This window comes from Triticum aestivum, chromosome 2A (assembly GCF_018294505.1).
Source record: "Triticum aestivum cultivar Chinese Spring chromosome 2A, IWGSC CS RefSeq v2.1, whole genome shotgun sequence".
NCBI classification, from domain to species: domain Eukaryota; kingdom Viridiplantae; phylum Streptophyta; class Magnoliopsida; order Poales; family Poaceae; genus Triticum; species Triticum aestivum.
The window spans coordinates 328,356,892-328,428,980 of NC_057797.1; positions in this window are offsets into that span (position 1 = coordinate 328,356,892).

The following is a 72,089-nucleotide window of genomic DNA, read 5'->3' on the forward strand; positions in this document are numbered from 1 at the left end:
TTTGTACCTTCAACTGTTGACAGGAGCAATTGGTAGCCCCCAAGGGCCGATTCATTATAATGTCATGAGTCGGGTCTTCAATAATATGAGCAGAAAATTACTTTGCATTAGCCCCCAAGTGTTATGGTGCATGCTTGCAGCGACATGAGACTTGCATGTAATCTCAATTTGAATAATGTAGCCCCCAAGTGCCGGGTTGTAAGCCTGCAGCAACTCGGGACTATTCCTTCCATTGTAGAATAAATCATATCTTTAGATAAAATAATAACTGTTACGCTAAAGCGACTTTGAAAACTCAATAATATCGGTTACTAATAACCATAAAAATCCAGCCATGTTGGCTATTTCAAGATAATATAATCCGGTATGAAAAATTCATCCAATATCATAATGAAAATTCAGCCAAATTTGGCTATTTGAATAATATAACCCAATCATTTATAAGCGCATGATTCCAATGGCGCAATCCAAATATATACTGGCGACGTATAGTCCAAAGCCAGGCCGGTTTAATAAACTCCGGATAATTTCCCATCATATACTGGCGACTTATCGTCAGGCCGGTTTAATAAACACCGGATAATTTATAGTCATGCTTTATTCAATCTGTTTCTACATATAACAAGTTTAAAGTGTCTTGGCGGTTTACCGCCGGACGGGTCAAAATGCCCAACATATAACCCAGGTTTATAACCAAGGCTGCATTTAAGAATAATCAAATATGAAATATATCATACCTGTGACATTGAATAACATCATTGTTTTACCAACTTTTTGAAGTAAGGGTGATAATCCCAATCTTGAGTACTGATAACTCCTTCCATATTGTGTTGGTTTATGATAAAACCGCACCGGGTTACGATAGACACCGGATTATCCATATATAATATTGGCGACATGCAGTCGAACCAGACCGGATTTATAATCACCGGATTATAATTGGTCATGTACTGACAATTTGTAATTGAAAGTCAAGCCAGGTTGATAAACACCGGTTTACTCCATAATAGGATGGTAACAGAAAATCAAACCGGGCAGATGGCCTCCGGATTAAGATTTGACCGTGTTCTGTCAATTTGTAATTGACAGTTGAACCGGATTAAAACGTTGTCGGTTTAAAAAACGCAACAAAAATCAAATAATAGTTATGAAAAAATATGGAAGCAAAGGCAATGATAAAAACCATTTGCAAAAATATGCTATACTGAGCTGATCAGATGGTATTACCATGGTCAGACAGGACCAAGCCCCCAATAGGAGTGACAATGATTCAAGTCAGCCAGGTCCCCAAATGATTCGTGGCATATATGCCAGATCAAGAGGCGTGGCAATGGTTCGGGTTCGACCATGCCCCCAAGTGATTTTGTGGCCTTAGGCCGACCAAGAGGCGTGACTGGTTCAGACTTGACCATGTCCCCAAATGATCTGGTGGCTGTCGCCTATCAAAGGGTGTCGCGTTGGTTCGGACACGACCAAGGCCCCCAGTGATATATAGAAAACAAATGTCAAGGGGTAAACCGGAGGCCGCTTTAAACAGAACCACTCCGTGTAACCTCGCATGATGAGAAAGATAGAGACCCCGCTTTATGAAGCAGAAGCCCCCATGCGATCAATAATATGTTAGGCCAATAAGGCGGGATACCCATGTTTGAACCGTGCATCATGGCAGCAGGTCCTCTTCGGTAATTTTTAACTTTTTTGCAAGAGATAAATTCTTCTTGAATCGGGATCTTGAACCGGATAGTGAGAGCTTCAAAGCTTTGTGGGAGAACAGACGTCCCTTAAAAAGGATTGCAAACCGGAGTCTTTATTTTCAGCCGGAAATTTTCTGACGGCCTTTCAACTCGAACTTGCGAGAAATTAATTCCTTTTTGAACCGGACATTGTTAAACCGGATTTGAGAGCTTCAAAGCTTCGTGCGAGACAAATTCTCCTTGAACCGGATTGTAAACCGGATATTTGAGAGCTTCAGTGAGACTGACTTCCTTTAAACCGGATTTTAAACCGGAATCCTTTCTGATGACCCGGAACTTCTTCATTGAGTCGGGATTTTGTAACTGTCATATACTTTCTAAGCCGGAAATTTTCTGACGGTCTTCAAATAATAGTAGCCTCCAGGACCGGGTTATCTTTCCCCCCATCGTCCCGGGGTTCTTAAATTTGCTGAAACTGGCAAGATTTGCCGAGTCATGTCATCATAGCCCCCGAGTCTCAAGGTGACTCGAGGAGTTGGCTTGAAACTCTCCATATTTGACCGTAATATAAATCGGCATAACTTGTATATCATTGGTGTTGATAGCACGATGTGAATCCACAGAAGGTTGAGGTGACTGCGGTGGGTTATAAATGATCCCATATGAGCTGTGTCAGCAACTCGGCCAATGGTTCCTTCCAACTGGTGATTTGAAGTTAACCAAACTGTAATGGCGGTGACTTGTGCGCCTGCCCATTGAACCACCCAGTGTAGACAACGGTTGATAGTATATGATAATTTGCCTCCATCTTGCTTGAAAGAAAAACCGGGCTACACAAGCTGTAACTTGCTCATACTCAATAAAAAACTCATGCAGACAGGTGCGGCCCGGTGTGTTGATGTAGACCAGGCCACGAGAGGTGGACGGAAAAGATGACCTCAGCATCAGAGGCGGCTCAAATATATGAACCGGCCGCGGTGTTGTAAACCGGTGCGGACGGACGAGTTAACCACGTCATTTTGATGTAGTGAACAATTATCCTGCATCAACCATATTGCAGACCAAGACAAAGATAAACTGCTCTTTGATAAAAAATAATATGTATCAATAAAATATATTTTAGATGGATATCACCTGACGTGCCAGGCTGGAAATAACCCGCCATGAAATTGATGATCGCTATGTGAAGTTGGAAATCGCTCACGGGTGAACCGGCCGCGGCGTGGTAAACCGGTGCGGACGGGAGAATCAGCCGCAACGTTTGTAAGCCAGCGCGAACGTGTGAACCGGCCACAAGGTCGGACGGGCGAGTTGTCCGTGGCGTTAGTAAGGCGGTGCGGACGGGCGAGTCGGCCGCCGCGTTGATGTAAACCGAACAGCGGGAGCCACGACTTGCAAGCGTATCCGTCGAGCAACATGACACGGACGGACTCCAGCGCAGAGTTATGCTGGTGCGCGCTCCATATCCGTTGTATAACACCTTTGTCCTAATTGACTATCCTGCGTAAAAATATTACTCGACAAAATAATTGTTCTCACAAATTAATATGTGCTGGTAAAACAGACTAGACGAATATCACCTGATTTATTTTCCGGATGAACGCGGATACCAATAATGGATAATGTTGCATGTACTCTGATGCAGCCTTTAGTATTTACACAGAACCAACAAAGTGCCAGATATAACAGCGGCCGGAGGGGTGACTTGAAAGCGACACCGCAGTAGCGGCCCGAACCCACAGTAGCGGCCCAAACCGCAGTTTTTTTTTCAAACTTGGGCAGGCCATGACCCACTCTGCCTTTGTAGAAACTCCGCTAGTAAGGAGGATCGTTCTGTCCACGCCGGAGACCGACAGGTCAAGCTGGTCCTCAAACGCCCCCCACGGTGGACTCTGCCGAAAAAATCTTCTTGTCCTATTCTCTATTACTTCCATCTCCAGTAGATTTGACTGATGTACTGAGCTAAAGCAGCCGGCCATCGAATAAAATAGCAACCGGTCCCGCTTGATGCAAAGAGGCCTCACGGGAGTAGTACTAGTTGCTGGTTTGATAAAAGCAATGATTAAAAAACGAGTCTGGACCTTGCTGCATAGATTATTCCTTTTCAAAATCTGAGTCTTCACGTGGACTGATCTGACACGACGTCCAGCGGTTTGCAGCACAACTCCGGTCGATCTCGGCAACACGCAACTGTGGTAGCAAAAAAGTGATCTTTCATCTGGATTCGACGTGTCGCCCAGACGCGTGCTCTCTGTAACTTGAAGTGCTGTTCGGAACCAAAAAATTGTAACTTGACGTGACTTAGCTTCACGTGAAGGCCCTTGGGACTTGAAACAGCAGCAACGACTGATTTTCTCAAAACAGCAAACAGGACACTGCGTACTCGGGGCTTCGAGCGTATATACGCAGCAGCGGCAACTTGCGGATCGATATGACGCGGCGTACGGCGGCTCAGCGGAAATCCTGTCGGCTTCCTTCATCAATATGGCTTCGGTTCATCAGGCCGCGTCGGGCGACGACGCACAGGATGCCGAACCCTAACTTCTCTCGTCTCAAACTTGTATATGCCGCCGCTGAAAAACTTTTTCAATCTTTGACCAATGAACTTCATAGTTGATGTGAATTCTTCCAAACCGGCTCCTGTTCATCCAGAAACTTGTGCACTTCTCAAAACCCGAGATGAGATCCCTCCAAGAACTCAACACCACCATGCGCGCGCCCCATGGTGGGCGCCAACTGTCGTGGAATTGTCACATCAGATGTCCTTAGTGTCAGGACTTAGTCGCGAGGCCAACGCATCTATGTGGTAGCTTGAGAGGGGTTGAGTGGAATCGAGAGACGCAACACAAGACAGGGATTTAGACAGCTTCGGGCCCCGGGAAACATCATCCGGTAAAAACCCTACATGCTGTTTTAGGCTAGGTCTCATTATCATCACGAGGGAGTCGCCGTAAACCGGCTCTCCTCTTTGTGTCTAGCCCTAAGATTGTTTCTTCTTGCTTGTCCCTCTTTGGGGAGCCCTGCCCCTCCTTATGTATGTTGAAGGGGCGGGTTACATGTGGAGTCCTATTAGGATTAGGACTAGTCTCCCTTCTAATACAAACCAGATACAAGTCCGGGTCTTCCTTGTAAAGTAAATATTCCTCATGCCTTTTCTCTTAAACCGGCCCACCATAGCATGATCCGGCCTTCCATAAACCGCCCGTTGGGCCACCGGGTCTTGTCGCTCCTCTGACCCGCCTGCCGGATTACCAATGAACCGTAAACCGCCATGTCCAAGTGGGTTGCCAGTGAATCGCCAAATTCTAGCCGGGTCATACATCCGGCGGTTTATACCGCGGGGTATATCCCCGACAGCTTTGGTTTCTGCACCTATTGTTCAACCTCCTGATTGGAATTTACCATTTGAAATTATGTGTGATGCTAGTGATTATGTTGTAGGGGTTGTTCTAGGACAAAGAGTTGATAAGAAATTAAATGTTATTCAATATGCTAGTAAAACTCTAGACAGTGCCCAAAGAAATTACGCTACTACTGGAAAAAAATTAGCAATTGTATTTGCTTGTGATAAGTTCAGACCTTATATTGTTGATTCTAAGGTAACTGTTCACACAGATCATGTTGCTATTAAATATCTTCTGGAAAAGAAAGATGCTAAATCTAGACTTATTAGATGGGTTCTCTTGCTTCAAGAATTTGATTTGCATATTATTGATAGAAAGGGAGCTGAGAACCCCGTTGCAGACAACTTGTCTAGGTTAGAGAATGTTCTTGATGACCCATTACCTATTGATGAGAGCTTTCATGATGAACAATTAGCTGTCATAAATGTCTCTCGTACTGCTCCATGGTATGCTAATTATGCTAATTACATTGTTGCTAAATTTATACCACCTAGTTTCACATACTAGCAAAAGAAAAAGTTCTTCTATGATTTAAGACACTACTTCTGGGATGACCCACATCTTTATAAAGAAGGAGTAGATGGTGTTATTAGACAATCTGTACCTGAGCATGAACATGAATAGATCCTATGCAAGTGCCACTCCGAGGCTTATGGAGGACACCATGTTGGAGATAAAACTGCACACAAGGTATTGCAATCCGGTTTATATTGGTCTACAATCTTCAAGGATGCATGTAAGTTTGATATCTCTTGTGCTGAATGTCCAAGAATTTGTAATATTAGTAGACGTCAAGAAATGCCTATGAATTATTCACTTGTTATTGAACCATTCGATGTTTGGGGCTTTGATTATATGGGACCGTTTCCTTCCTCTAATGGGTACAAACATATTTTAGTTACTATTGATTACGTTACTAAGTGGGTAGAAGCTATTCCAACTTGTAGTGCTGATCATAACACCTCTATTAAGATGCTTAAAGAAGTTATTTTTCCGAGGTTTGGAGTCCCTGGATACTTAATGACTGATGGTGGTTCATATTTTATTCATGGTGCTTTCCGTAAAATGCTTGCTAAGTATGATGTTAACCATAGAATTGCATCTCCATATCATCCACAGTCTAGTGGTCAAGTAGAACTTAGCAATAGAGGGCCTAAATTAATTTTGCAAAAGACTGTCAATAGATCTAGAATGAATTGGTCCAAAAAACTTAATGATGCATTATGGGCCTATAGAACTGCATATAAAAATCGTATGGGTATGTCTCCGTATAAAATGGTTTATGGTAAAGCATATCACTTACCACTTGAATTAGAACATAAGGCATATTGGGCTATTAAATAGCTCAACTATGACTTTGAACTTGTCGGTGAGAAGAGGCTTTTTGAAATTAGTTCACTCGATGAATGGAGAACCCGGGAATATGAGAATGCCAAACTGTTTAAAGAAAAAGTTAAAAGATGGCATGACAAAAGGATAGAGGAGCCTGAGTTTAATGTAGGTGATTATGTATTGCTATACAACTCTCGTTTAAGATTTTTTGCAGGTAAACTTCTCTCTAAATGGGAAAGTCCTTACATCATCGAGGAGGTCTATCGTTTTGGTGCCATAAAAATCAACAACTTCGAAGGCACAAATCCGAGGGTGGTAAACGGTCGAAGAATTAAACATTATAACTCAGGTAATCTCATAAATGCTGAAACTAATGTTATTGAAACCGTAACCCTAGAGGAATACATAAGGGACACTTTCCAGAACATTTTAGACTCCAAAAAGGAATAGGTACGTGGTACGGTAAGTAAACCGACTCCAAAACAGTTCTAATGGCAATTTTTCTCTGTTTTGGAATATCTAAGAAAATAGGAAAATAAGAGGTAGACCGGAAAGGCCTCAAGGGTGGAGGGCGCGCCCTACCCCCCTGGGTGCGCCCCTGCCTCGTGGGCACCTCGTGTGCTCTCTGGACTCCATTTCCTTCCACGATACTTATTTCGGTCGGTAAAAAATCACTATATAATCTCCCGAAGGTTTTGACCACCGTATCACGCAAATATCCTATGTCTTTGTTTCGAGTTGTTTCTGCTGCAGATTAGAGCAATATGTCATCCCAACATTCGGAGGGAGAAAGCTATGTGGCTGATTAACTTGCAGATCATAAGGTCTACGGGGACTTGGAGCATTGTGGTTGGACCATGGAGGAAGAAGAATACTATGAGCCTAGGGGAAAGGAGGAGATGAGCTCAGATGAAGATGAAATCCCATTACCTCAACCAGGGGACATGCATGTGGAGTTCAAAAATTCAAGCCTCCCCAATAGAGCAAAAAAACCTATGATCGAGTTTATCCCTTTTCGTCTCTTGTAGACAACAAACAAGAACTATGCAAAAAGGTAGTAAGCCTTGAGCGGGAGAACGAGGACCTAAGGGAGCAAAATTCTATCCTCAAGTGCAAATTAAGGAAGAAACCCACATCATCAACAACTCCATCATCACCACCTCCGAAGAAGGAGACATAAACATATGGGTACGGGCACTCCCCTTGGCAACTGCCAAGCTTGGGGAGTGCCTCGGTATTGTTCACCATCACTTTTATTTTTACCATTTTTCTTAGTTCGATCCTTTTGGTAATATCTTGATCTAGTAGAATAAAGTTTTAGTATCATCTAGTTGTGAGTTTTGCTTTCTGATCCTTCTATGTAATCGAGTCTGTGAGCTATATATAATAAAGATTAGTGTTGAGTCAAGGGCTTGATTATTTTGCTATGATCTTGACGGAATAGAATAAAAGAGAAGAAATAAAAGAAATAAAGAGATCATATGGATCTTATGGAGAGTAATGACTTCACATATAAAGAGTATGATGAATAAAAATTGTTGAGAGTTGACAAACATAGTTTTGGTCATCGTTGCAATTAATAGGATGTAATAAAGAAAGAGAGGTTTTCACATATAAATATACTATCTTGGACATCTTTTTATGATTGTGAGCACTCATTAAAGTATGATATGCTAAAGAGTTGACGTTGGACAAGGAAGACAATATAATGGGTTATGTTTTCTTACATCTAAGATAAATTATATTGTCATGGATCAACCAACATGTTGAGCTTGGCTTTCCCTCTCATGCTAGCCAAATTCTTTGCACCAAGTAGGCATACTACTTGTGCATCCAAATATCCTTAACCTAGTTTTGCCATGAGAGTCCACCATATCTACCTATGGATTGTGTAAGATCCTTCAAGTAAGTTGTCATCGTTGCAAGCAATAAAAATTTCTCCCTAAATATGTATAATTTAATAGTGTGGATAAGATAAGCTTTATATGATCTTGTGATGTGGAAGAAATAAAAGCGACAGACTACATAATAAAGGTCCATATCATAAGTGGCAATATAAAGTGATGTTCTTTCGCATTAAGATTTTGTGCATCCAACCATAAAAGCACATGACAACCTATGCTTCCCTCTGCGAAGGGCCTATCTCTTATTCTTGTCTTATACTTCATGCAAGAGTCACAGTGATCTTCACCTTTCCTTTTTACATTTTATCCTTTGGAAAGCACAATGTGTTGGAAAGATCCTAATATGTATAGCTAATTGGATGTGAGTTTTCATGAACTATTATTGTTGACATTACCCTTGAGGTAAAAGGTTGGGAGGCAAAACTATAAGCCCCTATCTTTCTCTGTGTCCAATTAAAACTTCATAACCATAAATATGGCGTGAGTGTTAGCAATTATGAAAGACTAAATGATGGTTGAGTATGTGGACTTGCTGAAAAGCTCTTATTGACTCTTTTTGATGTTATGATAAATTGCAATTGCCTCGATGACTGAGATTATAGTTTGTTGGTTCTCAATGAAGTTTCTGATTCATACTTGAAATTGTCATTGAATTATTACTTTAGCATAAGAGATCGTATGACAATATTCATATATGTTGCTGTTATAAGAATGATCATGATGCCCTCATGTCCGTATTTTATTTTTATCAACACCTCTATCTCTAAACATGTGGACATATTTTTCGATTTCGGCTTTCTCTTAAGGACAAGCGATGTATAGACCTGGGGGAGTTGATACGTCCATTGTGTATCATGCTTTTATATCGATATTTATTGCATTATGGGCTGTTATTACACATTATGTCACAATACTTATGCCTATTCTCTCTTATTTTACAAGGTTTACATGAAGAGGGGGAATGCCAGCAGCTGGAATTCTGGGCTGGAAAAGGAGCAAATATTAGAGACCTATTCTGCACATCTCCAAAAGTCCTAAAACTCCACGGGGATTATTTTCAGAATATATAAAAAATATTGGGCGGAAGAAGTACCAGAGGGGGGCCCCCACTGTCCACGAGGGTGGGGGCGCGCCCTACCCCCTGGGCGCGTCCCTGCCTCTTCTTGCGTGGTTATCAATATAAAGTAATAAAATATCTTCAAATTAGCATCCTGATGTATCGTCTCTAGTGGTTAGCGAATAGTTCATGTTCTTTTATTTGTTTATAGGCGGGCAAGCGGCAAAAAAGGGGAAAACGTGCAAGGTTCCTTGCAGATGCTCCACCGCGAGGTTCCTTGCTCCTTCTCAGTCGCCGGGAATCTTTGTTCTTCTACTCTTTTTTTACTGAGCTTTGTTCATCCTTTTGCCAACACGTGAGACATCTAGCATCAAGGTGCATGTGTCATGCATGAAAATGGAGATAATCAGATAAGCAGTGCGTAAGTGAGTCGTGCATTTCGATGTTCCTTTTTATAGGAGGTTCATTAAGGATTTCTCTAAAATTTCTCGGCTTGTGACTAATCTCTTACAAAAAGATGTTCCTTTTGTCTTTGATGATGATTGTGTAGACGCATTTGAAATACTTAAGAAAGCTTTGGTTTCTGCACCTATTGTTCAACCTCCTGATTGGAATTTACCATTTGAAATTATGTGTGATGCTAGTGATTATGTTGTAGGGGTTGTTCTAGGACAAAGAGTTGATAAGAAATTAAATGTTATTCAATATGCTAGTAAAACTCTAGACAGTGCCCAAAGAAATTATGCTACTACTGAAAAAGAATTTTTAGTAGTTGTATTTGCTTGTGATAAGTTCAGACCTTATATTGTTGATTCTAAAGTAACTGTTCACACTGATCATGCTGCTATTAAATATCTTATGGAAAAGAAAGATGCTAAACCTAGACTTATTAGATGGGTTCTCTTACTTCAAGAATTTGATTTGCATATTATTGATAGAAAGGGAGCTGAGAACCCCGTTGCAGACAACTTGTCTAGGTTAGAGAATGTTCTTCATGACCCATTACCTATTGATGAGAGCTTTCATGATGAACAATTAGCTGTCATAAATGCCTCTCATACTGCTCCATGGTATGCTAATTATGCTAATTACATTGTTGCTAAATTTATGCCACCTAGTTTCACATACCAAGAAAAGAAAAGGTTCTTCTATGATTTAAGACACTACTTCTGGGATGACCCACATCTTTATAAAGAAGGAGTAGATGGTGTTATTAGACAATGTGTACCTGAGCATGAACAGGAACACATCCTATGCAAGTGCCACTCTAAGGCTTATGGAGGACACCATGCTAGAGATAAAACTGCACACAAGGTATTGCAATCCGGTTTTTATTGGCCTACTCTCTTCAAGGATGCACGCAAGTTTGATTTCTCTTGTGCTGATTGTCAAAGAATTGGTAATATTAGTAGACGTCAAGAAATGCCTATGAATTATTCACTTGTGATTGAACCATTCGATGTTTGGTGCTTTGATTATATGGGACTGTTTCCTTCCTCTAATGGGTACACACATATTTTAGTTACTATTGATTACGTTACTAAGTGGGTAGAAGCTATTCCAACTAGTAGTGCTTATCATAACACCTCTATTAAGATGCTTAAAGAAGTTATTTTTTCGAGGTTTGGAGTCCCTAGATACTTAATGACTGATGGCGGTTCACATTTTATTCATGGTGCTTTCCATAAAAGTCTTGCTAAGTATGATGTTAATCATAGAATTGCATCTCCATATCATCCACAGTCTAGTGGTCAAGTAGAACTTAGCAATAGAGAGCCTAAATTAATTTTGCAAAAGACTGTCAATAGATCTAGAATGAATTGGTCCAAGAAACTTGATGATGCATTATGGGCCTATAGAACTGCATATAAAAATCCTATGGGTATGTCTACGTATAAAATGGTTTATGGTAAAGCATGTCACTTACCTCTTGAATTAGAACATAAGGCATATTGGGATATTAAAGAGCTCAACTCTGACTTTAAACTTGCCGGTGAGAAGAGGCTTTTTGACATTAGGTCACTCGATGAATGGAGAACCCAGGCCTATGAGAATACCAAACTATTTAAAGAAAAAAATTAAAAGATGGCATGACAAAAGGATAGAGAAGCGTGAGTTTAATGTAGGTGATTATGTATTGCTATACAACTCTCGTTAAAGATTTTTTGCAAGCAAACTTCTCTCTAAATGGGAAGGTCCTTACATCATCGAGGAGGTCTATCATTCCGGTGCCATAAAAATCAACAACTTTGAAGGCACAAATCCGAGGGTGCTAAACAATCAAAGAATTAAACATTATATCTCGGGTAATCTCATAAATGTTGAAACTAATGTTATTGAAACCGTAACCCCAGAGGAATACATAAGGAACACTTTCCAGAACATTTCAGACTCCGAAAAGGAATAGGTACGTGGTACGGTAAGTAAACCGACTCCAAAACTGTTCTAATGGCAAATTTTCTCCGTTTTTGAATATCTAAGCAAATAGGAAAATAAGAAGCAGACCGGAAAGTACATGAGGCTTCCACGAGGGTGGAGGTCGCGCCCTACCCCCTGGGTGCGCCCCCGTGCCTCGTGGGCACCTCGTGTGCTCTCCGGACTCTGTTTTCTTGCACGATACTTATTTTGGTCGGTAAAATTCACTATATAATCTCCCGAAGGTTTTGACCACCGTATCACGCAAATATCCTCTATCTTTGTTTTGAGTTGTTTCTGCTGCAGATTAGAGCAATATGTCATCCCAAGATTCGGGGGGAGAAAGCTATGTGCCTGATTACCTTGCAGATCATAAGGTCTACATGGACTTGGAGCATTGTGGTTGGACCACGGAGGAAGAAGAAGACTATGAGCCTAGGGGAAAGGAGGAGACAAGCTCAGATGAAGATGAACTTGTTGGGGAACGTAGTAATTTCAAAAAAATTCCTACGCACATGCAAGATCATGGTGATGATATAGCAACGAGGGGAGAGTGTTGTCTACGTACCCTCGTAGACCGAAGCGGAAGCGTTGACGCAACGTAGAGGAAGTAGTCGTACGTCCTCCGGTTCAACCGATCCAAGTACCGTTACTCCGGCACCTCCGAGTTCTTGACACGCGTACAGCTCGATGACGCACCCTCGATCTCCGATCCAGCAGAGGCGCCGAGGGGGAGTTCCGTCAGCACGACGGCGTGGTGACGATCTTGATATTCTCCTGTTGCAGGGCTTCGCCTAAGCACCGCTACAATATGACCGAGGTGTAATATCATGGAGGGGGGCACCGCACACGGCTAAGGAACGATCAGTGATCAACTTGTGTGTTCTAGGGTGCCCCCCTACCCCTGTATATAAAGGAGGGAGGGAGGAGGTGGCCGGCCCTAGGGGGGCGCGCCATGAGGAGGGGGAAACCTACTCCAAGTAGGTTTCCCTCTCTTTTCCTTATCTTATTTGGAGGGGGAAGGAAAGAGTACTAGTATTAGGAAGTAGTACTAGTAGTAGTAATAGGAAGAGGGGGAAGGAGAAAGGAAAGGGGGGGCCGGCCCCCCTCCCCAATTCGGATTGGGCTTGGGGGGGCGCGCCCCCTTCCCTTGCTCCTTCTCTCTTCTTCCTACATGGGCCCAATAAGGCCCATATACCTCCCGGGGGGTTCCGGTAACCTCCCGGGGCTCCAAACTTCTCCGGAACCTTTCCGGTGTCCAAATATATCCGTCCAATATATCAATCTTTATGTCTCGACCATTTCGAGACTCCTCGTCATGTCCGCAATCATATCCGGGACTCCGAACAACCTTCGGTACATCAAAATACATAAACTCATAATATAACTGTCATCGAAACCTTAGGCGTGCGGACCCTACGGTTCGAGAACGATGTAGACATGACTGAGACACATCTCTGGTCAATAACCAATAGCGGGACCTGGATGCCCATATTGGTTCCTACATATTCTACGAAGATCTTTATCGGTCAAACCGCATAACAACATACGTTGTTCCCTTTGTCATCGGTATGTTACTTGTCCGAGATTCGATCGTCGGTATCCAATACCTAGTTCAATCTCGTTATCGACAAGTCTCTTTACTCGTTCTGTAATACTTCATCTTATAACTAACTCATTAGTTACATGCTTGCAAGGCTTAGGTGATGAGCATTGCCGAGAGGGCCCAGAGATACCTCTCCGACAATCGGAGTGACAAAACCTAATCTCGAATTATGCTAACTCAACATGTACCTTTGGAGACACCTGTAGTACTCCTTTATAATCACCCAGTTACGTTGTGACGTTTGGTAGTACCCAAAGTGTTCCTCCGGTAAACGGGAGTTACACAATTCTCATAGTTACAGGAACATGTATAAGTCATGAAGGAAGCAATAGCAGAATACTAAACGATCAAGTGCTAAGCTAACGGGATGGGTCATGTCAATCACCTCATTCTCCTAATGATGTGATCCCATTAATCAAATGACAACACATGTCAATGGTTAGGAAACGTAACCATCTTTGATTAATGAGCTAGTCAAGTAGAGGCATACTAGTGACTATATGTTTGTCTATGTATTCACACATGTATCATGTTTCCGGTTAATACAATTCTAGCATGAATAATAAACATTTATCATGAAATGAGGAAATAAATAATAACTTTATTATTGCCTCTAGGGCATATTTCCTTCAGTCTCCCACTTGCACTAGAGTCAATAATCTAGATTACATAGTAATGATTCTAACACCCATGGAGTCTTGGTGCTGATCATGTTTTGCTCGTGAGAGAGGCTTAGTCAACGGGTCTGCAACATTCAGATCCGTATGTATCTTGCAAATCTCTATGTCTCCCACTTGGACTTGATCCCGAATGGAATTGAAGCGTCTCTTGATGTGCTTGGTCCTCTTGTGAAATCTGGATTCCTTTGCCAAGGCAATTGCACCAGTATTGTCACAGAAGATCTTCATTGGTCCCGATGCACTAGGTATGACACCTAGATCGGAAATGAACTCCTTCATCCAGACTCCTTCATTTGCTGCTTCAGAAGCAGCTATGTACTCCGCTTCACATGTAGATCCCGCCACGACGCTTTGTTTAGAACTGCACCAACTTACAGCTCCACCGTTTAATAAAAACACGTATCCGGTCTGCGATTTAGAATCGTCCGGATCAGTGTCAAAGCTTGCATCAACGTAACCATTTACGACTAGCTCTTTGTCACCTCCATATACGAGAAACATATCCTTAGTCCTTTTCAGGTATTTCAGGATGTTCTTGACCGTTGTCCAGTGATCCACTCCTGGATTACTTTGGTACCTACCTGCCAAGCTTATTGCTAAGCATACGTCAGGTCTGGTACACAGCATTGCATACATGATAGAGCCTATGGCTGAAGCATAGGGAACATCTTTCATTTTCTCTCTATCTTCTGCTGTGGTCGGGCATTGAGTTTGACTCAACTTTACACCTTGTAGCACAGGCAAGAATCCTTTCTTTGCCTGATCCATTTTGAACTTTTTCAAAATTTTGTCAAGGTATGTACTTTGTGAAAGTCCTATTAAGCGTCTTGATCTATCTCTATAGATCTTGATGCCCAATATGTAAGCAGCTTCACTGAGGTCTTTCATAGAAAAACTTTTATTCAAGTATCCCTTTATGCTATCTAGAAATTCTATATCATTTCCAATTAATAATATGTCATCAACATATAAAACTAGAAATGCTACAGAGCTCCCACTCACTTTCTTGTAAATACAGGCTTCTCCAAAAGTCTGTATAAAACCATATGCTTCGATCACACTATCAAAACGTTTATTCCAACTCCGAGATGCTTGCACCAGTCCATAAATGGAACGTTGGAGCTTGCACACTTTGTCAACACTTTTTGGATCAACAAAACCTTCAGGTTGCATCATATACAACTCTTCTTCTAGAAATCCATTCAAGAATGCAGTCTTGACATCCATTTGCCAAATTTCATAATCATGAAATGCAGCAATAGCCAACATGATTCGGACAGACTTAAGCATCGCTACGGGTGAGAAAGTCTCATCGTAGTCAATCCCTTGAACTTGTCGAAAACCTTTTGCAACAAGTCGAGCTTTGTAGACAGTAACATTACCATCAGCGTCAGTCTTCTTCTTAAAGATCCATTTATTCTCAATGGCTTGCCGATCATCGGGCAAGTCAACCAAAGTCCATACTTTGTTTTCATACATGGATCCTATCTCAGATTTCATGGCCTCTAGCCATTTTGTGGAATCTGGGCTCATCATCGCTTCCTCATAGTTCGTAGGTTCATCATGGTCTAGTAACATGACTTCCAGAATAGGATTTCCGTACCACTCTGGTGCGGATCTTACTCTGGTAGACCTACGAGGTTCAGTAGAAACTTGATCTGAAGTTTCATGATCAATATCATTAGCTTCCTCACTAATTGGTGTAGTTGTCACAGGAACCGGTTCTTGTGATGAACTACTTTCCAATAAGGGAGTAGATACAGTTATCTCATCAAGTTCTACTTTCCTCCCACTCACTTCTTTCGAGAGAAACTCCTTCTCTAGAAAGGATCCGATTTTAGCAACGAAAATCTTGCCTTCAGATCTGTGATAGAAGGTGTACCCAATTGTCTCCTTTGGGTATCCTATGAAGACACATTTCTCCGACTTGGGTTTGAGCTTATCTGGTTGAAGTTTCTTCACATAAGCATCGCAGCCCCAAACTTTGAGAAACGACAACTTTGGTTTCTTGCCAAACCATAGTTCATAAGGCGTCGTCTCAACGGATTTTGATGGTGCCCTATTTAACGTGAATGCGGCCGTCTCTAAAGCATAACCCCAAAACGATAGCGGTAAATCGGTAAGAGACATCATAGATCGCACCATATCAAGTAAAGTACGATTACGACGTTCGGACACACCATTTCGCTGTGGTGTTCCAGGTGGCGTGAGTTGCGAAACTATTCCACATTGTTTCAAATGTAAACCAAACTCGTAACTCAAATATTCTCCTCCACGATCAGATCGTAGAAACTTTATTTTCTTGTTACGATGATTTTCTACTTCATTCTGAAATTCTTTGAACTTTTCAAATGTTTCAGACTTGTGCTTCATCAAGTAGATATACCCATATCTGCTCAAATCATCTGTGAAGGTGAGGAAATAACGATATCCTCCATGAGCCTCAATATTCATCGGACCACATACATCTGTATGTATGATTTCCAACAAATCTATTGCTCTCTCCATAGATCCGGAGAACGGTGTTTTGGTCATCTTGCCCATGAGGCACGGTTCACAAGTACCAAGTGATTCATAATCAAGTGATTCTAGAAGTCCATCAGTATGGAGTTTCTTCATGCGTTTTACACCGATATGACCTAAACGGCAGTGCCACAAATATGTTGCACTATCATTATCAACTCTGCATCTTTTGGCTTCAACATTATGAATATGTGTATCACTACTATCGAGATTTAATAAAAATAGACCACTCTTCAAGGGTGCATGACCATAAAAGATATTACTCATATAAATAGAACAACCATTATTCTCTGATTTAAATGAATAACCGTCTCGCATCAAACAAGATCCAGATATAATGTTCATGCTCAACGCGGGCACCAAATAACAATTATTCAGGTCTAAAACTAATCCCGATGGTAGATGTAGAGGTAGCGTGCCGACCGCGATCACATCGACTTTGGAACCATTTCCCACGCGCATCGTCACCTCGTTCTTAGCTAATCTTCGCTTAATCCGTAGTCCCTGTTTCGAGTTGCAAATGTTAGCAACAGAACCAGTATCAAATACCCAGGTGCTACTGCGAGCATTAGTAAGGTACACATCAATAACATGTATATCACATATACCTTTGTTCACTTTGCCATCCTTCTTATCCGCCAAATACTTGGGGCAGTTCCGCTTCCAGTGTCCAATCTGCTTGCAGTAGAAGCACTCAGTTTCAGGCTTAGGTCCAGACTTGGGTTTCTTCACTTGAGCAGCAACTTGTTTGCCGTTCCTTTTGAAGTTCCCCTTCTTCTTCCCTTTGCCCCTTTTCTTGAAACCAGTGGTCTTGTTGACCATCAACACTTGATGCTCCTTTTTGATTTCTACCTCCGCGGCTTTCAGCATCGCGAAGAGCTCGGGAATAGTCTTGTTCATCCCTTGCATATTATAGTTCATCACAAAGCTCTTGTAGCTTGGTGGCAGTGATTGGAGAATTCTGTCAATGACGCTATCATCCGGAAGATTAACTCCCAGTTGAATCAAGTCATTATTATACCCAGACATTTTGAGTATATGCTCACTGACATAACTATTCTCCTCCATCTTGCAGCTGTAGAACTTATTGGAGACTTCATATCTCTCAATCCGGGCATTTGCTTGAAATATTAACTTCAACTCCTGGAACATCTCATATGCCCCATGACGTTCAAAACGTCGTTGAAGACCCGGTTCTAAGCCGTAAAGCATGGCACACTGAACTATAGAGTAGTCATCAGCTTTGCTCTGCCAGACGTTCTTAACGCCGTCAGTTGCATCAGCAGCACGCCTGGCACCCAGCGGTGCTTCCAGGACGTAACTCTTCTGTGCAGCAATGAGGATAATCCTCAGGTTACGGACCCAGTCCGCGTAATTGCTACCATCATCTTTCAACTTTGCTTTCTCAAGGAACGCATTAAAATTCAACGGAACAATAGCACGAGCCATCTATCTACATACAAACATAGACAAGCAAAATACTATCAGGTACTAAGTTTATGATAAATTTAAGTTCAATTAATCATATTACTAAAGAACTCCCACTTAGACAGACATCTCTCTAGTCATCTAAGTGATTACGTGATCCAAATCAACTAAACCATGTCCGATAATCACGTGAGATGGAGTAGTTTCAATGGTGAACATCTCTATGTTGATCATATCTACTATATGATTCACGCTCGACCTTTCGGTCCCCGTGTTCCGAGGCCATATCTGTATATGCTAGGCTCGTCAAGTATAACCTGAGTATTCCGCGTGTGCAACTGTTTTGCACCCGTTGTATTTGAACGTAGAGCCTATCACACCCGATCATCACGTGGTGTCTCAGCACGAAGAACTTTTGCAACGGTGCATACTCAGGGAGAACACTTCTTGATAATTAGTGAGAGATCATCTTAAAATGCTACCGTCAAACAAAGCAAGATAAGATGCAAAAAGGATAAACATCACATGCAATCAATATAAGTGATATGATATGGCCATCATCATCTTGTGCTTGTGATCTCCATCTTCGAAGCACCGTCGTGATCACCATCGTCACCGGCGCGACACCTTGATCTCCATCGTAGCATCGTTGTCGTTACGCCATCTATTGCTTCTACGACTATCGCTACCGCTTAGAGATAAAGTAAAGCAATTACAGGGCGTTTGCATTTCATACAATAAAGCGACAACCATATGGCTCCTGCCAGTTGCCGATAACTTCGGTTACAAAACATGATCATCTCATACAATAAAATATAGCATCATGTCTTGGCCATATCACATCACAACATGCCCTGCAAAAACAAGTTAGACGTCATCTACTTTGTTGTTGGAAATTTTACGTGGCTGCTACGGGCTTAAGCAAGAACCAATCTCACCTACGCATCAAAACCACAACGATAGTTTGTCAAATAGACTCCGTTTTAACCTTCACAAGGACCGGGCGTAGCCACACTCGGTTCAACTAAAGTGAGAGAGACAGACACCCGCCAGCCACCTTTAAGCACGAGTGCTCGTAACGGTGAAACCAGTCTCGCGTAAGCGTACGCGTAATGTCGGTCCGGGCTGCTTCATCTCACAATACCGCTGAACCAAAGTATGACATGCTGGTAGGCAGTATGACTTATATCGTCCACAACTCACTTGTGTTCTACTCGTGCATATAACATCAACGCATAAAACCTGGCTCTGATACCACTGTTGGGGAACGTAGTAATTTCAAAAAAATTCCTACGCACATGCAAGATCATGGTGATGATATAGCAACGAGGGGAGAGTGTTGTCTACGTACCCTCGTAGACCGAAGCGGAAGCGTTGACGCAACATAGAGGAAGTAGTCGTACGTCCTCCGGTTCAACCGATCCAAGTACCGTTACTCCGGCACCTCCGAGTTCTTGACACGCGTACAGCTCGATGACGCACCCTCGATCTCCGATCCAGCAGAGGCGCCGAGGGGGAGTTCCGTCAGCACGACAGCGTGGTGACGATCTTGATGTTCTCCTGTTGCAGGGCTTCGCCTAAGCACCGCTACAATATGACCAAGGTGTAATATCGTGGAGGGGGGCACCGCACACGGCTAAGGAACGATCAATGATCAACTTGTGTGTTCTAGGGTGCCCCCTACCCCCGTATATAAAGGAGGGAGGGAGGAGGTGGCCGGCCCTAGGGGGGGGGCGCCATGAGGAGGGGGAAACCTACTCCAAGTAGGTTTCCCTCTCTTTTCCTTATCTTATTTGGAGGGGGAAGGAAAGAGTACTAGTATTAGGAAGTAGTACTAGTAGTAGTAATAGGAAGAGGGGGAAGGAGAAAGGAAAGGGGGGGCCGGGCCCCCTCCCCAATTCGGATTGGGCTTGGGGGGGCGCGCCCCCTTCCCTTGCTCCTTCTCTCTTCTTCCTACATGGGCCCAATAAGGCCCATATACCTCCCGGGGGGTTCCGGTAACCTCCCGGGGCTCCAAACTTCTCCGGAACCTTTCCGGTGTCCAAATATATCCGTCCAATATATCAATCTTTATGTCTCGACCATTTCGAGACTCCTCGTCATGTCCGCAATCATATCCGGGACTCCGAACAACCTTCGATACATCAAAATACATAAACTCATAATATAACTGTCATCGAAACCTTAAGCGTGCGGACCCTACGGTTCGAGAATGATGTAGACATGACTGAGACACATCTCTGGTCAATAACCAATAGCGGGACCTGGATGCCCATATTGGTTCCTACATATTCTACGAAGATCTTTATCGGTCAAACCGCATAACAACATACGTTGTTCCCTTTGTCATCGGTATGTTACTTGTCCGAGATTCGATCGTCGGTATCCAATACCTAGTTCAATATCGTTATCGACAAGTCTCTTTACTCATTCTATAATACTTCATCTTATAACTAACTCATTAGTTACATGCTTGCAAGGCTTAGGTGATGAGCATTGCCGAGAGGGCCCAGAGATACCTCTCCGACAATCGGAGTGACAAAACCTAATCTCGAATTATGCTAACTCAACATGTACCTTCGGAGACACCTGTAGTACTCCTTTATAATCACCCAGTTACGTTGTGACGTTTGGTAGTACCCAAAGTGTTCCTCCAGTAAACGGGAGTTACACAATTCTCATAGTTACAGGAACATGTATAAGTCATGAAGGAAGCAATAGCAGAATACTAAACGATCAAGTGCTAAGCTAACGGGATGGGTCATGTCAATCACCTCATTCTCCTAATGATGTGATCCCATTAATCAAATGACAACACATGTCAATGGTTAGGAAACATAACCATCTTTGATTAATGAGCTAGTCAAGTAGAGGCATACTAGTGACTATATGTTTGTCTATGTATTCACACATGTATCATGTTTCCGGTTAATACAATTCTAGCATGAATAATAAACATTTATCATGAAATGAGGAAATAAATAATAACTTTATTATTGCCTCTAGGGCATATTTCCTTCAGAACTCCCATTACCTCAACCTGGGGCCATGCATGTGGATTTCAAAAAGTCAAGCCTCCCCAATAGAGCAAAGAAACCTAAGATCAAGTTTATCCCTTTTCGTCTCTTGAAGAGAACAAACAAGAACTATGCAAAATGGTATTAAGCCTTGAGCGGGAGAATGAAGACCTAAGGGAGCAAAATTCTATCCTTAAGCTCAAATTAAGGAAGAAACCCACATCATCAACAACTCCATCAGCACCAACTCCGAAGAAGGAGACATTAACATATGGGTATGGGCACTCCCCTTGGAAACTTCCAAGCTTGGGGGAGTGCCCCGGTATCATATCACCATCACTTTTATCTTTACCGTTTTTCTTAGTTCGACCCTTTTGGTAATATCTTGATCTAGTAGAATAAAGTTTTAGTATTATCTAGTTGTGAGTTTTGCTTTATGATCCTTCTATGTAATCGAGTTCGTGAGCTATATATAATAAAGATTAGTGTTGAGCCAAGGGCTTGATTATTTTGCTATGATCTTGAGGGAATAGAATAAAAGAGAAGAAATAAAATAAATAAAGAGATCATATGGATCTTATGGAGAGTAATGACTTCACATATAAAGAGTATGATGAATAAAAATTGTTGAGAGTTGACAAACATAGTTTTGGTCATCGTTGCAATTAATAGGAAGTAATAAAGAAAGAGAGGTTTTCACATATAAATATACTATCTTGGACATCTTTTATGACTGTGAGCACTCATTAATTTATGATATGCTAAAGAGTTGACGTGGGACTAGGAAGTCAATGTAATGGGTTATGTTTTCTTACATCCAAGATAAATTATATTGTCATGGATCAACCAACATGTTGAGCTTGGCTTTCATTCTCATGCTAGCCAAATTCTTTGCACCAAGTAGAGATACTACTTGTGCTTCCAAATATCCTTAACCTAGTTTTGCCATGAGAGTCCACCATATCTACCTATGGATTGTGTAAGATCCTTCAAGTAAGTTGTCATCATTGCAAGCAATAAAAATTGCTCCCTAAATATATATGATTTATTAGTGTGGAGAAAATAAGCTTTATACGATCTTGTGATGTGGAAGAAATAAAAGCGAAGGACTACATAATAAAGGTCCATATCATAAGCAGCAATATAAAGTGACGTTCTTTCGCATTAAGATTTTGTGCATCCAACCATAAAAGCACATGACAACCTCTGCTTCCCTCTGCGAAGGGCCTATCTCTTATTCTTGTCTTATACTTCATGCAAGAGTCACGGTGATCTTCACCTTTCCTTTTTACATTTTATCGTTTGGCAAGCACAATGTGTTGGAAAGATCCTAATATATATATAGCTAATTGGATGTGAGTTTTCATGAACTATTATTGTTGACATTACCCTTGAGGTAAAAGGTTGGGAGGCAAAACTATAAGCCCCTATCTTTCTCTGTGTCTGATTAAAACTTCATAACCATAAATATCGCGTGAGTGTTAGCAATTATGAAAGACTAAATGATGGTTGAGTATGTGGACATGATGAAAAGATCTTATTGACTCTTTTTGATGTTATGATAAATTGCAATTGCCTCAGTGACTGAGCTTATAATTTGTTGGTTCTCAGTGAAGTTTCTGATTCATACTTGAGATTGTCATTGAATTATTACTTTAGCATAAGAGATCATATGACAATATTCATATATGTTGCTGTTATAAGAATGATCATGATGCCCTCATGTCCGTATTTATTTTTATCGACACCTCTATCTCTAAACATGTGGACATATTTTTCGATTTCGGCTTTCGCTTGAGGACAAGCGAGGTCTAAGCTTGGGGGGAGTTGATACGTCCATTGTGTATCATGCTTTTATATTGATATTTATTGCATTATGGGCTGTAATTACACATTATGTCACTATACTTATGCCTATTCTCTCTTATTTTACAAGGTTTACATGAAGAGGGGGAATGCCGGCAAATGGAATTCTGGGCTGGAAAAGGAGCAAATATTAGAGACCTATTCTGCACATCTCCAAAAGTCCTGAAACTCCACGGGAATTATTTTCAGAATATATAAAAAAATTGGGCGGAAGAAGTACCAGAGGGGGCCCCCCACCATCCACGAGGGTGGGAGGCGCGCCCTACCCCCTGTGCGCGCCCCCTGCCTCTTCTTGCGTGGTTATCAATATAAAGTAATAAAATATCTTGAACTTAGCATCCTGATGTATCGTCTCTAGTGGTTAGCGAAGAGTTCATGTTCTTTTATTTGTTTATAGGCGGGTAGGCGGCAAAAAATATGGGAAAACGCGCAAGGTTCCTTGCAGACGCTCCACTGCGAGGTTCCTTGCTCCTTCTCGGTCGTCGGGAATCTATGTTCTTCCACTCTTTTTTTACATGAGCTTTTTTCATCCGTTTGCCAACACGTGAGACATCTAGCATCAAGGTGCATGCGTCATGCATGAAAATGGAGATAATCAGATAAGCAGTGCGTAAGTGAGTCGTGCACTTTGATGGCACCTACTCAACGACGGAGCACGGGATGGTAGCCATGACATGGTCAGCCCTTTTTTGGAGAGAGTACGTACTACTAAATAACTTTGATGTGTCCCGTCAACTCGCAGAACAACGAGAAGCTTGCTTACTACGCCTTCTCACTTGCCAACGCATGTGGGTTGGTCTCAGCACGAGGAGAAACTTTTGCTTACAAGCGGTGGACGTGCAGCAGTTCATTTGGTGTTAGATTGCCAGAAGTACTACCATAGTACCACCATTATTGTTTGACTTCTAGAAGAGGCGAAGAGCCAAGCGCAAGGCTAACCATAGTGGGAGTAACATAAGTAGGAGTCCTCCTTTTTATTCTAGAAACAACCACACGCGAATATTGGACGGTAGCAGCACAACAACTGAATCAAAAATAGAAACCTTCCCGCCCGGCGCCAGCTGAGCCCGCCGCTCCACATTGATGGCAAGTCAGGGTGACGCGACCTCTCACTGCTTCCACCGTTGAAGCGGTGCGCCGACCGAGGGCACCGCCCGCTGCACGCCCGGCATTTCAGACTACACATACTTTGTGAGACAATAGGTGGGGCCATTATTAGTGATATAGTATTATACTAAAGGGACTAACTGTTGTAAGCAGGCTACGTATTAGGTTGGTTCTAGATGATGTGTCACTTCATATTGTCAGATGTTCGCTATACTATTAACCATGCTCTAAGTGTGGTGTGAGTCAGAAAATTTATTAAGTTATTCATTAATAATTAACGGACGCCTTAATTACCCAGCCATTTCTGATTCATTTGGATAGTGGGGCTATTATTGACTTGGACGTAGGGTTTGGGCCAAAGGCCTACTATTATATAGTACTTGGTCTTACTCGCACGACCGACCAGACATGCTCTACCCTAGCCACCGCTGTATCATATGGTTTCACACCATTCCAGATCTTAGCGCCACCACGCAATTCTTCTCCATTCCTCCTTCCAGCATGCACCGCGAGAAGGGACGGCAGTCCTCTGAACCTAGCGTTTCGTGATCCTGTACGGGAGAGGGGCGATCAGGTTTTTGGGGAGCACACTCCTGTGACTGCTGCCAGCGACGACTTCCTTAATGGCAGCCTTCTTTCCCGACCTCGGTAACCTCTTCATCAACGACATGAGTGACAACATCAACCATAGCGGTTTTTCTCCCGTTGTACAATATGTGATTATATCCTCCTGGTTTAGTCCGCATCATTACTTTGATCCTTGCAATTGTCGTCATGATCTATTTACTGTTGATTCGGATTAAATCTCATAGTAAATTGCTCATATATTCAACAATCCAATCCAAAAACCTGATTATAGGCAATTTACTCCGAGTGGTTTTGCTGCGCTTTTGAAGCCGCCTACTTTTAAGTGGGTGCAATATAAAAGGTGGTGCACAAGAGTAGTATATTGGTTTCAGATCATGTACTTCTATGACGCCACTAAGCGTAAGCCTGAGGGCGATCTTAATCCTACACAGCAGGAAGCTTTTGAGAACATGGATACCCTCTGCAAAGCCGCCCTGTTGAGTGCTCTTAACGATTCCATTATGGATTCATATATGTCGTTTGACAGCGGCAAAGACATGTGGGCTGTGCTCCAGGCCACGTTTGGGGCCTCGGGCGTTGGCAACAAGTTGTACGTCATGGAGCAATTCTGTGACTACAAGATGACTGATGGGCGCTCCGTTGTTTAGCACACTCATGAGATACAGTCACTCGCTAAGGAACTTGAGTACTTCAAGTGTGTGTTGCCGGACAAATTTGTTGTTGGGACCATCATTGCCAAGCTTCCACCTTCCTGGAACGATTTTTCTACTTCTCTGAAAAACAAGAGACATGAGCTTTTTGTTTTGGATCTCATTAGCACTCTTCATTTTGAAGAGAAGGCGAGAGAAAAAGACACACATGCTTGGGTTGCTGAGGGAGCTTCTAGTGCCCACATGGTACACGAGAAGAACTTCCGGCCCAACTAGCCCCAAAACAACAAGAACAAATCTCAGGGGAATGTCAAGTTTGATGCAAAGAACAAGTCGTCACATTCTACCAACTTCAAGAAGAATTCTCATAACGGGAAGGGATACAAACCTCAATTTTGGTAGCACCGCACAAAACTTATATGGCTGCATCTACCTGCTGTCAGCTAACCTCACGGTGCTCCAGGTATTCCTACATTAATACTAGGTACAATCACCACCTTAAGATGAAATATGCTTATTCGTACGTTGACTTGTTGATTGCAGTGCGGAATGATCCTGCATTGTGTGGAGTAGCAAACAAGCAGTGCAGCCGAAGGTGGAAATCAACCAAGGAATTATGAAATTATATGTAATCTTACTCAAGCAGGTGAGTATCCCCTTCGTCCAGATGATCATGTTTTGTCATGCCGAGCTATTGATATGTGCTACTGTTTTGCAACACCGTTTAAGTATAGCTATTGTTTTCCTATCTTTTCGATTCAGGACAATGAAGATGATTTTAGGGGAACTGCACAATATGGACTCATGTTGAGTCATATCTATTGCCTCATGTGTTTGCTGCAAATGTGCCAGCATCATTTGCAAGATGAGGCAGCTAGCTAGCTGTGGAGTTGCCAACATGCTCAAAATGCTCGCAACATTGAGAAGAAACAAGCATGCCCAGGAAATTAAGGAAATCAATGTGTGTGCAGGGAGGCCCTTTGCTCAGAGATGCATCGACTGATTTTCTTTATTTCCACACCTTCTCACAGCTTTGTATTGGTTATAGTATGGTGAATCATTGAGATGCATAAACATGCTGAACTTTTGTTCTTCTGAATGTTAGTATGCATACCGTATCTTCTGAAAGCTAAGTTTAATGTAAATGTTGACTAGCCAGTGAACCTTCACAATCTAGTAAGTATATTCTAGGCCTGTTATTTGACACCTCACTTTGCCACGCTACGCGACCAGTGTGAGTGTCTGCATCCATACTGCATCCTCTAATTTGGTGGATGCCAAGTTGAAAAAGGTTATCGATGAGTAGCCATAAGCTGGAGGCATCTCTTTTTTTCTTTCAAATGGGCAATAAGTTGGAGAGTGTGTCGGGCTGCCTCTAGTGTTAAGGCCCTCCAGTACAATACATGGGCAGCCGACTGGGCCGATACAAAAGCCTATCCATCTTAAAGCCCATTTGTTTTTATATTTTGCAAGGAGAAGCCCATATTTCTTGAAGAGGGGGCGATCCCAGAAGAACCCTCCTTCCTCCTCACTTCCACTTATACTACAGCTCGCTAGACTCTCCCGCTTCCGTCGCCCCCCAATTCCCCCCACTCCCCATCTTCCTCACTCATCCAGAAAACGCCCGCACACCTTCTTCCTCGCTAGTACAGAAAACGCCTGCTCCTCTTCTTCCACTCCTACAAAAAACCCCAACCCTCCTTCTTCCCCACTCGCATTGCCCCTAGGCTCGTCTCTGGCTACTCTGCTCAAACCCATGAGATCGGTGTGACGCCCACAAGGAAAATGGAGTCGGCTGGCCCCAGCGCCAAGAAGATGAGGCCCTCGCCAGCAGCGACGCCGGTGATACGTCCATTTTGCATCATGCTTTTATATCAATATTTATTGCATTATGGGCTGTTATTACACATTATGTCACAATACTCATGCCTATTCTCTCTTATTTTACAAGGTTTACATAAAGAGGGAGAATGCCGGCAGCTGGGATTCTGGGCTGGAAAAGGAGCAAATATTAGAGACCTATTATGCACAGCTCCAAAAGTCCTGAAACTTCACGGATGATGTTTTCCAAATATATAAAAAATACTAAGCACAAGAACCTCACTAGGGGGGCCACGCCCTTCCCACGAGGGTGGGGGGCGCTCCCTACCCCCAGGGCGCGCCCCCCTACCTCGTGGGCCCCCTGGTGGCTCTCCGATGGCCATCTTCTGCTATATGGAGTCTTTCGATGGGAAAAAATCGTAAGCCATTTTCTCGGACTAAACTCCGCCGCCATGAGGCGGAACCTTGGCGGAATCAATCTAGGGCTCTGGCGGAGCTGTTTTGCCGGGGAAACTTCCCTTCCGGAGGGGGAAATCATCGCCATCGTCATCACCAATGCTCCTCTCATCGGGGGAGGGCAATCTCCATCAACATCTTCATCTGCACCATCTCATCTCAAAACCCTAGTTCATCTCTTGTATCCAATTCTTGTCTCCAAGTCTGGGATTGGTGCTAGTAGGTTGCTAGTAGTGTTAATTACTCCTTGTAGTTGATGCTAGTTGGTTTAATTGGTGGAAGATCATATGTTCAGATCCTATATGCATATTAATACCCTCTGATTATGAACATGTTTATGCTTTGTGAGTAGTTACTTTTGTTCCTGAGGACATGGGAGAAGTCTTGCTATTAGTAGTCATGTGAATTTGGTATTCGTTCGATATTTTGATGAGATGTATGTTGTCTCTCCTCTAGTGGTTTCATGTGAACGTCGACTACATGAAACTTCACCATTATTTGGGCCTAGAGGAAGGCATTGCGAAGTAATAAGTAGATGATGGGTTGCTAGAGTGACAGAAGCTTAAACCCTAGTTTATGTGTTGCTTCGTAAGGGGCTGATTTGGATCCATATGTTTCATGCTATGGTTAGGTTTACCTTAATACTTTTGTTGTATTTGCGGATTGATGTCTACTACACAATCTTCTTCTTGTAGACGTTGTTGGGCCTCCAAGTGCAGAGGTTTGTAGGACAGTAGCAAATTTCCCTCAAGTGGATGACCTAAGGTTTATCAATCCGTGGGAGGCGTAGGATGAAGATGGTCTCTCTCAAGCAACCCTGCAACCAAATAACAAAGAGTCTCTTGTGTCCCCAACACACCCAATACAATGGTAAATTGTATAGGTGCACTAGTTGGGCGAAGAGATGGTGATACAAGTGGTATATGGATAGTAGATAAAGGTTTTTGTAATCTGAAAATATAAAAACAGCAAGGTAACTAATGATAAAAGTGAGCACAAGCGGTATTGCAATGATAGTAAACAAGTCCTAGGGTTCATACTTTCGCTAGTGCAAGTTACCTCAACAATGATAACATAATTGGATCACATAACTATCCCTCAACATCAACAAAGAGTCACTCCCAAGTCACTAATAGTGGAGAACAAACGAAGAGATTATGGTAGGGTATGAAACCACCTCAAAGTTATTCTTTCCAATCAATCCGTTGGGCTATTCCTATAAGTGTCACAAACAACCCTAGAGTTCGTACTAGAATAACACCTTAAGACACACATCAACCAAAACCATAATGTCACCCAGATACTCCAATGTCACCTCAAGTATCCGTGGGTATGATTATACGATATGCATCACATAATCCTAGATTCATCTATTCAACCAACACATAGAACCTCAAAGAGTGCCCCAAAGTTTCTATCAGAGAATCACGACGAAAACGTGTGCCAACCCCTATGCATAGGTTCATGGGCGGAACCCGCAAGTTGATCACCAAAACATACATCAAGTGAATCATGTGGTATCCCATTGTCACCACAGATACGCACGGCAAGACATACATCAAGTGTTCTCAAATCTTTAAAGACTCAATCCGATAAGATAACTTCAAAGGGAAAAGTCAATCCATTACAAGAGAGTAGAGGGGGGGAGAAACATCATAGGATCCAAATATAATAGCAAAGCTCGCGATACATCAAGATCGTGCCAAATTAAGAACACGAGAGAGAGAGAGAGAGAGATCAAACACATAGCTACTGGTACATACCCTCAGCCCCGAGGGAGAACTACTCCCTCCTCGTCATGGAGAGCACCGGGATGATGAAGATGGCCACCGGAGAAGGATTTCCCCCTCTGGCAGGGTGCCCGAACGGGTCTAGATTGGCTTTCGGTGGCTACGGAGGCTTCTGGCGGCGGAACTCCCGATCTATCTCTGTTCTGGAAGTTTTAGGGTACGTGAGTATATATGGGTGCAGGAAGTACATCGATGGAGCTTCAGGGGCCCCACGAGGCAGGGGGCGCGCCCTAGGGGGCGCGCCCCCACCCTCGTGAGCACCTCCCTTGGCTCCCGATGTGGGTTCCAAGTCCATTCGGTAGCTTTGCTTCCAAAAATAACTTCTCCAGTTGATTTCGTTCCGTTTCGACTCCGTTTGATATTCCTTTTCTTTGAAACACTGAAATAGGCAAAAAACAACAATTCTGGGTAGGGCCTCCGGTTAATAGGTTAGTCCCAAAAATAATATAGAAGTGGATAATAGAGCCCAATATTGCCCAAAACGGTAGATAACATATCATGGAGCAATCATAAATTATAGATACGTTGGAGACATATCAAGCATCCCCAAGCTTAATTCCTGCTCGTCCTCGATTAGGTAAATGATAAAAACAGAATTTTTGATGTGGAGTGCTACTTGGCATAATTTCAATGTAATTCTTCTTAATTGTGGTATGAATATTCAGATCCGAAAGATTCAAGACAAAAGTTCATATTGACGTAAAAAATGATAATACTTCAAGCATACTAACTAAGCAATTATGTCTTCTCAAAATAACATGGCCAAAGAAAGTTCATCCCTACAAAATCATTTAGTTTAGTCACGTTTCATTTTCCTCACACAAGAATGTTCTCATCATGCACAACCCCGATCACAAGCCAAGCAATTGCTTCATACTTTAGTAATCTCAAACCTATAAACTTTCACGCAATACATGAGCGCGAGGATATAGCACTATGGCTGGAATAGAATATAATGAGGGGGGTTATGTGGAGAAGACAAAAAGGCGAAAGTCTCACATCAACGAGGCTAATCAATGGGCTACAGAGATGCCCACCGATTGATGTTAATGCAAGGAGTAGGGATTGCCATGCAATGGATGCACTAGAGCTATAAATGTATGAAAGCTCAACAAAAGAAACTAAGTGGGTGTGCATCCAACTTGCTTGCTCACGAAGACCTAGGGCGCTTGAGGAGGCCCATTGTTGGAATATACAAGCAAAGTTCTATAATGAAATATTCCCACTAGTATATGAAAGTGACAAAACAAGAGACTCTCTATCATGAAGATCATGGTGCTACTTTGAAGCACAAGTGTGGTAAAAGGATAGTAACATTGTCCCTTCTCTCTTTTTCTTTCATTTTTTTGGGCCTCCTCCTTTTTTATGGCCTTTCTATTTTTTGGGGGGGGGCTTCTCTTTTTTATGGCCTTTCTCTTTTTTTCATTCCTCACTTGGGACAATGCTCTAATAATGATGATCATCACACTTCTATTTATTTACAACTCAATGATTACAACTCGATACTATAACAAAGATGAATCTATATGAATGCCTCCGGTGGTGTACCGGGATATGCAATGAACCAAGTGACATGTATGAAAGAATTATGAACGGTAGCTTTGCCACAAATACTATGTCAACTACATGATCATCCTAAGCAATATGACAATGATGAATGTGTCATGATGAACAGAATGATGGAAAGTTGCATGGCAATATATCTCGGAATGGCTATGGATATACCATAATAGGTAGGTATGGTGGCTGTTTTGAGGAAGATATAAGGAGGTTTATGTGTGAAAGAGCGTATCATATCACGGGGTTTGGATGCACCGGCGAAGTTTGCACCAACTCTCAATGTGAGAAAGGGCAATGCACGGCACCGAAGAGGCTAGCAAGGATGGAAGGGTGAGAGTGCGTATAATCCATGGACTCAACATTAGTCATAAAGAACTCACATACTTATTGCAAAAATCTACAAGTCATCAAAAACCTCGGCACTACGTGCATGCTCCTAGGGGGATAGATTGGTAGGAAAAGACCATCGCTCATCCCCGACCGCCACTCATAAGGAAGACAATCAAATAACACCTCATGTTTCAAATTTGTTGCATAACGTTTACCATACGTGCATGCTACGAGACTTGCAAACCTCAACACAAGTATTTCTCAATTTCACAACTACTCAACTAGCATGACTTTGATATTATTACCTCCATATCTCAAAACAATCATCAAGCATCAAACTTTTCTTAGTATTCAACACACTCATAAGAAAGTTTTATTATTAATCTTGCATACTAAGCATATTAGGATTTTAAGCAAATTACCATGCTATTAAGACTCTCAAAATAATCTAAGTGAAGCATGAGAGATCAATAGTTTCTGTAAAATGAATCCACCACCGTGATCTAAAATATATAAGTGAAGCACTAGAGCAAAACTATATAAATGATGAGGACATCAATACCATTGTTACACCCACAGCCCCTACTGTTCCATATACTGGACCAATTACTAGAGCTCGCGCACGCCAATTAAATTACCAGGTACTTTCGTTTCTTGGTAATGATTCTAATGTTCATGAGATTATGATGCTGCCTAAATTGGATACATTTGTTTTGCTTACAAATGAAGGGCCTAGCTTGGAGAAGGATGAACATTGGGGCAAGAACACGCATGGAGTTGATGGCATGCGCAAGGGGATCAAGAACGGAGTTACAAGTGATGATTTCAGGACTTTGAAGCCGCCATAAGGAGTGCATGAAGCCTTGGACGAAATATACAATATGCCACTTCATAATATTCGTCCATAGGCTATTCTAGGTGCTGCGTCACCTTATTAATGGGCCAGGCCCATGTAATTTCGAAATACTTAAGTATAGGCTATTTTTAGAGTCCGTATGTGTGGGGAAACAAGAGTTAGGGTTGGTTTCGGACCCCACCCTCAAGGGCCACGAAATTCCCCCCTCTTCCTCCATATATACAGCCCTTAGGGCGTCGTTTAGACTTTGGGTTTTGTTTAGATTAAAAGTTTGCCATAGCTGCAACTTCGCGTACTTCGTTTGTGTCCAACGACCAGACCAAGACGTCATAGAACCCCACCTTGATCAATAAAGCTTTCATCTTATATTCGCAATATCCCGATTGCAATCTCATTTTCTTGCTTGTTCTTCGTTTGCTCGCAGGAAACAGACCCTCGTGGTCAGGTTGATCGTGCTCCGGCGTGGTCAATACTCCTGATTCCATTTTGAAAGATGATATTAATAGAGCTAATAAAGCAAAACAGGAGACAAATAAGAGTGAAAATCATATTGTGGCAAAAGAATTTGAGCACCAAATGAAGCCTAATAATAAACCATCTACTGTTGTTTCTGAAATTAAATTGAAAAGTGCATGTTTACTTTCCACCAAATCTGATATTGATAAGCTAGATTTTAGCAAATCTGTTTGCTATGCTTTTGTGTGCAAAGAGGCATTATTTTCATTCGAGGACGTGCCTTCCTCTTTGCCCCCTGCTGTCACTAACATTTTGCAGGAGTTCGCTGACGTCTTTCCACAAGACGTGCCACCGGGATTACCACCTATTCGAAGGATTGAGCATCAAATTGACTTAATTCCTGGTGCTTCGCTACCCAACCGTGCACCATACCGTACCAATCCAGAGGAGACGAAGGAGATTATGCGTCAAGTACAAGAACTGCTCGACAAAGGTTATATACACGAATCCCTTAGTCCTTGTGCTGTTCCTATCATTTTAGTGCCGAAAAAGGATGGTACGTCGCGTATGTGCGTTGATTGTAGAGGCATTAATAATATTACTATTCGTTATCGTCATCCTATTCCTAGGCTAGATGATATGCTTGATGAATTGAGTGGCTCTACAATATTCTCCAAAGTTGATTTGCGTAGTGGATACCATCAAATTCGTATGAAATTGGGTGATGAATGGAAAACAACATTTAAAACTAAGTTTGGATTATATGAGTGGTTAGTCATGCCTTTTGGGTTAACTAATGCACCTAGTACTTTCATGAGGTTAATGAACGAAGTTTTACGTGCTTTCATTGGACGATTTGTGGTAGTTTACTTTGATGACATATTGATTTATAGCAAATCTTTGGAGGAACATTTGGAACATTTACGTGCTGTTTTTATTGCTCTACGTGATGCACGTTTGTTTGGAAACCTTGGAAAGTGCACCTTTTGCACCGACCAAGTATCTTTTCTTGGCTATGTTGTTACTCCACAGGGAATTGAAGTTGATAAAGCCAAGATTGAAGCTATTGAGAGTTGGCCGCAGCCCAAAACGGTCACACAAGTGAGGAGTTTCCTTGGCCTCGCTGGTTTCTATAGGCGTTTTGTGAGAGATTTCAGCACCATTGCTGCACCTCTCAACGAGCTTACAAAGAAGGATGTGCCTTTTGTTTGGGGTACCGCACAGGAAGAAGCCTTCACGGTATTGAAAGATAAGTTGACACATGCTCCTTTACTCCAACTTCCTAATTTCAATAAGACTTTGGAGCTTGAATGTGATGCTAGTGGAATTGTATTAGGAGGTGTGTTATTACAAGATGGAAAACCTGTTGCATACTTTTCTGAAAAATTGAGTGGGCCTAGTCTGAACTATTCTACTTATGATAAAGAATTATATGCTCTTGTTCGGACCTTAGAAACATGGCAACATTATTTATGGCCCAAGGAATTTGTTATACATTCTGATCATGAATCTTTGAAACACATTAAAAGTCAAGCAAAACTGAACCGTAGACATGCTAAATGGGTTGAATTCATTGAGACTTTCCCTTATGTCATTAAACACAAGAAGGATAAAGAAAATGTTATTGCTGATGCCTTGTCTCGTCATTATACTATGCTTTCACAACTTGACTTTAAAATATTTGGTTTGGAGACCATCAAAGATCAATATGTTCATGATGCTGAATTTAAAGATGTATTGCAGAATTGTAAGGAAGGGAGAACTTGGAACAAGTTCGTTCTTAACGATGGATTTGTGTTTTGTGCTAACAAGCTATGCATTCCCAGCTAGCTCCGTTCGTCTTTTGTTGTTGCAGGAGGCGCATGGAGGAGGATTAATGGGACACTTTGGCGTCAAGAAGACGGAGGATATACTTGCTACACATTTCTTTTGACCAAAGATGAGACGGGATGTTGAGCGTTTTGTTGCTCGCTGCACTACATGTCAAAGAGCTAAGTCACGACTCAATCCTCATGGTTTATATATGCCTTTGCTTGTACCTAGTGTTCCTTGGGAGGATATATCTATGGACTTTGTTTTAGGTTTACCTCAAACAAAGAAGGGGAGGGATAGCATATTTGTTGTCGTGGATAGGTTCTCGAAAATGGCACACTTTATACCATGTCATAAAAGCGATGATGTTGTTAATGTTGCTGATTTGTTCTTTCGTGAAATTATTCGCTTACATGGTGTGCCAAATACTATTGTTTCAGATCGTGATATTAAATTTCTTAGCCACTTTTGGAGATGTTTATGGGCTAAGTTGGGGACTAAGCTGCTTTTTAGTACTACTTGTCACCCCCAAACTGATGGACAAACTGAAGTAGTCAATAGAACATTGTCTACTATGCTTAGGGCTGTTTTGAAGAATAACAAGAAAATGTGGAAAGAATGCTTGCCTCATATCGAATTTGCTTATAATTGTTCATTGCATTCTACTACTAAGATGTGCCCTTTTGAAATTGTGTATGGTTTCCTACCTCGTGCACCTATTGATTTGTTGCCTCTTCCATCTTCAGAGAAGGTTAATTTTGATGCTAAAGAACGCTCTGAATTGATTTTAAAAATGCATGAGTTAACTAAGGAAAACATTGAGCGTATGAATGCTAAATATAAACTCGCTGGAGATAAGGGTAGAAAACATGTTGTGTTTGCGCCTGGAGATCTTGTTTGGTTACATTTGTGTAAAGATAGATTTCCTAATTTGCGCAAATCAAAGCTAATGCCACATGCTGATGGTCCTTTTAAGGTGTTAGAGAAAATAAATGATAATGCATACAAACTTGAGCTACCTGTAGATTTTGGGGTTAGTCCCACTTTTAACATTGCAGATTTGAAGCCTTATTTGGGTGAGAAAGATGCGCTTCCGTCGAGGACGACTTCATTTCAAGAAGGGGAGGATGATGAGGACATCAATACCATTGTTACACCCATAGCCCCTACTGTTACATATACTGGACCAATTACTAGAGCTCGCGCATGCCAATTAAATTACCAGATACTTTTGTTTCTTGGTAATGATTCTAATGTTCATGAGATTATGATGTTGCCTAAATTGGATACATTTGTTTTGCTTACAAATGAAGGGCCTAGCTTGGAGAAGGATGAACATTGGAGCAAGAACATGCATGGAGTTGATGGCATGCGCAAGGGGATCAAGAACGGAGTTACAAGTGATGATTTCAGGACTTTGAAGCCGCCATAAGGAGTGCATGAAGCCTTGGACGAAATATACAAGATGCCACTTCATAATATTCGTCCATAGGCTATTCTAGGTGCTGCGTCACCTTATTAATGGGCCAGGCCCATGTAATTTCGAAATACTTAAGTATAGGCTATTTTTAGAGTCCGTATGTGTGGGGATACAAGAGTTAGGGTTGGTTTCGGACCCCACCCTCAAGGGCCACAAAATTCCCCCCTCTTCCTCCATATATACAGCCCTTAGGGCGTCATTTAGACTTTGGGTTTTGTTTAGATTAAAAGTTCGCCATAGCTGCAACTTCGCGTACTTCATTTGTGTCCAACGACCAGACCAAGACGTCACAGAACCCCACCTTGATCAATAAAGCTTTCATCTTATATTTGCAATATCCCGATTGCAATCTCAGTTTCTTGCTTGTTCTTCGTTTGCTCGCAGGAAACAGACCCTCGTGGTCAGGTTGATCGTGCTCCGGCGTGGTCAATAACCCTCGGAAGTTGGTTTAGCGATTGCTAAGGCGCGACGTCTCGCACGTTCGTAGTCAGATCGTCAAGGTCGACTCCCACAGAAAACGATAGCCACCATCTCATCGAAACATCGTGACACCTTAGCCTCTATCAATAAAGCTCAAAAGATATAACTGAAGCACATAGAGTATTCTATCAAATTCCAAATTATGTATGCTCTCTCAAAAGGTGTGTACAGCAAGGATGATTGTGGTAGAATAACAAGCAAAGACTCAAATCATAAAAGACGCTCCAAGCAAAACATATATTATGTGGTGAATAAAAATATAGCTCCAAGTAAAGTTACCGATAGAAGTAGACGAAAGAGGGGCTGCCTTCCGGGGCATCCCTAATCTTTAGCTTTTAGGTGTCCTTAGATTATCTTGGGGGTGCCATGGGCATCCCCAAGCTTATGCTCTTGCCACTCCTTGTTCCATAATCCATCAAATCTTTACCCAAAACTTGAAAACTTCACAACACAAAACTTAAAGTAGAAAATCTCGTGAGCGCCGTTAGCGAAAGAAAACAAAAGACCACTTCAAGGTACTGTAATGAACTCATTATTTATTTAAATTGGTGTTAAACCAACTGTATTCCAACTTATCTATGGTTTATAAACTATTTTACTAGCCATAGATTCATCAAAATAAACAAACAACACACGAAAAACAGAATCTGTCAAAAACAGAACAGTCTATAGTAATCTGTACCTAGCGCAAGATATGGAACCCCATAAATTCTAAAATAAATTTCTAGACGTGAGGAATTTATCTATTAAACATCTGCAAAAACAATTAACTAAATATCACTCTCCAAATAAAAATTACAACAGTTCTCGTGAGCGCTAAAGTTTCTGTTTTTTACAGCAAGTTCAACAAGCCTTTCCCCAAGTCTTCCCAACGGTTCTACTTGGCACAAACACTAATTAAACACAAAAAACACAACCAAAACAGAGGCTGAATAATTTATTTATTACAAAACAGGAGCAAAAATCAAGGAATAAAAATAAAATTGGGTTGCCTCCCTGTGATGCCTGGGTAATTAAGCTACAGTAAACCATTGTTAATGATGGCAGGTCATCATGATCAAAGTTTTTGCTAAACCTCACGTGTTTCAAACTTAGTTCAAATACAAATTCAAATAACAGGTCAAATTATAGTTTCATAAAATAGTGAATGAAAAATGTTCAAGGGTTATAGATATTCACTAACTAATTAGCAAAATCATACAACATTATATAAAATATTTATTTGCCCTAAAACAATTAAAACGGTGTCCAAAACGGCCTCAATAATCCATTTTCATTTATGCACAATTCAAATGCTCATCAAACCTTTTTGTAGCGGTGCCTAAAATGGCTATGCTAATTTAGGACAAGTCTCATACTTAACTAAAAATCATTTGATTTTGTAAATAAAAATAAAACAGAAGAAAAAAGAAAAGAAAAGGAAAACGGATTTGGATAATGAAACAACTACTACTGTGCACTAGGCCCACCTAGCAAAGCTCACGGCCCAGCCCACCCCCAGCTCCTTCAACCTATCGCTACAGGAGGCGGGGGGAGGCGTGGCGGCCATCCACGGCACCATGGCCGCGGTGGCAGCCATCCCGTGGCTCCCCCAGTGGTTAAGGCCTCGCCCTAAAGACCCCGGCGCCCCGTCGTCAACCCTAGCCCCCGCACATTTTCCCCCTTGCCTCGCTCTCCTCAATTTCTTCGACGCCCGAGCATAGCTGACGTCGCGCCGTTGTCGTACATGTGGCCACCGGCCACCGTTCGCCGTCCGGAAGTTTCTCCGCCGTCCCCTACGTCGTCTACGCAGCACCGCTCGAGCCCGTGGCCACTGCATCGAGCGGATCAAACTCTTCTTCAACCTTCATCCACTAACGCACCTCCTGTCACAGCCCTAGAATTTGTTTGTCATTAGTTGCATTAAGGCATTCATGCATCATGTTTAAAGTTCATGAAACTTGAACTGGGGATGACAAACCCTAGCACTAAATAAAATGCAATTAGGATCAAAATAAAAATATTTTCAATAAACCCAGAATGCCCTTTAGGAAAGTTCATTATTTTTGCTAAAGGTGAAAACCCCTGCCAACAATGATGCACATATTTCTAGGCCATTCTGGATTTTTGAATTAAATCCTATTGTATTTGACCTTGGGCATTTAAATACTATAAATAATTTAAATGTTCAAATAAATGTTGGAAATTGTTAAGGGTCACTGAAATAATTCAGAAAGCACCCATAATTGTTTCCAGGATTTTATAAAATGATTTGATATTTTTAAATCAAATCAAAACAAACTACAGAAAATAGAAAAACAGAATTAAATAGAAATAAGAGAGAGAGAGCAGAAGATCTACCTGGCGCCTACCTGTGCGGCCTGCTGCAGAAGCCGGCCCAGCCCACCAGGGGCTCCCCTCCTGTCGTCTTCCCCGCGCCAGTAGGCAGCGCGCGTGGCCGACGGGCGCCGACGCTGCCTCGGCCACCTCCTGCTTGCCGCTCTCCTTCCTCGACGCTCTGGACGCCTTCCCCGAGCGCCACGCACCTCCCTGCCTCTCTCCCTCACTCTCCCGCGCTCTCACCCCCTTCCCTGGATCTCTCCCTCTCTCACCCGAGAGTCGCCGCCGACGTTGCTCGCAACCACCGCGGCCACAGCCACTTCCTCGCTCCCTCTCTGCGTACCCGAGCTCAGCCCGGACCCCAAGCCCCTCTACGTCGACCCACCGAAGCCCGGATGCCCCAAGACGATGCCGCGGCGTTTCTTCCCGACCACGGCCGCCGGATGCCGCCGTCCGATTCATCCTCTCCGCCATCCCCCCGAGCACGCCGACCTGCTCTTCGAACTCACTGTGAGCTCCTACGCCTCCCCTCTCTCTTCCCCGCCTCGATTGCGCCCTGTAACCTCGATCCCACCGGAGCCGGAGCTTGCTTGCCGCCGGCCATGTCGCCGCCGTAGCCACCGTTAGCTAGAGCTGCAACCGAGCACGCGGTCGTGCTCAGTGCAACCCCAGGAGGTCGTAACACCCCTCTTTGCCTCCTGTCGTGCTCCCTAACCCCGAAACCCAGTTCACCCGAACACCGGCGCCGCCGCGAGCTCCATTCCGGCGAACCCCGGCCACCCCCGCACCTCCCGTTGGTCCCCCTAGATGCGCACGGGCACGGGCTACCTCCTGGTGCCCTTGGCGCGTCGATCCGTCGCCTCTGGCGTAACTCCGGCGAGCCACCGCCGCTCTGGGTCGTCACCGTCGTCCAACCGCCGGCGAATCCGACGTGGCCAGTCATTAGGGCCTAACCACCCCGCTAACCCAGGCCTAGGGCCACTGACAGGTGGGCCCTACCGTTTAATTAACCCGGCTAACAATTTAGTTAAGTTAATTAAACTCTGTTAAATCACTGTGCAGCTGACATGTGGGTCCCACAGGTCAGATTTGACCTGGACAACGCCGTTGACTTGCTGACGTCACTGTGAAGTCATGCTGACGCAGTAATAGGTTTTCTGGATTTATTTTTATTCAGGAATTTCAGAAAATGCCTAAAACTTCAATAAATCATAGAAATTCAACCGTAACTCCAAATTAAATAATTTATATATGAAAAATTATCAGAAAAATTCAAGGAATCCATCTGTACCATTTTCATGCATGTTAGAACAACTTATAGCTGCTGTTTAGCACAAATCAATTAAATGGCATTTGAATAATCACATATGGAGTTTGAATTTGAATCTTGTATTCAAACCAACTTCATTTAATCTGTTGCTAGTTGCATTAGCTCAAAACACATTCATATTGCCATGTCATGAGCATGCATCATATTGTGCATTGCATTGATTGTATTTCTTCTTTGTTGCCGGTATCTGTTCCCTCCCGGTAGACGATGTTCCGACGTTGTGATCGTTGACACTGATGAAGACTCAATGTTATCTTCAGAAGTGCCAGGCAAGCAAAACCCCCTTGTTCATTCCGATACAATCCTACTCTCTCGCTCCTGCTCTCTTTTACTGCATTAGGACAACAACGATTCATCTGTTACTTGCTGCGGTAGCTGAACCCCTTTATCCTTTGCATGACCTGTCATTCCACAGTAAATAGATGAAACCCACTAGCATGAGTAGGAGTTGTTTGAGCCCTGTTGTGCCTACTCATTCATGCTTGTTTGTCATGCCTGCTACTGCTTAGAGTTGAGTCAGGTCTGATTCATCGGGGATGAATCAGAGGTGTGTGAACATGTCCTACTGTGTGTGAGCTAAGTGTGTGAATACGATTTGGTAAAGGTAGCGGTGAGAGGCCATGTAGGAGTACATGGTGGGTTGTCTCATTGCAGCCGTCCTCAGGAACTGAGTTCTGTGTTTGTGATCCATGATTCAGCTACTACCATGCATTGGGCCCGAAACCAATGGACCCTCTCGGCTTCTTGATCACCCTTGTCCTCTGTCCAGGAGTTGCAAGTAGTTTCTGGTGTTTGTAGTATGCTGGAGGCCGTGCGCAGCGCTGACCGTAGGGGTGGGCTGTGATGCGGTAGGCACGTGGCACGGTGTACCGGGCGCCCGTTTGGTGTCTCGGGAACCCTGTTCACATCGTTTGGGGCTGTGAGCGAAACTCCGGCCGGATCTCCTCATGGATGGAACCCGAATAGGCGATAAACCTGGACTAGAGACTTGAGTGTTTAGGCAGGCCGTGGCCGACACCCACGTTGGGCTTCCGCTTGAAGGTTGCCGAGTACATGTCGTGTAAACGGCGGTAAGTGGTGAGAGCGTGTGTGAAGAAGTACACCCCTGCAGGGTTAACATCATCTATTCGAATAGCCGTGTCCGCGGAAAAGGACTTCTGGGTTGCTTATATCAGTTCATAGACAAGTGAAAGTGGATACTCTAAAATACGCAAGATAAGCGTGAGTGCTATGGATGGCGTTCTCGTAGGGAGACGGGAGCGGATCCATAGTGGTGTATTGATATGGTGAATATGTGGACTCGTGTGCGCCACCTCAAAAGAGTTACTTGCAGTCGTAGTTCAGGATAGCCACCGAGTCAAAGCTGGCTTGCTGCAGTTAAACCCCACCATCCCCTTGTTGATAATGATGCATATGTAGTTAGTTCTGATGTAAGTCTTGCTGGGTACATTTGTACTCACGTTTGCCTATTTTATGTTTTTGCAGAGAGACCTCAGTCTCGCTAGTAGTTCCGTATGGTCTTCGACGTTTAGCTTGTTACCTCAGCTACGATCTTGTGCCCTCGGCAGGATCTGGTAGATAGTCAGGCTTCTCAGCCTTTTCATTTATAGATGTCTGTACTCAGACATGATAGCTTCCGCTTGTGCTTTGACTTGTATGCTCTGAATGTTGGGTCATGAGACTCATGTTTGTAATATCTCGCTCCTCGGAGCCTATTGAATAAATACTTGAGTCGTAGAGTCATGTTGTGATGCCATGTTGTATTTGCACATATCGAGCATATTGTGTGTATGTTATTGAAATGCTTGGTATGTGTGGGATCTGACTATCTAGTTGTTTATCTTTAGTAGCCTCTCTTACCGGGAAATGTCTCCTAGTGTTTCCACCGAGCCATGGTAGCTTGCTACTGCTCCGGAACACTTAGGCTGGCCGGCATGTGTCCTTCTTCGTTCCTGTGTCTGTCCCTTCGGGGAAATGTCACGCGATGAATACCGGAGTCCTGTTAGCCCGCTACAGCCCGGTTCACCGGAGTCCTGCTAGCCCAGTGCTACAGCCTGGATTCACTCGCTGATGACCGACACGTTCGATGCTGGGTCATGGATGCCTGTCCCTGTAAGTCTGTGCCACTTTGGGTTTATGACTAGCCATGTCAGCCCGGGCTCCTTATCATATGGATGCTAGCGACACTATCATATACGTGTGCCAAAAGGCGAAAACGGTCCCGGGCAAAGGTAAGGCGACACCCGTGGGAATACCGTGCGTGAGGCCGCAAAGTGATATGAGGTGTTACATGCTAGATCGATGTGGCATTGAGTCGGGGTCCTGACAGCGTTGGTATCAGAGCTTGACTGCCTGTAGGATTACCAAGCCAAACTGGTCGAAGTTGAGTCTAGAAATTCTTAGTTATATAAGGGAATTGATTGTGGGATGGAACGTAAGGCTCTTTTTACTCCTTATACCTTATGCCCTTCTGATCTGAGTCATCTTATCTTTTCTACGGGGTTAAGGAACTAGGCTATCTCTTCTTTCTATCAGGATCACGTGTTACTAATCCGTAGACTTATAAGATTGTTGGATTTAAGCCTCAGTTCAGTTCTACTACTCTGTATGTTAACTGTTGATCTCGAAACCTTGATATTGTGCTTCTGAGTGGTTATGCCACCATTTTTGTGAATGTCTCAAATCTTTTTGAGCATTTATAGCCGTTATGCTGTCCGAGTCATCCCAGGTTTCTAAATAGTCTGATGCATTTGCAAAATCCTTTCCCTCTGGTTTCGATGTTCCTTTATGCCAGCTCAATCACACTAATTGTTGAGTTGAGGTATTCTATTGCCTTGACATTTATGTTGGAGTTACTATTATGACCCTAGGTGTCTCAGGGGATCATCTAGTAGTCTAGCCATGTTTTGTGTCCTAGTGTGATGATTCTGGCCTTTATTCTCGAAAGCATCCGTGATGCTACTTAGTAGTAGGTATTCTACTCCTGGGTTTTGAACCCGAGATTCACTCCACTTACTTCATGTTGATAGTGTTTGCTAGTTCCTTTAGGATATTAGTAACCTTTGCGATAGTCCTCGAGGTTCATGGATACATCCTTTTTCCAATTACCATGAACCATTCTTGGCAGGAGTTCTTCTGAACCAAAAGATGACAACAAGAGTGCTCTCGATGAGTTCTCCATGCTATGTTGTGACTCTGCCAGCTCAACCTTTTTGCATGGGTTATCCGGAAGAATTATGTTGAACTTGGTTCGACATACTAATCTATGCATCCACAACTCAAAAAGTTATATGTTCCTTTGAGTTGTCCCTCTTTAGTTGTCTACTGACCTTCGTCTATCAATTGATAGTCAAGAGTATGCGTGCGTTCGTTTATCGATGCCTACTACTCTTGTGGTCCGTCAAGCCATTCTATCGCGGAATGACTAGGAGAAACAAACTCCAGTACCTCTTCCATATCTAGGATTGGGTCGAAACAATTGTACTCCGCAGATCAAAATGACAATCCAGCTTTTGCTCTATTCTACCTTGGAGTATTACCATCTTTTATTTCGGGATTGTTATAAGAATTGCACACCATCCTATGAACTCTTGGTACAGTGATACTTCTTGCCATCATTGTTCATTCCTCGGTTCCTGTGTTATTGTAACCAGAATGCCGACAAGTGAATCGTGGCGTGTGAAATCAATACTGCTAGCAACTCTGTTGCTTGGTAGTTAAATGGACGATAACCTCATTCTTAGCGTGTTGATTATTGAATCGTCACCCTAAGACTGATTGTGCTACCTAGTCCTTGTTCTCGGTGCACTCCTCGATCGATGAGTTAGGATTATTTCAAATCTTCGCTCTATTGATCATATCGTCTTGCCTCAAAAAGCAAGATTGTTCTCGAGCTTAGTAACATACCGGTGGTTCGTGATTTTCCGAATATTTTCTCGGAAGTATTACCAGGTTGTCCCCTGACTGCTATGTTGAGCTCGTGATCAAGTCGGTTTCTTGTGAACCACCCTTTCTCCAAGAATCTGTGTTGGATATCCCGGAGCTAGTTGGTTAAGCTAGACAACAACTTGGAGAATTGGAAGATAAAAGCTTGCCTAACTTAGTTCGTTCCAAAGGGATATTCTTGTGTAGTGTGTGTTGAAGAAAGATGATATCTTCATCGATTGGTCCCTGTGATCAGTTGCTGGACCTATTGTCTTATCAATCCTTTGATTTGAGTGTGGGCTATCGTCAAATCAAATCAGTACCAACGATGCTCGTAATGTTGTCTTATTCGTGGTTGATCCCTCGAGCATACACCATTACATCTTTGGTCTGACCAATGCTATCACCGTGTTCACTTAACTATGGAATTCCTTTTAAAAGGAAACCTAGATGAATTGTTGTTGAGCCCATTGACAACATCCTTATCTCCTCCATGATTTTGTTGAACATTAAGCTAGTGTTGGAAACTTTTGAAAGCATTTGTTCATGCTAGCTCATGAAGCATATGTTTGGATGAAGGTAGTGACTTCCTTTAATTCATGTGCATCTGATGCAAGTTGCCGCCGTGGATTCGAGAAAGTCAATGTTGCTTTCTTTGGAATCATTCCAAATCAGTCATGCACACGTGCGAAGAATTCTGTGGTTTGAAGACTTGCAACCTTCAATCTATATGTATCCCTAGCACACCAAGCCACTGATTGATTTGTTCAAGGAGAAGGAGTTCCTTCATAAGAGCTAATCCGGACTTATGTAAGGACTTCGATACCCTCGTTGATGGTTCCCCCTCCTGAACTCGGTAGTGTTTTATTATAAGACTACTTTGTGGTCATGCTTGTCTTGGACAACGTGTTCACATGTTTGTAGCAGAACCAGCTCATGTTTTGGATCTTACTATCGTAGTTCATTTCCCGAGAATCTCGCAACGTTATCTCGTTGAATTGTGTTGCAAACTTTCATTTATCTTCTAGACTTGATGAGTCTGGAATATTCTGACACCAACCAGATCTGAATCTCAGGCAGATGTGATGGTTGGAACATTTTCCAAGAACTATAATATTGGTCTCGCGATAACCGGTAAAGTGGATGTCGTGGCCAACACACCCCGCCGGAAGACCTGTTATTATAATATCTTGATTGAGGAAGTTGGCCACCTCCCCATAAGGATTTCGTAGGGTTTTACTCCAATAAGCTACTCCTTATGGATTTTTGTGTTCCCGAAGTCCGACCTTTTTACTTGATGTTTTAGATATCAAACCATATCTATCAATGGGTTACACTAGCACGTCAAGGAGAACATTAGAAGCCGAGTGCTAAATGTCTCTCGGTCGATCATGCAGATTTTGGTTCCTTGGCCTCGCTAAGGTGAAATATGAGAAAGTGTTATCCTCCTTTGCATCTGCATCGTCCATCGCTATTCATCATGGTAGTATGTTGTGTTGTCAGCACCCTTGACAGGGATGTTGGTAAAATCTTGATGATTATGGAAATGCTCAAGTTCTTGAGAGCACGCACAAGCGCTAGGTGTTATCATCGACACTAACTGGAGTGCTCTCAGTTTCCTCGGCAATGCTATAACCATTCCAATAGTGGAATAACTCTCTATTGTTGAGCCTCTCCCCAGTTACCAGAATCATTCCCAGCATTTGCATTTTGTTCCCAGCTTGCACCGCCAAAGTGCCATTCTACCATGGGTCTCATCCATTTCCGATGATAAACAAAATCATCTATGACGTTGTCTTCAACAAGGTAATCCACATCATCCAAGTCCGAGTATGCCATTCTACCGACCCCCTCCAAACGATCGCTCGAGAATTGCCTTAGGCTGGTTTAAAGAGTTTCAATGATCTCTGAATCAAAGGTAATTCTTTTTGCCATTTAAGGGGATGATTCTACGAGTCACCTTCCCTAAGGTGCATCATTATGGTATCATGGCAACTCAACTCCTCGCAACGTTGGCAATCGTTTACCACCTTCTTAGGTGTGGAATTGTTGTCTACCTAGTGAACCTTCGTCATCTGCTTCATTCCATTCCTCTAGATGTGTGCTTCGTCTCTCAGCTCGAGAGATGTTGCTATGTCTCATTCCGTGGATTAATTCCGAGTTGTTCGACCTTTGGGAAGAACAATTCTTTTAGGGTCTTTCCTTTCCTCTCGTTGTCATGTTAGTTGGAGTTCTCAGGCAAGACTTCGAGACAATGATGGTGAACGAATCAACGTTCAATTGAAGTGCAACCTGGATCCTGAAGATCGTGCTAGTTTGCGTTTCCCCTTCACCTTACCCTACGCTTGAATCTCGGGACGAGATTTTTGTTTAGTGGGGGTGAGTTGTCACAGCCCTAGAATTTGTTTGTCATTAGTTGCATTAAGGCATTCATGCATCATGTTTAAAGTTCATGAAACTTGAACTGGGGATGACAAACCCTAGCACTAAATAAAATGCAATTAGGATCAAAATAAAAATATTTTCAATAAACCCAGAATGCCCTTTAGGAAAGTTCATTATTTTTGTTAAAGGTGAAAACCCCTGCCAACAATGATGCACATATTTCTAGGCCATTCTGGATTTTTGAATTAAATCCTATTGTATTTGACCTTGGGCATTTAAATACTATAAATAATTTAAATGTTCAAATAAATGTTGGAAATTGTTAAGGGTCACTGAAATAATTCAGAAAGCACCCATAATTGTTTCCAGGATTTTATAAAATGATTTGATATTTTTAAATCAAATCAAAACAAACTACAGAAAATAGAAAAACAGAATTAAATAGAAATAAGAGAGAGAGAGCAGAAGATCTACCTGGCGCCTACCTGTGCGGCCTGCTGCAGAAGCCGGCCCAGCCCACCAGGGGCTCCCCTCCTGTCGTCTTCCCCGCGCCAGTAGGCAGCGCGCGTGGCCGACGGGCGCCGACGCTGCCTCGGCCACCTCCTGCTTGCCGCTCTCCTTCCTCGACGCTCTGGACGCCTTCCCCGAGCGCCACGCACCTCCCTGCCTCTCTCCCTCACTCTCCCGCGCTCTCACCCCCTTCCCTGGATCTCTCCCTCTCTCACCCGAGAGTCGCCGCCGACGTCGCTCGCAACCACCGCGGCCACAGCCACTTCCTCGCTCCCTCTCTGCGTACCCGAGCTCAGCCCGGACCCCAAGCCCCTCTACGTCGACCCACCGAAGCCCGGATGCCCCAAGACGATGCCGCGGCGTTTCTTCCCGACCACGGCCGCCGGATGCCGCCGTCCGATTCATCCTCTCCGCCATCCCCCCGAGCACGCCGACCTGCTCTTCGAACTCACTGTGAGCTCCTACGCCTCCCCTCTCTCTTCCCCGCCTCGATTGCGCCCTGTAGCCTCGATCCCACCGGAGCCGGAGCTTGCTTGCCGCCGGCCATGTCGCCGCCGTAGCCACCGTTAGCTAGAGCTGCAACCGAGCACGCGGTCGTGCTCAGTGCAACCCCAGGAGGTCGTAACACCCCTCTTTGCCTCCTGTCGTGCTCCCTAACCCCGAAACCCAGTTCACCCGAACGCCGGCGCCGCCGCGAGCTCCATTCCGGCGAACCCCGGCCACCCCCGCACCTCCCGTTGGTCCCCCTAGATGCGCACGGGCACGGGCTACCTCCTGGTGCCCTTGGCGCGTCGATCCGTCGCCTCTGGCGTAACTCCGGCGAGCCACCGCCGCTCTGGGTCGTCGCCGTCGTCCAACCGCCGGCGAATCCGACGTGGCCGGTCATTAGGGCCTAACCACCCCGCTAACCCAGGCCTAGGGCCACTGACAGGTGGGCCCTACCGTTTAATTAACCCGGCTAACAATTTAGTTAAGTTAATTAAACTCTGTTAAATCACTGTGCAGCTGACATGTGGGTCCCACAGGTCAGATTTGACCTGGACAACGCCGTTGACTTGCTGACGTCACTGTGAAGTCATGCTGACGCAGTAATAGGTTTTCTGGATTTATTATTATTTCAGGAATTTCAGAAAATGCCCTAAACTTCAATAAATCATAGAAATTCAACCGTAACTCCAAATTAAATAATTTATATATGAAAAATTATCAGAAAAATTCAAGGAATCCATCTGTACCATTTTCATGCATGTTAGAACAACTTATAGCTGCTGTTTAGCACAAATCAATTAAATGGCATTTGAATAATCACATATGGAGTTTGAATTTGAATCTTGTATTCAAACCAACTTCATTTAATCTGTTGCTAGTTGCATTAGCTCAAAACACATTCATATTGCCATGTCATGAGCATGCATCATATTGTGCATTGCATTGATTGTATTTCTTCTTTGTTGCCGGTATCTGTTCCCTCCCGGTAGACGATGTTCCGACGTTGTGATCGTTGACACTGATGAAGACTCAATGTTATCTTCAGAAGTGCCAGGCAAGCAAAACCCCCCTTGTTCATTCCGATACAATCCTACTCTCTCGCTCCTGCTCTCTTTTACTGCATTAGGACAACAACGATTCATCTGTTACTTGCTGCGGTAGCTGAACCCCTTTATCCTTTGCATGACCTGTCATTCCACAGTAAATAGATGAAACCCACTAGCATGAGTAGGAGTTGTTTGAGCCCTGTTGTGCCTACTCATTCATGCTTGTTTGTCATGCCTGCTACTGCTTAGAGTTGAGTCAGGTCTGATTCATCGGGGATGAATCAGAGGTGTGTGAACATGTCCTACTGTGTGTGAGCTAAGTGTGTGAATACGATTTGGTAAAGGTAGCGGTGAGAGGCCATGTAGGAGTACATGGTGGGTTGTCTCATTGCAGCCGTCCTCAGGAACTGAGTTCTGTGTTTGTGATCCATGATTCAGCTACTACCATGCATTGGGCCCGAAACCAATGGACCCTCTCGGCTTCTTGATCACCCTTGTCCTCTGTCCAGGAGTTGCAAGTAGTTTCTGGTGTTTGTAGTATGCTGGAGGCCGTGCGCAGCGCTGACCGTAGGGGTGGGCTGTGATGCGGTAGGCACGTGGCACGGTGTACCGGGCGCCCGTTTGGTGTCTCGGGAACCCTGTTCACATCGTTTGGGGCTGTGAGCGAAACTCCGGCCGGATCTCCTCATGGATGGAACCCGAATAGGCGATAAACCTGGACTAGAGACTTGAGTGTTTAGGCAGGCCGTGGCCGACACCCACGTTGGGCTTCCGCTTGAAGGTTGCCGAGTACATGTCGTGTAAACGGCGGTAAGTGGTGAGAGCGTGTGTGAAGAAGTACACCCCTGCAGGGTTAACATCATCTATTCGAATAGCCGTGTCCGCGGAAAAGGACTTCTGGGTTGCTTATATCAGTTCATAGACAAGTGAAAGTGGATACTCTAAAATACGCAAGATAAGCGTGAGTGCTATGGATGGCGTTCTCGTAGGGAGACGGGAGCGGATCCATAGTGGTGTATTGATATGGTGAATATGTGGACTCGTGTGCGCCACCTCAAAAGAGTTACTTGCAGTCGTAGTTCAGGATAGCCACCGAGTCAAAGCTGGCTTGCTGCAGTTAAACCCCACCATCCCCTTGTTGAAAATGATGCATATGTAGTTAGTTCTGATGTAAGTCTTGCTGGGTACATTTGTACTCACGTTTGCCTATTTTATGTTTTTGCAGAGAGACCTCAGTCTCGCTAGTAGTTCCGTATGGTCTTCGACGTTTAGCTTGTTACCTCAGCTACGATCTTGTGCCCCCGGCAGGATCTGGTAGATAGTCAGGCTTCTCAGCCTTTTCATTTATAGATGTCTGTACTCAGACATGATAGCTTCCGCTTGTGCTTTGATTTGTATGCTCTGAATGTTGGGTCATGAGACTCATGTTTGTAATATCTCGCTCCTCAGAGCCTATTGAATAAATACTTGAGTCATAGAGTCATGTTGTGATGCCATGTTGTATTTGCACATATCGAGCATATTGTGTGTATGTTATTGAAATGCTTGGTATGTGTGGGATCTGGCTATCTAGTTGTTTATCTTTAGTAGCCTCTCTTACCGGGAAATGTCTCCTAGTGTTTCCACCGAGCCATGGTAGCTTGCTACTGCTCCGGAACACTTAGGCTGGCCGGCATGTGTCCTTCTTCGTTCCTGTGTCTGTCCCTTCGGGGAAATGTCATGCGATGAATACCGGAGTCCTGTTAGCCCGCTACAGCCCGGTTCACCGGAGTCCTGTTAGCCCAGTGCTACATCCTGGATTCACTCGCTGATGACCGACACGTTCGATGTTGGGTCATGGATGCCTGTCCCTGTAAGTTAGTGCCACTTTGGGTTTACGACTAGCCATGTCAGCCCGGGCTCCTTATCATATGGATGCTAGCGACACTATCATATACGTGTGCCAAAAGGCGCAAACGGTCCCGGGCAAAGGTAAGGCGACACCCGTGGGAATACCATGCGTGAGGCCGCAAAGTGATATGAGGTGTTACATGCTAGATCGATGTGGCATTCAGTCGGGGTCGCCGGCGCGCTCCCTATCCGCACCTACAGCGCCCGCTTTCCCCGGCGTTGCCGGCGCACCGGCCGGGCCTTGGCCACGCCCGCGTGCCGACCGCTGCTTACTAGCTGCTGTTGTTCTTGCCACTACTGCTGGCTAGTGCGTACTGCTGATGCTACTGCTGTTGCCGGCTACTGCGTACTGCTAGTGCTGCTGCCGCCGCTATGTTATGTTTTCGCTGCTGCTGCCTGCGGCTGTGCCGCTGCCTGTTTCTGCTGCTTCTCCCGCTTGTCGTCGTTGCTGCTATCGCTGCTCGCTGCTCTGCTGCTAGTGCCACCTACCGCGGGCTGCTGCTGCTAGTGACCATGGCCAAGGCCATGGCCGAGTGTGTTGTGTGGTGTGTGCGCATGTGTGTCCTGTGTGTGTGGCCGGGCCTTTCCAAATTGTTTATACTGCTAATTAGATTTGGTAGGGTTAGTTTATATGCTAATTAGCCTAAGGTGTCCGGACAGGTGGTCTCACACACCAAATAACCCCTTAGTAAAAAGGCTAGTCAATGACATGTGGGCCCTTGTTAGTTTAATCCTTAGTTAACCAATGTTCCTATTACATGTGGGCCACCAACCCTCTTTTGACCAGTCAAATTGACTGGGTCAACCCCATTGCTATACACATTGTCTAGCAGAGCCCCATGTGACAAAAGATTTTTTTATTTAAATTTTTGAATTAAATAATTTCAATAATTCTAAGAAACTTTGAAAATTAATATAAAATAAACCGTAACTCGGATGGAAATACTTTGTACATGAAAGTTGCTTAGAACGATGAGACGAATCCGGATACGCAGCCCGTTCGTCTGCCACGCATCCCTAGCATAGTGAACACGCAATTTCCCCCCTCCGATTCATCTGTCCAAAAACGCGAAACACTGGGAATACTTTCCCGGTTGTTTCCCCCCTTCACCGGTATCACCTCATACCGCGTTAGGGCACGCCTAACATCACGCTTTGCTTTGTCATGCATCATTATGCATCTGTTTGCATTGCATTCACTGTTTCTTCCCCCTCTTCTCTCGCTAGACACCAAGACCGACGCCGCTGCTACCCAGTACGACTACGGTGTTGACGACCCCTCTCTCTTGCCAGGGCAACCAGGCAAGCCCCCCCCCCCCCTTGATCACCAGATATCGCATATTCTTCTCTATACTGCTTGCATTAGATTAGTGTAGCATGTTACTGCTTTCAGTTAATCCTATATTGCTGCATAGCCTGTCCTTGCTACTACTGTTGTTACCTTTACCTGCTATCCTACTGCTTAGTATAGGATGCTAGTGTTCCATAAGTGGCCTATTCTTCTCTATAATGCTTGCATTAGATTAGTGTAGCATGTTACTGCTTTCAGTTAATCCTATACTGTTGCATAGCCTGTCCTTGCTACTACTGTTGTTACCTTTACCTGCTATCCTACTGCTTAGTATAGGATGGTAGTGCTCCATCAGTGGCCCTACACTCTTGTTTGTCTGCCATGCTATACTACTAGGCCGTGATCACTTCGGGAGGTGATCACGGGCATATACTATATACTTTACACTGTTACATTACCGGTGATACTGTTTGGAGTTGGGTGCTGAAGGGGCAGGTGGCTCCATCCAGGTAGTGGTGGGCCTGAGTTCCCGACGGCCCCCGACTGTTACTTTGAGGCGGAACGACAGGGCAGGTTGTGACCACCTAGGAGAGAGGTGGGCCTAGCCCTGGTCGGCGTTCGCGATTACTTCAAAATAACACGGGGACAGTTATGGGCACTCGATGTCGTGGTATCAGCTGAAGCCTTCGTGATGTCAGCGACTGAGCGGCACGCGCCAGATTGGACTGGAACGCCTGCTAGGCTGGGTCTGCTTCTGGCCGCGTTCGCAACGTGCAGGTGTGCAAAGGGCGATGGGCCCAGACCCTGCGCCATAGGATTTAGACTGGCGTGCTAACCTCTCTGTTGTGCCTAGGTAGGGCTGCGACGTGTTGATCTTCCGAGGCCGGGCATGACCAGAAAAGTGTGTCCGGCCAAATGGGATCGAGCGTGTTGGGTTATGTGGTGCACCCCTGCAGGGAAGTTAATCTATTCGAATAGTCGTGATCTTCGGTAACAGGACGACTTGGAGTTGTACCTTGACCTTATGACAACTAGAACTAGATACTTAATAAAACACACCCTTCCAAGTGCCAGATATAGCACGGTGGTCGCTCTCTAACAGGGCGACAAGGAGAGGATCACCGGGTAGGATTATGCTATGTGATGCTACTTGGAGGACTTCAGTCTACTCTCTTCTACATGCTGCAAGACAGAGGCTGCCAGAAGCGTAGTCTTTGATAGGACTAGCTTTCCCCCTCTTATTCTGGCATTCTGCAGTCAGTCCACCGATATGTCCCTTTACACATATACCCATGCATATGTAGTGTAGCTCCTTGCTTGTGAGTACTTTGGATGAGTACTCACGGTTGCTTTCTCCCCCCTTTTCCCCCCTTTTATTTCTTTCTGGTTGTCTCAACCAGATGCTCAAGTCCAGGATCCAGACGCCACCGTTGACGACGACTCTTACTACACCAGAGGTGCCTACTACTACGTGCAGTCCACTGACGACGACCAGGAGTAGTTAGGAGGATCCCAGGCAGGAGGCTTGCGCCTCTTTCGATCTGTATCCCACTTTGTGCTAGCCTTCTTAAGGCAAACTTGTTTAACTTATGTCTGTACTCAGATATTGTTGCTTCCGCTGACTCGTCTATGATCGAGCTCTTATATTCGAGCCCTCGAGGCCCCTGGCTTGTAATATGATGCTTGTATGACTTATTTTTATTTGTAGAGTTGTGTTGTGATATCTTCCCGTGAGTCCCTGATCGTACACGTTTGCGTGTATGATTAGTGTACGGTCAAATCGGGGCCATCACACTCCCAATCAAGCGCTATCGTTTAACGCTCCTAGCTAGGCATGATGATTTCAATGATGCTCATATAAAAGATAAGAATTCTAACATAAAGAGAGCATCATGAAGAATATGACTAACACATTTAAGTCTAACCCACTTCCTATGCATAGGTATTTTGTGAACAAACAACTTATGGGAGCAATAATCAACTAGCATAGGAGGGCAAAACAAGCATAACTTTAAAATTTTAAGCACATAGAGAGGAAACTTGATATTATTGCAAGTCCTACAAGCATATATTCCACCCTCATAATAATTTTCAGTAGCATCATAAATGAATTCAACAATATAACCAGCACCTAAAGCATTCTTTTCATGATCTACAAGCATAGAAATTGTATTACTCTCTACATAAGCAAAATTCTTCTCATTCGGAATAATGGGAGTATCATAAGAAACTCGAATACTAAAAATTGTTTCCACATTAAAAGAGTAATGTTCAGAAAAGGGGTAACCATAATCATAACAAGTTTTATAAATACAATCACTAATTTTTATAGCATATGTATCATCACAATAATTATCATAAGTAGGAGGCATGTTATCATCATTATAAATTTGATATCAAAAATTGGGAGACTAAAAATATCATCTTCATTAAGCGTAGCATCCCCAAGCTTGGGACAAACATTAATTGCAGCAAATATATTCTCAAAACCATCATCTTCATCAAACATAGCATCCCCAAGCTTGGGCCTTTTCATATCATAAGCATAATCACTCTCATCATTAATAGTATAGATAGCACCAATAGTATAGCAATTATCATATTCTTCCAAGGAAGTGCCAAAAAGATTTTCAAGATCATAAGAAGTATCATTATCTTCCACAATTATATTTTCATGAGGCACAATAGTAATAGGAGCTGCATTATTTGGGAGAGATATCTTTTTTACCTCTCTTTCTTTTTCTTTTCTTCTTCTTCGCCACATCATGTGTGGGTTCAATCCTCTTTTTGGAGCTCCTTATTAATGAGATTGGTTGAATAGGAGGCTCCTCCTCGTTACCTGATTCATCATAAGAAATAATAGGAGAATATTGGGAAGTCTCTTCCCTTTCATAAGTGTTCTCTTCATCTTCTATTTGCTTTCTTTTCTTTACGTAATTGGCAATATAAGGATTTTCAATACAATTCACCGCACAATACATATAAATTTTCTCTAGATCAAAATCAAGGAATCTATCAAGATTAAACTTTGGAATACCCTCGGTTATACGTTTCATTTCCTCATACCCCAAAAGAAGACTAAGCTCTTTATGATGCTCAAGGGTAATCAAATTATCACAATTTTTGGATATGATTTGGTCATGAAACAATTTGCATTGGAGATTTAAATGACCATGTTCATTGCAAAGTTCACAAGGGGCGCTAAAAATATTGAATTTTTCAGCACAATCATCAGGACTTTCTTGCAACAATTTATTTTCTAAGTACTTATGCCTCTTGCAATATCTATCTTCCCTATTTGGTGTGTACTTACAAACCCAATGCACTCCACAAAAATTGACATGTTTATAGGAGACATTTTCATCATAACTAGTGCAATCATCATTAGTATCATGGATATTCAAAGAATTCGTACTAACAACATTGCAATCATGCTCATCATTCAAAGATTTAGTGCCAAACATTTTATAGATTTCTTCTTCTAGCACTTGAGCACAATTTTCCTTTCCATCATACTTACGAAAGATATTAAAAAGGTGAAGCGTATGAGACAAACTCAATTCCATTTTTTTATTTTTCCTTTATAAACTAAACTAGTGACAAAACAAGAAACTAAAAGACTCGATTGTAGGATCTAAAGATATACCTTCAAGCACTAACCTCCCCGGCAACGGCGCAAGAAAAGAGCTTGATGTCTACTACACAACCTTCTTCTTGTAGACGTTGTTGGGCCTCCAAATGCAGAGGTTTGTAGGACAGTAGCAAATTTCCCTCAAGTGGATGACCTAAGGTTTATCAATCCGTGGGAGGCGTAGGATGAAAATGGTCTCTCTCAAGCAACCCTACAACCAAATAACAAAGAGTCTCTTGTATCCCCAACACACCCAATACAATGGTAAATTGTATAGGTGCACTAGTTCGGCGAAGAGATGGTGATACAAGTGGTATATGGATAGTAGATAAAGGTTTTGGTAATCTGAAAAATATAAAAACAGCAAGGTAACTAATGATAAAAGTGAGCACAAACGGTATTGCAATGATAGTAAACAAGGCCTAGGGTTCATACTTTTGCTAGTGCAAGTTCCCTCAACAATGATAACATAATTGGATCACATAACTATCCCTCAACATGCAACAAAGAGTCACTCCAAAGTCAATAATAGCGGAGAACAAATGAAGAGATTATGGTAGGGTACGAAACCACCTCAAAGTTATTCTTTCCAATCAATCTGTTGGGCTATTCCTATAAGTGTCACAAACAGCCCTAGAGTTCGTACTAGAATAACACCTTAAGACACACGTCAACCAAAACCCTAATGTCACCAAGATACTCCAATGTCACCTCAAGTATCCGTGGGTATGATTATACGATATGCATCACACAATCTCAGATTCATCTATTCAACCAACACATAGAACCTCAAAGAGTGCCCCAAAGTTTCTACCGGAGAATCACGACGAAAACGTGTGCCAACCCCTATGCATAGGTTCATGGGCGGAACCCGCAAGTTGATCACCAAAACATACATCAAGTGAATCATGTGGTATCCCATTGTCACCACAGATACGCACGGCAAGACATACATCAAGTGTTCTCAAATCTTTAAAGACTCAATCCGATAAGATAACTTCAAAGGGAAAACTCAATCCATTAAAAGAGAGTAGATGGGGGGAGAAACATCATAGGATCCGAATATAATAGCAAAGCTCGCGATACATCAAGATCATGCCAAATCAAGAACACGAGAGAGAGAGAGAGAGATCAAACACATAGCTACTGGTACATACCCTCGGCCCCGAGGGAGAACTACTCCCTCCTCGTCATGGAGAGCACCGGGATGATGAAGATGGCCACCGGAGAAGGATTGCCCCCTCCGGCAGGGTGCCGGAACGGGTCTAGATTGGCTTTCGGTGGCTACGGAGGCTTCTAGCGGCGGAACTCCCGATCTATTCTCTGTTCTGGAAGTTTTAGGGTACGTGAGTATATATGGGTGCAGGAAGTACGTCGGTGGAGCTTCAGGGGCCCCACGAGGCAGGGGCGCACCCTAGGGGGGCGCCCCCCACTCTCGTGAGGACCTCCCTTGGCTCTTGACGTGGGTTCCAAGTCCATCTGGTAGCTTTCCTTCCAAAAATAACTTCTCTAGTTGATTTCATTCCATTTCGACTCCGTTTGATATTCCTTTTCTTCGAAACACTGAAATAGGCAAAAAAAAACAGCAATTCTAGGCTGGGCCTCCGGTTAATAGGTTAGTCCCAAAAATAATATAAACGTGGATAATAAAGCCCAATATTGCCCAAAACAGTAGATAACATAGCATGGAGCAATCAAAAATTATAGATACGTTGGAGACGTATCACAGATGCTTGCAATAGAGGTCAATCATAAGTGGGATGCTTGTCCAACTAAGGGAAGCACGCAAGCACCAGTCCACCCACATACCAAATTATCAAAGTACCGAACGTGAATCACATGAACATGATGAAAACTAGCTTGACGATATTCCCATGTGTCCTCGGGAGCGCTTTACATCTTATAAGAGTTTGTCCAGGCTTGTCCTTTGCTACAAAAAGGATTGGGCCACCTTGTTGCACCTTATTTACTTTTGTTACTTGTTGCTCGTTACAAATTATCTTATCACAAAACTATCTGTTACCACTTATTTCAGTACTTGTAGAGAATACCTTGCTGGAAACCGCTTATCATTTCCTTCTGCTCCTCGTTGGGTTCGACACTCTTACTTATCGAAAGGACTACGATAGATCCCCTATACTTGTGGGTCATCAAGACTATTTTCTGGCGCCGTTGCCGGGGAGTGAAGCGCCTTTGGTAGGTGGAATTTGGTAAGGAAAAATTTATATAGTGTGCTGAAATTTACTGTCACTTGCTACCATGGAAGGTAATCCTCTAAGGGGATTGTTCGGCGTATCTTCACCCCGACCAGTAGAGCAAAGAGTTGCTCCTCAACCTACTGAACCTACTGAAAATGAATAAGAAAATGAAAATGCTTGCTTTGAAGTTCCTTCGGGTATGATAGAAAAACTGCTAGGTAATCCTTTTCTAGGAGATGGAACAAAACATCCCGATGAACATCTGATATATGTAGATCAAGTTTGTGGATTATTTAAGCTTGCAGGTGTACCCGGAGATGTTGTTAAGAAGAAGGTCTTTCCCTTATCTTTGAGGGGAGATGCATCTACGTGATATATGGGCTATGTGATGATATGAGGTCTTGGAATTACAAACAATTGAAATTGGAATTTCATCATAAGTTTTATCCTATGCATCTTGTTCATCATGATCGCAATTATATATATAATTTTTGGCCTCGCGGAGGAGAAAGCGTCGCTCAAGCTTGGGGGAGGCTTGAATCAATGTTATATTCATGCCCCAATCATGAGCTCTCAAGAGAAATGATTATTCAAAATTTTTATGCTCGACTTTCTGCTAACAATCGCACCATGCTTGATACTTCTTGTGCTGGCTCTTTTATGATGAAGACTATTGAATTCAAATGGGATTTATTGGAAAGAATTAAACGCAACTCTGAAGATTGGGACCTCGACAATGGTAAGGAGTCAGGTATGACACCTAGTTTTGATTGTGTTAAATCTTTTATGGATACCGGTATTTTTCGTAAATTTAGCACTAAATATGGACTTGAATCTGAGATAGTAGCTTCTTTCTGTGAATCTTTTGCTACTTATGTTGATCTCCCCAAGGAGAAGTGGTTTAAATATCATCCTCCCATAGAAGTAAAAGTAGTTGCACCTATTAAAGTTGAAGAAAAGACTATTACTTATAATGATCCTATTGTTCCTACTTCTTATGTTGAGAAACCACCTTTCCCTGTTAGGGTAAAGGATCATGCTAAAGCTTCAACTATAGATCGTAAAAGCAATATTAAAACATATACACCTCCTGAGCAAGTTAAAGTTGAACCTAATATTGCTATTGTCAAAGATCTCTTGTCTGATAATATTGATGGGCATGTTATTTATTTTGGTAATGAAACTGCTAGAATTGCTAAACCCCGTGATAAAGATAAACCTAGACCTGTAATAGGCATGCCTGTTATTTCTGTTAAAATAGGAGATCATTGTTATCATGGCTTATGTGATATGGGTGCCAGTGTTAGTGCAATACCTTACTCCTTATACAAAGAAGTTATGCATGATATTGCACCTGCTGAGATGGAAGATATTGATGTCACAATTAAACTTGCCAATAGAGATACTATTTCACCAATGGGAATTGTTAGAGATGTTGAAGTCTTGTGTGGGAAAACTAAATATCCTGCTGATTTTCTTGTTCTTGGTTCCCCACAAGATAGCTTTTGTCCCATTATATTTGATAGACCCTTCTTAAATACTGTTAACACTACCATAGATTGCAAAAGAGATGTTGTTACTGTCAGTTTAGATGATATGACTCATGAATTTATTTTTTCTAAATTTAGTAGACAACACCGTGAAGAAGAATTACCTAGTAAGGATGAAATTATTGGTCTTGCTTCTATTGCCGTACCTCCTAGTGATCCCTTAGAACAATATTTGCTATACCATGAAAACGATATGTTTATGAATGAAAGAAGGGAATTAGATGAAGTATTCTTTAAACAGGAACCTATTCTGAAAAACAATTTACCTATTGAAATCCTAGGGAATCCTCCTCCACCCAAGGGTGATCCCGTGTTTGAGCTTAAACCGTTACATGATACTCTTAAATATGCTTATCTTGATGAGAAAAAGATATATCATGTTATTATTATTGCTAACCTTTCAGAGCATGAAGAAGAGAGATTATTGAAAACTCTAAAGAAGCACCGTGCTGCTATTGGGTATACTCTTGATGATCTTAAGGGCATTAGTCCCACTCTATGTCAACATAAAATTAATTTGGAAGAAGATGCTAAACCAGTTTGTGATCATCAATGTCGGCTGAATCCTAAAATGAAAGAAGTGGTAAGAAAGGAGATACTAAAGCTCCTTGAGGCAGGTATAATTTATCTCGTTGCTGATAGTCAGTGGGTAAGCCCTGTCCATTGTGTCCCTAAGAAGGGAGGTATTACTGTTGTTCCTAATGATAAAGATGAATTGATTCCTCAAAGAAATATTACAGGTTATAGGATGGTAATTGATTTCTGCAAATTAAATAAGGCTACTGAAAAAGATCATTACCCCTTACCTTTTATCGATCAAATGCTAGAAAGATTATCTAAACATACACATTTTTGCTTTCTAGATGGTTATTCTGGTTTCTCTCAAATACCTGTGTCAGCTAAAGATCAATCAAAGACTACTTTTACATGCCCTTTTGGTACTTTTGCTTATAGATGTATACCTTTTGGTTTATGTAATGCACCTTCTACCTTTCAAAGATGCATGATGGCTATATTCTCTGACTTTTGTGAAAAAATTTGTGAGGTTTTCATGGACGACTTTTCTGTCTATGGATCTTCTTTTGATGATTGCTTGAGCAACCTTGATCGAGTTTTGCAGAGATGTGAAGAAACTAATCTTGTCTTGAATTGGGAAAAGTGCCACTTTATGGTTAATGAAGGTATTGTCTTGGGGCATAAAGTTTCTGAAAGAGGTATTGAAGTTGATAAAGCCAAGGTTGATGCTATTGAAAAGATGCCATGTCCCAAGGACATCAAAGGTATAAGAAGCTTCCTTGGTCATGCCGGTTTTTATAGGAGGTTCATTAAGGACTTCTCGAAAATCTCTCGGCCTCTGACTAATTTATGAAAAAAAGATATACCATTTGTATTTGATGATGATTGTGTAGAAGCATTTGAAATACTTAAGAAAGTACTGATCTTTGCACCTATTGTTCAGCCACCTGATTGGAATTTACCCTTTGAAATTATGTGTGATGCTAGTGATTATACTGTAGGTGCTGTTCTAGGACAAAGAGTTGATAAGAAACTAAATGTTATTCAATATGCTAGTAAAACTCTAGACAATGCACAAAGGAACTATGCTACTACTGAAAAAGAATTCTTAGCAGTTGTATTTGCTTGTGATAAGTTTAGACCTTATATTGTTGATTCTAAAGTAACTATTCACACTGATCATGCTGCTATTAAATATCTTATGGAAAAGAAAGATGCTAAACCTAGACTTATTAGATGGGTTCTCTTACTACAAGAATTTGATTTGCATATTGTTGATAGAAAAGGAGCTGAGAACCCTGTTGCAGACAACTTGTCTAGGTTAGAAAATGTGCTTGATGACCCACTACCTATTGATGATAGTTTTCCTGATGAGCAATTAAATGTCATAAATGCTTCTCACACTGCTCCATGGTATGCTGATTTTGCTAATTACATTGTTGCTAAGTTTATACCACCTAGTTTCACATACCAGCAAAAGAAAAAGTTCTTCTATGATTTGAGGCATTACTTTTGGGATGATCCACATCTTTATAAAGAAGGAGTAGATGGTGTTATTATACGTTGTGTACCTGGGCATGAACAAGGACAGATTCTATGCAAGTGTCACTCCGAAACTTATGGAGGACACCATGCTGGAGATAGAACTGCACATAAGGTACTGCAATCTGGTTTTTATTGGCCTACTCTCTTCAAGGATGCCCGTAAGTTTGTCTTATCTTGTGATGAATGTCAAAGAATTGGTAATATCAGTAGACGTCAAGAAATGCCCATGAATTATTCACTTGTTATTGAACCATTTGATGTTTGGGGCTTTGACTATATGGGACCTTTTCCTTCCTCTAATGGTTATACACATATTTTAGTTGCTATTGATTATGTTACTAAGTGGGTAGAAGCTATTCCAACTTGTAGTGCTGATCATAACGCCTCTATTAAAATGCTTAAAGAAGTTATTCTTTCAAGATTTGGAGTCCCTAGATATTTAATGACTGATGGTGGTTCATATTTTATTCATGGTGCTTTCCGTAAAATGCTTGCTAAATATGATGTTAATCATAGAATTGCATCTCCTTATCACCCTCATGTTGGAAATATGCCCTAGAGGCAATAATAAAATGGTTATTATTGTATTTCCTTGTTCATGATAATTGTCTATTGTTCATGCTATAATTGTATTAACCGGAAACCGTAATACATGTGTGAATACATAGACCACAACATGTCCCTAGTAAGCCTCTAGTTGACTAGCTCGTTGATCAATAGATGGTCATGGTTTCCTGACCATGGACATTGGATGTCATTGATAATGGGATCACATCATTAGGAGAATGATGTGATGGACAAGACCCAATCCTAAGCCTAGCACAAGATCGTATAGTTCGTCTGCTAAAGCTTTTATAATGTCAAGTATCATTTCCTTAGACCATGAGATTGTGCAACTCCCGGATATCGTAGGAATGCTTTTGGTGTACCAAACGCCACAACGTAACTGGGTGGCTATAAAGGTGCACTACGGGTATCTCCGAAAGTTTCTGTTGGGTTGGCATGAATCGAGACTGGGATTTGTCACTCCGTGTAAACGGAGAGGTATCTCTGGGCCCACTCGATAGGACATCATCATAATGTGCACAATGTGACCAAGGAGTTGATCACGGGATGATGTGTTACGGAACGAGTAAAGAGACTTGCCGGTAACGAGATTGAACAAGGTATCGGGATACGGACGATCGAATCTCGGGCAAGTACTATACCGGTAGACAAAGGGAATTGTATACTGGATTGACTGAATCCTTGACATCGTGGTTCATTCGATGAGATCATCATGGAACATGTGGGAGCCAACATGGGTATCCAGATCCCGTTGTTGGTTATTGACCAGAGAGATGTCTCAGTCATGTCTGCATTATTCCCGAGCCCGTAGGGCCTACACACTTAAGGTTCGATGACGCTAGGGTTATAGGGAAAGTATGTACGCGGTTACCGAATGTTGTTCGGAGTCTCGGATGAGATCCCGGACGTCACGAGGAGTTCCGTAATGGTCCGGAGGTGAAGATTGATATATTGGACGAAGGGGTCCGGAAGTGTTCCGGAGGTGTTCGGAAGTGTTCCGGAGGTTTTGGAGTCCGGAAGTGTTCCGGAGGTACCGGGTGATGACCAGCATGACCGAAAGGTGTTTCGGGAGCCCCGGCAAGTGTTGGGGGCTTCATGGGCCAAGGGAAGGGGGCAAACCAGCCCATTAAGGGGCTGTGCGCCCCCCTCACCTATTCCCACATGACCAGGGGGTTTGGGGCGCCCCATCTAGGGTTCCCTCCTCCTGGCTTGGGGGCCAAGTCACCCAAGGGGGAGATCCCATCTGCCCTGGCCACAGCCCCTCCTAGGGGAAACCCTAGGGCGCCTCCCCTTGCCCTTGCCCCTATATATAGTGGAGGTTTTGGGGCTGCACAACACACAAGTCTCTCTCTCCCAAGGTGCAACCCTACCTCTCTCCCTCCTCGTCTCTCGTAGTGCTTGGCGAAGCCCTGCTGGAGTACCGCGCTCCTCCACCACCACCACGCCGTCATGCTGCTGCTGGACGGAGTCTTCCCCAACTTCTCCCTCTCTCATTGCTGGATCAAGGCATGGGAGACGTCGCCGGGCTGCACGTGTGTTGAACGCGGAGGTGCCGTTGTTCGGCACTTAGATCGGAATGGACCGCGATCTGAATCGCTACGAGTACGACTACCTCATCCGCGTTCTAGTAACGCTTCCGCTTAGCGATCTACAAGGGTATGTAGATGCACTCCCCTTCCCCTCGTTGCCAAATTACTCCATAGATTGATTTGGTGATGCGTACAAAATTTTAAATTTCTGCTACGATCCCCAACACCTCAGTCTAGTGGTCAAGTAGGAATTGAGTAATAGAGAACTCAAATTAATTTTGCAGAAGACTGTTAATTTGTCTAGAAAGAATTGGTCCAAGAAACTTGATGATGCACTATGTCCCTATAGAACTGCATATAAAAATCCTATGGGTATGTCTCCGTATAAAATGGTCTATGGAAAAGCTTGTCACTTACCTCTCGAACTAGAACACAAGGCTTATTGGGCTATTAAAGAACTTAATTATGATTTTAAACTTGCCGGTGAGAAGAGGTTATTTGATATTAGCTCACTTGATGAATGGAGAACCCAAGCCTACGAAAATGCCAAGTTGTTTAAAGAAAAGGTTAAAAGATGGCATGACAAAAGGATACAAAAGCGTGAGTTTAATGTAGGTGATTATGTATTGCTATACAACTCTCGTTTAAGATTTTTTGCAGGAAAACTTCTTTCTAAATGTGAAGGTCCTTACGTTATCGAGGAGGTCTACCGTTCCGGTGCCATAAAAATCAACAACTTCGAAGGGACAAATCCGAAGGTGGTGAACGGTCAAAGAATCAAACACTATATCTCAGGTAATCCCATAAATGTTGAAACCAATGTTATTGAAACCATAGCCCCGGAGGAATACATAAGGGACACTTTTCGGAACGTTTCAAACTCCGAAAAGGAATAGGTATGTGGTACGGTAAGTAAACCGACTCCAAAACAGTTTTTAAGGCAATATTTCCCCATTTTGTAATATTTAGAAAAATAGAAAAATAAGCAGCAGTCCGGGAAGGACACGAGGGTGGAGGACGCGCCCTACCCCCCTGGGCGCGCCCCCTACCTCGTGGGCACCTCGTGTGCTCTCCGGACTCTGTTTTCGTACACAACACGTATTTTGGTTGGTAAAAATTCATTATATAATCTCCTGGAGGTTTTGACTCCCGTATCACACAAATATCTCTTGTCTTTGTTTTGAGATGTCCTGCTGCAGAGAGAGCAACATGTTGTCCCAGGATTCGGAAGGAGAAAGCTACGTGGCTGATTACCTTGCAGATCCTAAGGTCTATGGGGATGTGGAGCATTGCGGTTGGACTACGGAAGAAGAAGAGGACTATGAACCCAAGGGGAAGGAGGAGATGAGCTCAGATGAAGATGAAGTCCCACTACCTCAACCTGGGACATGCATGTGGAGTTCAAAAAGTCAAGTCTCCCAGATAGAGTAAAGAAACCTAAGATCGAGTTTATTCCTTTTCGCCTCTTGCAGGAGAACAAGCAGGAACTATGAAAAAAGATACTGAGCCTGGAGCAGGAGATCGAGGACCTTAGGGACCCAAATTCTGTCCTCAAACACAAATTAAGGAAGAAGCCTACGCCATCAACAAAATTTCCACCGTCTCCACCAACAAAGAAGAATTGAGTATCTGGTATGGGCACTCCACTTGGCAACTGCCAAGCTTGGGGGAGTGCCCCAGTATCGTATCACCATCACTCTATCTTTACCTTTTTTCTTAGTTCGATCCTTTTGATAATATCTTGATCTAGTAGAATAAAAGTTCTTAGTATGATCTAGTTGTGAGTTTTGCTTTATTATCCTTTTATGTAATCGAGTCCGTGAGCTATATAATAAAGATTAGTGTTGAGTCAAGGGCTTGATTATTTTGCCATGATCCTAAAGGAATAAAAAAAAGAGAAAGAAATAAAAAGAAACAAAGAGATCATATGAGTCTTATGGAGAGTAATGAGCTCACATATAAAGAGTATAGTGAATAAAAGTTATTGAGGGTTGACAAACACAGTTTTGGTCATCGTTGCAATTAATAGGAAGTAATAAAGAAAGAGAGGTCTTCACATATAAATATACTATCTTGGACATCTTTTATGATTGTGAGCACTCATTAAAATATGACATGTTAAAGAGTTAACATTGGACAAGAAAGATAACGTAATGGGTTATGTTTTCTTACATCTGAGATAAATTGTATTGTCTTGGATCTTCCAACATGATGAGCTTGCCTTTCCCCCTCATGCTAGCCAAATTCATTGCACCAAGTTGTAACATCCCAAAATTCTAAATTTTGGAATGTTATAATAAATGGATAGGTTGATTGTTTGTTTGATTGTTGTGTGATTGATTGAGTGAAATTCGAAACTTTTTGAAAGATAATGAGAAGGAATAAAAGGACTTGCCCAAACTTTCATATTTGCTTTCTGATCTCCATGAATTCAAATTCTTTTCAAATACAAAACCCTTGAGCGAAGATGATATGACTTCTTCCATTTAAATTAAATGAAAGAGTATTTGAAAATAATTGAATTTCATTTGGAAATATTTCAATTCATAAACTTCATGCAGCTCAATGATTTTCATGAGAGAAGATAAAATGACTTCTTCAAATTATATGAAATATGAGTTGGGAGTTTCAAAGAATTAAATTCAAAGTTCTTTTGAATTTATTTTCAATTTGGAGTTATTTGAGTTTTATTCAAATTATTTTTCTCCAAAAATAAAATATATGGAAATTAAGGTAACATGATTCCCTACAACAAAAAATTGGAGAGAAATAAATTTGAAATCATTTTGATATTTTTAAAATGATTTTTATTGGATTTTATTAGACCAGTAGCACTCTTTGAATTATCTAAATTTGTGTGAATTTTATTTAATGCTAGGAAAATGTTCATCTTGTAGAAAATCGTTTTCTGCAAATTTTGGTATATTATATGCCTATATAAAAGATTTTATTTTATTTTGTTATTCGGTTTTCCTTCTGTTTCTATTTTTTTTAAATTATACATGCGGCCCATATTTATTTATCGCCTACGTGCGCAGTATAGTAGCTTCTGGCGTCCCATTGTTTTTTCTCTTAAATAGGCTAGGCCCAGCCAGCCTTTTCCTTTTCTATTTATTTTTTTCTTCCTAGGCCGAATTTTGTAAATAAAAATGCACCGCAGCGTGCGCGCGGCCGGCCGAAGGCCTTTAGGCCCATCCGCCTCTTTTTATCTGTGTTTTGTATATTTTCATCTACATTTAGTCTCACATTATCTAGCCTTTGACCACTAAGCCTCTTTTCCACCAATAAATATAGACTCATAGAGCCTCAAAAATCATCCGATTCGGCTTAAATCAATATTTTGATTTGACTAGATTCATTTAAGACAAATATTTTTCTCCTCTCCGGTGCGACGTCTAGAAATTGTCTCTTCTCTCCAAAGTCGTCTTTTCTCTACCTTATAAAGGTATATTTCTTTATTCATTTTTCTTCATATACTTCCATAGTTTATTATTTTTAGACTAATATGATAGAATAATTAGATTATCAATTAGTCTACGTATTTATACGTTAGACCTTAGCCGTAGCTATTTTTTTCTTTCGTAAAACAGTTTGGCCCTGATTTTTCAAATAGCCATAACTTTTCACTCGTTTATCCAAATTAGATGAAACCAGCGCCTATAGCTTCGTCTTGTTTTCACCTATCTAGTGAACCTGTCACATCAACTTTTTGAAATTTTCAAATTTCGAATTTTGTTCAGATTCATATTCAAACTTCTTTTGATCATATCTTTTTATCCGTAACTCCGTTTGAGGTGATTCTTTTTGCAAATTAAAGCTCTTGACCTAAACTTTCTGATAAGGCCAAATTCACATAAATTTGGTACTTTAGAAATTGTTTTATGTTGCAAGAGCTATTTGCTTGGTTTTGATGTTTTCCCAATCGACTTCTTCGATCTTTCTGGTCTTTTGAGTGATTGCTTATGTGTGGTTACTATTGCTTGATTACAATAGATTGACCGGAGTGTGACAAGTAGAGCTATCAAGATTTTTGAGTGCGAATCATCTTCATCAACATTGCAAGCAAGTTCACACTTTGATCATACCTCTTCCATACCCAGTTTTTATTGCATTAGATAAAACCTCCAACATTGCATGATTAGGATCTAATTAAATTGTGGGATGGGAAGTAGTTGAGGTAGTACTTATTACCTGTTTATTATCAAACCCTTGGGAGTTACTATTACGTTATGCTTACATTGCCATGCTATCCTCGTAGACGTGGATTGGGTTTTGAGAGTATTCATGACAGATGTGAGATTGTTAATTAATGGTTTACTTAAGGTGGCAACTTAAACACACATCTGGGTGGGTTGAGGTACCTGGGTATTCCAGGATTGCCTGTCTAGGCACCTGGGTAGACCAGGATTGCCTGTTTTTTATGGACCGCCACCCAGGCTCAAAGGGATCATGAGATTTTTCATACTAGAAACTTCCGTGTGCAGCCACAAGCTATTATGGGCTCTAGCATAGTTGATTAAGTCGTGCGAACTCTTACAGGGTAGACTAGCAGATGTAGGGGGAAGTAGGTGTAACGGTCTATCCATCGTAAGGTGCTAGCGCTTCTGAAAGACTATGTCTCGGTCATCCGTCTTCTCAAACACCATGTAGTGCAAGAAACCAAACGGAGGCGATCGAGTCTTGTGGGGAAAAGTGCGCAAACCTCTGCAGAGTGTATAAACTAATCATGGTTAGTCGTGTCCCCGGTTATGGACATCTTGAGTATCTAGTACCTAGATTATCATGTGAATCTCATCATGTTACTTTAAATGAATATTGTTGGGTTTTAATGATGTTACTTAATTGGGATTGAGAATGCTGTCAACCATTCTCAATGTTCAACAACCACCATGATAGTTAAATAAAATTTATTCCTTTGCAGTAGGGAAAATTGGCTTTTCACAAAAACCTTATAACCATAGAGCTTTTCCACCAGCCATATGTGCATGTAGTTATAGCCATTGTTCATCATTTCTCTATGGTGTGAATTTTCCAGTACGTTCAATATACTGACCCTTTGTGGCTGCAACGTCTCATGTTGCAGGATTATCTTACGACGAGTAAGTGATACGTTAGGGTTACGATTTCTACACTCAACTTTGTCGTTGGTGTTGATGGGAATCCACAACCTTGTTACTTCCGCTATTTAGATTGAGGTAATAATATTTATGTTATTTTATACATGTGATTTACCTCTGTTATAAATCCTCGAGTACTGTGTGTGTCAGCATACCGATACAGGGATGACACTTAAGCACAGAGACTTGATCCATTCGGGTCGGGTCGCTACAAGATGGTATCAGAGCACATGTTGACTGTAGGACGTGACCCTAAAAACTGGCAAGCCCATAGCAAAGATTTTTTCTCTACAACTTTCCCTTTCAAAAAGATCTTTCACCTCTCCTCTCTTCTGAGCTTATTCAAAAATTCCCTTTAGTGAGACCATACCCCTTTTCCGTTTTGACCACTCAAAGATTCGACGGATGAGACCACACCAAGAAGTACAAGATATCGGACAACCACGACCACTACGGAATGAAGAGGATTTTACCATGCATTATGATAATGGAAACTACAATTGTTGAGGACTCTGAAGACTAGGAGAATTTGAAGACTCTGAAGAATTTCCTGATTTGTATGACTAGGATGGCTATCCTTATGGAACTTGGCAGACTATGGAAACTGTCAATAACCGAGATCAAGGTGTGTTGGAGAAAGACTGAAACAAGGAGCATGAGAACTCGAAGTTTTGTCAAAGAAAACCCTAAGGCAGGAGATATCAACTATGGAATGATAAATCATGGGAATGACAAGAGCAGAAACACAGCTATCCATGATGTTATCGTTCGCTTATGCTATTGTCACCGTGCTGAGTTGAGCATGCATACACATGGAAGGATTGGATGGTAGAAGGCTGATGGAGCATCTAACAGCAAGAGGTGAAGTTTTAACCTTAGCTGGTGTATCACCAGGATCTAGAGAATTACATCAGGGATTTTAAGACGGGCCCGCAGGAAGCCGTATTTTGACAAGGAAGCATTTCGTGAAGAACTTAGGTCCAATAAGCTGAAGTAGCCAAGCTAGAGGAGCAAAACCTCGAGATACCAGAGATTCGTCAGGAACTGAAGGATAGTAGGACCATGGTTCATGCGAAGGATGTTGAAACCAGTGGTTTGGAACGCAACTCTAGGATATTAAAGGATGTCATGTGAGACTTCGCGTCAACAGAGTTGATCTGGCAAAAGAACTTGAGAAAGACAAGCATGATCGGAAGAAGCCATTGGAGGCATGAACAAGACTCGTAGAGTTAGACGACCTTGAAGATTTATTGACCTTTAGAAGACCAAACCCCTGTCCTATACCTATGTTAGATGCGACGATTGTGATCTGTCATTTGTTTGATGTTTTTCGACAGCCACAACAAAAATCTGTCTTTTCAAAATTGTTGTTTGCATTGTGTGAATCCCTCTCTATCTCTCTTATCTCACCCCAAACCCATGGACCCTATAGAGGATGAATGAAGATGAGCTTATATTTTCTGGACCGATGAGTCAATTGGAGACGGACCAATGGATTCAGAACATGGAGGATCACATGAAGAATAAACCTATAGTCGGAAAGGATATGACCCAACATGCTCTTCAGTGCTTTGAAAGAGGTGCTACTACTTGGTGGAGGATGTACCAAACCATCAATGGATGGCAAGGAGTAACCACTTGGAAAGAATTTAAGTTGACTATGCCAAAGCCTCGGCTTGTGTCCCAGAAGTTGAAGCCTTATGGAAAGGATATGAAGAAACCTTGTGCATGCAAGATTTGTGGAGGAATAGGACACACTCATAAAGAACACAAGGATGAATGCCCTAGTTGTGAAGGAAGTCACCCAGTTGAAGAATGCCCAACTAGGCAGATTACTTGTTTCTTGTGTGAAGGGACTACCCACTACCCTGCTCAGTGTCACATTTACCCCATGGTACAACGAACCATCCAGCAGAAGAAAGAAGTAATGAAAGGAGACCTCATGGAATTTTAGAAGAAGCTGTGATGAAGGAAGATGTGGAGGACACACCTAAAGAGGACCCGAGTAAACCCTGCACTAAGTCTTGTTATTCATGTGGAGAAGGACACATCTCCCAAAATTGTTTGAATGGGGATCTAGTAGAATTCCCGACAGAGGAAGTAGAGTATGACCGACAGGAAATAGAAGCCCTAATTGGAATGGAAAAGTCCAGAAAGAGAAGTAGAGTGGATTCCAGGAAGGATCTGAGTCATATCACATGTTATTGGTGCAAGGAGTCAGGGCACTACCTCAACAGTTGCCCAAAAAGGAAACCCCGATACTTGCCAGAAGTAATATATTTTAGTTGTAATGGAGCAGGGCACTTTGCCAGAGCATGCCCCAAGGAGAAGGAGACTTGTGCTAAATAGTTTAGTTTGCAACAAAAGAAATGGAGTAGTAGAAGTGAGAACATTTTCTTTTATATTGAGGTGTTGAGTTGAGACATGTAATGGAAAAGCGAGAGATTGTAATCACTTGAGAATGAATAAAGTTAGCATCGTTGGTACTGATATGGATTTTATGAGTTGTTACTCTATGAAGAAGGATTTTGACCATTTCTGAGGATATGAGAAATATGGTCTATGGAAGATTTGTGCATTTTAAGGGTGGTAGTACCCTGTAAGAACCCTTGACCCCTGGAAAAGATAAGGATACCCCACTGAGTGGATTCCGTATAAAATGAATACGAGTTTTGTCTCGATATGTGTGATACCCCAGGAGTGTGTGGGATGAAGTTGGAGACGTCAGTTGTTTGGAACAAATATGATCAAGGAGTCAGAAGAGAATGTTAAGTGGATTCGAGATAGACTGTAGGTAGCCCAGTCCAGGCAGAAGAGTTATGCAGACTCAAAAACTCAAGGAGGTAGTCTATGAGATTGGAGACAGAGCATGTCTTCGTCCCCTTTGTGAGGAGTTAAACAATTTGGAGTTAAGGGAAAGTTAGCCCCGAGATTTGTAGGACCATACCGAGTTTTGGAGCATGTGGGAGAAGTGGCCAACAAGTTGGAGTCACCCGAAGGACTATCAGGAGTTCATGATGTGTTTCACGTTTCCCAGTTGAAGAAGTGCCATGCAGAGATGGCCAATATTCCCCTGTAAGGACGCTGGACCCTGGAAAGGATAATCATGTTCCATGAAGTGGAGTATGGACTTCATAAGTATAAGTTTTTAACTCGGTATGTGGGATATCCCACGAGGATGAAGAGATGAATTACTATTGGATATAAAGGAGGTATGATGTTGGAAATATGGATCAATGGAAATTCCATGATGAGTCTGAGTAATCATGTCTTAGTTTGGTACCAACAGAAGGAAGGAAGACAGTACAACTGGATGGATTTTAGTATACTAGGAAATCTGGAAGTTGGATGTTGTATTAGAGATCCGTTGCCCCAATGAAGAGTTCAAGGACTACAAGTGATGAGATGGGCCATAACCCACATGCCCAGGACCTGCCAAGAAGCAAGCACATTCTTGCTGAAGGAAAAACCCTGGAGGAAGATACGACGTTTATCGATAGACGATCTTATAGGAATTACGCAAAACATGAGAGTTGTGAAGGAACGATAGATGGTTGTTTGGCTTGCAGAATCTATGGATTTATCTGAACTTCGTTCATCGACAAGAGAAATTCTGCAATGCTTGTGAGGATGACCGAGTGTTAGTATGCGAGATTCGCTAAACTATATACATGGTAATGATTTGGGTGTGGGATGGATTGATCACCATACTGACTTACTCTTATCATTCGCCTTGCTATATGGGATGGTAAATCTGAGTGACTTACCTATAGAGAGACGACGATATTAAACCTTGTTTAAGCCTTAGAATGGTATAGGTATTTTTTTCCCATGTACAAGGCAGCTTTGCCAACCGTAGGTTATACGGTGAGGATCAACCCAGACCCATTTCCTGCAGGAGAAACCATAAATGGTTGACCACCATGAGATATCGATAGTT